The sequence below is a fragment of the Bubalus kerabau genome, chromosome 17 (genome assembly GCF_029407905.1).
Source record: "Bubalus kerabau isolate K-KA32 ecotype Philippines breed swamp buffalo chromosome 17, PCC_UOA_SB_1v2, whole genome shotgun sequence".
Taxonomy (NCBI): Eukaryota; Metazoa; Chordata; class Mammalia; order Artiodactyla; family Bovidae; genus Bubalus; species Bubalus kerabau.
Window position 1 is genome coordinate 13,306,454 of NC_073640.1, and position 71,587 is coordinate 13,378,040.

Sequence of the window (71,587 nt, forward strand, 5' to 3'; positions counted from 1 at the left end):
CCTTTCTCAGAGGAACCTGAATAAGGGTAAGAAGAGTTTCACTTTACTGCATCACCCATCCTCCATGGCAGCCCAGCTCACAGCCAAGACTCCTTGGTCCACAGTTTCTCCTTTGGGAAAGCAAACTGAGTCTCTGCTCCCCCAACCTTTGCAGGACGTTGCCCAAAAGGCCACTCTGTCTGTCCCGCAAAGAACGCAGAGGCAATCTGCACAACTGAATATAGTCTGCGCCGGCTAGAAGCTGAGAGGACGTGCCCGGGGCTCACAGCACTGAGGAATCTCAGCAGCTGGCCACAGATCCTACTGACTGGCCACACTGGCCACAGTCTCCACCATGAGTCCTGCTCACAAACAGCATGGAGGCACCTCAAAAAAATTAAAAAGAGAACTACCACACGATCAGCGGTCCCACTACTAAATATTTATACAAAGGAAATAAAATCAGGATCTGCAAGAGATGTCTGCACTCGCAGGTTCGCTGCAGCGTTATCTGCAACAGCCAAGAGGTGGAACCAAAAGACCCGATGCTGGGAAAGACTGAGGGCAGGAGGAGAAGGGGGTGGCAGAAGATGAGATGGTTGGATGGCATCACTTGATAGACATGAGTTTCAGCAAACTCCAGGAGTTGGTGATGGACCTGGAAGCTTGGCTTGCTGCAGCCCATGGGGTCACAAAGAGTCAGACATGATTTAGAGACTGAACAGCAACAAAGGGGTGAAGACAACCTACCTGTCCGCTGACGGATGAGTGAATAAAGAAAACGTGGTGCGTACGCACAATGGAGTATCATGCAGCCTCTAAAAAGAAGGAAGCCCTGCCATTTGGGACACCATAGATGGGCCTGGAGAACATTTTACTAAGCGAAATAAGCCAGACGCGGAAAGACAAATAATATTTGACCTCACTTGTATGTGGGATGTATAATAGTTCAATTCATAGAAGCAGAGAGCACAGTGGTGGTTGCCAGGGGCTGGAGGAGGCAGAAAGGGAGAGATGTTGGTCAAGAGATACAAAGTTTCATTTAAACAGGATAAACAAGCTCTGGAGATCCACTAGAGAATAGTGCTCATAGCCACAATATACTTAAAATTTATCACAGGGTATTCATTACATTTAGTGTTCTTTTAACACACATTTAATAAAAAAAATATTACTACTTTATAACACAATGTCAAGGCTATGGTTTTTCCAGTGGTCATGTATGGATGTGAGAGTTGGACTGTGAAGAAGGCTGAGTGCCAAAGAATTGATGCTTTTGAACTGTGGTGTTGGAGAAGACTCTTAAGAGTCCCTTGGACGGCAAGGAGATCCAACCAGTCCATTCTGAAGGAGATCAGCCCTGGGATTTCTTTGGAAGGAATGATGCTAAAGCTGAAACTCCAGTACTTTGGCCACCCCATGTGAAAAGTTGACTCATTGGAAAAGACTGTGATGCTGGGAGGGATTGGGGGCAGGAGGAGAAGGGGACGACAGAGGATGAGACGGCTGGATGGCATCACTGACTCGATGGACGTGAGTCTGAGTGAACTCTGGGAGTTGGTGAGGGACAGGGAGGCCTGGCGTGCTGCGATTCATGGAGTTGCAAAGAGTCGGACACGACTGAGCGACTGATCTGATCTGATCTGATCTGATGAAGTATTTTATTATATAAAATGTATTACCTATATTACATGTATTTAATATTAATAGTATATGTTAGTGTATCAGGGAAACTTTGGGGGTGTGGCAGATATTTCTGGTTCTGATGGGGACAATGATTTCATCAGTTCAGTTCAATCGCTCAGTCATGTCCAACTCTTTATGACCCCATGGACTGCAGCATGCCAGGCTTCCCTGACTTCATAGGCACATACTTACCCCCAAACTCATCAAGGTCACTTCGTCCTCTGAGGGGAAAGGGCTGAAGTGATACAGGTGCTGATGGAGGGACATGTGTAGGTCAGGAGGGAGGTTCTGACAATAGTCTCTGTTTTCACTGCAAAGTAGAATAGTTAGTCATCCTCTGAGAACGAGGGATGACGCACGGGGTCTAGAGAGACTGGAAAGGTTTGGAACGTCCAGGAAAGGCTGGAGCCAGTGCAGCCCGGGCCACCAGAAGGCCGGGGTACTACAGCCTGAAGCTGCTGCGGGGCATCGTCAGACCTGAGGCACAGCTGCACTCGGTGACCTGGAGACCCCAGTGCACACAGCTCAGAGCAGGCTTAGGCCCTAACAGCTGATGTGGGTGCCAAGTCAGGAAGGAAAGAACCAATGACAAGTTCTTGAAGGCCCGCCCTGCTGTGGTCACTCCTCCCCTGCTCAACCAACACGACACCTCACTGCAGGTGTAGACACATAAGCATCAGTCCTGCTCAGTGCAAGTCAGAGAACTGAGGATCCAGAAACAAGGCCCGGCCTGAAGCAAAGCGCAAGCATGAAAATAAACCCAAACCATCTCGAAAGGGGAAAGGAGAACTACTTCAGTCACTCAGTTAATTAAGAAATAGTTTTTTTTTTTTTAATGCAAAGAGGACATAAGACACTTAAACAGAAATGAACATTGTTCAAAAGCAAAGTTTTAAAGGTTAACTGCTGGTGCCTCACACTTAATACAGTAATTTTGTTAAGAGAACAATATTCAGTTAAGTTTGGCGTGTCAACCCCACAAAGTATCAGCCATGATGATAAATTAGTGGAGCTTTTGCATAAAGCAACAAAGTATGCCGTTTTTCTGCCTAAGTGCAAAAGAAAAAAAGCCTCCACTGAAAAAGTGTCAAATTTTCTGGCTGTTTTGAAATTTTCAGTCGCGATAGAAAGGTCTCAAAGTCTCCTGCTAGAAACAGACACCAAACAAAACTCCACATCCAAGCCTCACAGCACTTTTGTTTCACCTTTTTCCTCCCGGGGCGGGGCCAGGAGCGGGGCGCTGTGGGGTGGGCGTGGCTTATGGAAAGGGGGCGGGGACGTGCTGGGCGGGGCCTCGCCTCGGAACGGAAGCGCACAGCGACAGGCCCTTCCGGCGCGTGACGCGAACTACGAGTCCCAGAATGCCCAGTGGTCCCGTGAAACTGGCCTCCGTCGTCGCGAGAAGTAGCCGCTGGGGCGTCTGCGCGAACAAACGGAAGTATAGGTGAAGGTCTGAGGCAGCGCCGCCAAGCTGGGCACCGGGGAGATGGCCGAGACTGACCCCAAGACCGTGCAGGATCTCACCTCAGTGGTAAGGGGCGGCTGTGCGAGACGCGTCCGAGGCCGCTGCAACCCTGGGCGACTCCGGCGAGGCCCACGGACCGAGGCGCGTCTCCGCGGCCGCGCAGGGCGGGTCTCAGGAGGCCCCGTTTCTGAAGGCTTTGCTGCCGCGTCCCCCCTACCTTGACTGCCCCCGGTCGCTGTCTGTGGGCCCCTCACCTGCTGACACGCCCGGGTCCCCCGCCCCATTCACTCTCGGTGACCCCCGGATCCCGCAGCTCCCATCCCCAACCCCTCCGTCCCCAAACACCCAAGGCATTATAAATCGCAGAGGGTCCAGAAGGGAGGGGGCGTCACCAGCCCCTCCCACTCCACCCCCGCCCCAAGTCTTATTCGCCAGTTGGGAAAACTGAAACCCAGACAGGGAAATCGAAGGCCACGGAGCTGCGGAGAATTGGGGCTGAACCCGGGGTCCTTGGTCTCCCCAAGGGACCAGAGCTTCTACCCTGATCCCGTGACGGCGTCTCCGGGGTAAGCGTGGGGTGTTGTGTTTGGTCGTTTCACAGGTGCAGACACTCCTGCAACAGATGCAAGATAAATTTCAGACCATGTCCGACCAGATCATTGGAAGAAATATCCTTTATTTGTAGTCAGTCTCTAATGGGTCACTGGGTCCCATTTTTCCAGATAATAGTGGCGATAAGTGGGTAGTTTGCAGGGCAACTTCCACTTGTCATTTATACGATTTTTTTTTTTTTTTTTTTTTTTTTTTTTTTTTTTAGTGAGCTTAGGTACACACTTCCTGAGAAGTACTGGGCAGAGATCTAGGGATACACCTGAGCTAGATCCCTGGCAACAAGGAACTTGCAGTCTGTCGATAATATTGTCTCAAGTGGCTGACTGTGAGCTAAGCATTTCATGTGTAGATCTCCCGTGATCCTCACCATCACCTGACGAACAGGTTGTGGCAGATAAAGAGTCAGGAATCGTAGAAAAGTGAAAGAACTTGCCCAAGTCCTTTCACAAGAATAACGGCAGGGCTGGGATGTGCTCTAAGCCAGATTCTGACAATGTCCAAAGGAAATTAGGAAACCACTTTCATTAAGCTGCTGTGTTGAAGGCCCTAGTCTGCAAGAACCTGGGGGAGAAGGGTAAGAAGTGGAAGCTCTGGTGCCTTGTCTTTAACTTCCCCACTTGATGACATGAGCAGTCGCATTGATGACCTGGAGAAGAACATAGCAGACCTCATGACGCAGGCCGGGGTGGAAGAGCTGGACAGTGAAAACAAGATCCCGGCCACACAGAAGAGCTGAAGGTGAGCGGAGGGAGGGGCAGGTCCCTGTGACTCTGATGTAGTTGGACTTCTTCTAGGTCCGTCCCCAGCCACGGACCAGCAAGCATCCCCTTGTTGTTGCCCCTGGGGACTCCAGGCTCTGAATTTTTCATACCAAACTAATTCCTTATGAGGAGTATATTTTTTCCTGTTTTTATCAGTGAACCCTAGATTACCACTGAGTAGTATTAGATAACACTGAGTTTATACCAGTACAACCAAAACAAAAAAGTATGTTTTGCTGGCCTGAAAATTTGAATCACTGGCAGATCTTCCAATGGCTTTTTAGGGTTTTTTGTTTGTTTGAGAGAACACCCACTTTGCCACCTTTGTAAATACCATAAGTTCTAGGGATTCTCTTGCAGGAACACCCCTTCATGAGGTAAATGCCAGGACAATAACTGATTATGTATGATTTAGATGACCTAAACTATGGCCATGTTAACCCTTTATGCTAGAGTTGATTTAAATTTCCAGGGGAGAGACTAATAATAAAAAAGAGCAGTTAAAGCAGGATAGCTAGATGCATAGATGACTGCTTTGGTCTCACCATGGTGGATTCCTTCATAGTGAGCCTTTTCTAGAGTGTGGCGTTTACCTCATTACAACCCAGAAGTCGTTTTTAAACTCTCTTTGCACTTTTAGCATTTTCTTGAGTTGAGTTGTGTCTGAATCTTTTGTAACCCCTCGGACTGTAGCCCACCAGGCTCCTCTGTCCATGGGATTTCCCAGCTAAGAATACTGGAGTGAGTTGCCATTTCCTTCTCCAGGGGAGCTTCCTGAGCCAGGGAGTCCTGCATTGCAGGCGGATTCTTTACTGCTGAGCCTTGGGGAAGCCCTTTAGCATTTTAATTTCCTGTAAAAATAAAGTTTACTGTGAATGTTTAGGTAACTATAGAGTACCAAGCAGAATATACAGGAAAAGACACCAAATTCTTTTTTTTTATTTTCTGAGCATGTCCTGGCTGGACCAAATTATAGGTAACTATGAAATACGGGTTGCCTGGAAGTCCAAGAAAATAAAGGTTTGAGAGGTAAAAAATCTTAAATCTACTCTTATCTTAATAGTAGATTGGGTTGTTGCGCTATGTGAGTAAATCACAAAGTTGTTTTTGTGGTTGTCACTTTGATTCCTTGTAGACTTGGGCAGTGTTCTTTTGTCTCCGGAGCTCCTCCAGGTCTCATGTCATCCAGCCGTCAAAAACCCCATCAAGTGAATAAGAACACCCTCTCAAGAACTGCAGGACTGAAGAATATCAAGTGACAGGCATAATGCTAGAAAAGGAGTGGGAGTAGGGAACAGTCACAGTAAACTTTTTAATAAAGGTTTTTATTGTAGTTTTGCTAGGATTTTATGCAGACAAAATATTTACTTCAAATGAGGATTCTGAAAGGATTTTTTATTACTAATTCTGTGTATTATTTTTATTTGTCCTTATAGAATGAATAGCACATTGATGGCTTTTCCTTTTTCAACAGGTTGCTTGTCTTCGCTGGAATCTGGAACACCTTTTTACAAGCCAAGAGGAGACAGATGGCTTTTTCAACTAACTACTATGTGTAGCCAGGTTTTATATTATAAAGTGTGCATTCTTCTTACCACATACTATAGAGTTAGTTTATGGAGTGACTTCCCTCCCCTGCCCCCCGTTTCCTGAACATGGTGACTTCACATCTTGGACCTTGGTCAGTTGTGCTATTAAACACTAAAACTTTGGCAGTTCCTGCATACAGTTGTCCAACTTTTTAGTGTATTTTTGTGAGGTTATTCTTCTTCCTGTCATTCCCTTTGTAGTAGTTGCTGTTTGATAGAAGTTGCTGTGTGATTTTTTTATTAGACATAGAGTAAACTCTTGGTTATAATTAGATTTTGTGAAGTAAGATGTTTATAGTTAAGGTTCTTTGATTCTCAGAGTAACCATTGAGTGAATACCAAATAGTGTGTTGGTGATACTTTTCAAGTGGTTAAAAACATTTAAAATTGTGTATTCGGAATATCTGTCACGACTCTGTCGCCAAAACTCAGAATTGAACCACGATCTTACATCTGAGTCCCTGAGGTCAGATGCCACAGTAACTTAGAGTGACCACTGCCACTTTAGTGTTAGAATTTTTAAATACAGAAAACGACAGAGTTGCCTGATGTGATGAGGCTTTCAGTAGTTAGAGTTTTGCATGAGATTTGAATTCTTCAGTCGGACCCTACATTGTCCACTCACAGTCGTTACCATAGGAAATCTGGCAGGATTGTACAACTCAGTTATTCCCATCTTTTGAGCTACTGGCTGGGAAAAGAAACAGAAAAGAAAAGCAGACCATGTTAAGCCCATGCCAGTTGTTTGGCTAGAAGATGATAAATACCTTGTAGTAGGCTTGAGTTTTTAAGAAACACTGCTTCTTTATACTGTTTCCTACCTGAATTCAAGCAGAGTAGTGGCTTTATTACTGATGCTGCTGCTCAGCTGAGCGTGTCGAGTTTTGATCCTGGAGGCAGTGTTGACAGGAAGGAGAACCGCGTGACTGTCGCAGCAGGGTGATTTTGTAGAGAAAATGGAAGAAGTTGAGGAATGAAATAGTGTTATGGAGAGGAAAGCCCAAGTCAACACAGTGTGATTTTTTTAAAGTTTCCTATGTCACCAGTCTTAATTGTTTGTATTGCAAATGTATAATAAGATTAAGGAACAATGTGTCCTGTTTATAAAGTATCCGGGGAGCACAAAGGATTTGATTTCTTCTGGACAAGATGGATTCCCCACTGTTAGCACCAAGCTGCAGAAAGTCCTTCCCTGGGCTGGTGGGTCCTGCTGTGGGTTTGGCCCTGAAGGCCCAGAGCACAGTGGGACGGGACAGGAGCACACGCAGGTGCTTCCAAGCCTGGGAGATGGCAAGTGGGCAGTCGGGCGCTAGGAGCTGGCTTCCTTAAGTAACAGGAAGTTTTCAGGGGAAGCTCCCCTGACCAAAAATACCTGCCGTGAATAAAGGTGCCTGAAATCCTGCTGTTGATGCTTCCTTTTGTGTCACAAATGATTGGGTTCTGAGTTTTCATACCATTTTCAGGTGATCGGCTAGAACCTCTGGAAAGGTTCGGTACCAACAGCCAAAATGGGGACAGACGGGAGGTTTTGGGGAGACTGTGCTGCCAGAAGGGAAGGCTAGGCTCGCAGCCACAACAAAGGAAAGTGAGCATCATTGCTATGGGGACAGAGAGTCCAACAGACAACTTACAGTGAACCTTTTAAAATCCTGTCTGTATACTGACGGTTTCCTATATGGATAACAGTGTTCTTTTCTTTTACTCTGTAGTTTCTGTTTTAATTAGATGAAAATCGAGGGATTTTCATGGTATGTTGTCAGATCTCACCTTGAACATTAACTGGCAACAGTTAACAAGTAGTCGCAGCCACCAGCAGCTATGAAAGTGGTTGTTGTAAACCATGGTGCTATGCGAGCATTTTGTTTACATATTACTTGACTTCATCCACATGACAGCCCTGAGTGAGTTTTTATCTGATCAGCCCATTTTAAACAGAAGGGACCCAGTGCTGGGCAACAATTGACCACACAGCTGGAAGCAGGGACCCTGGAATCACCACCGACAGCTGCCTGCCCAGGTAAGACTTCCAAGTTGTCTCGGCCGGGCTGTCTGGGAATGAAAGCCTGCCACCTCGGTGGATCTCGAAATTCAGTTTTGAAAGGCTAATTTCAGTTAAACATGACCTAAATTAAATAACAGACATGCTTGATGTGAATTTTTATTCAGAATTAAAACTCTTCAGGGCTGTTAGAAATGTGCTCCCGGACTAGCCTCTTCCCCCCCCACCCCGAGAAGTTATTTGAGAACAGCTATAGAAGCAAACCGGTTTCTCAGACGTTTGCCCTGACAAACCACAGGGAGTGCTGGCTACTGGTTCTCAGTTGTTTCCTTGCTAGCACCCCCAGCATTCCTCTTCCTCTCACATTACCCCTTGAGACCGCTAAAGCCCTTTTGGCTTACGGTCCTGTCAGGTCTCTAAAGAAAACAACAATGAGTTCAGCAGCATTCAAGTTCCCGTGCAGCATCACCTGCAACCTTGGGCTCCTAATGATGTTAAACAGCTGCATTTAGCTGTAGCTTCTTTAAAACTTGGAGTGAATGAGGAAGGGTGGGTATGGTATGTGAGTCTCTGCCTGAAAACAACAATGGTGACTGGTCACACTCACCGAACTCCCGGATGACTCGAAATAAAGCAGTTTGTCTCCACAAGTCATGTCGACTCTGCTAGAAAAGAATCAGCTCAACCCTCACACACTGAGGCTTCCACCAAGTGAGGTTAGGTCCTGGAAGCTTGGACACCTCTCCAGTACAGAACTAGTCCCGGGGGGCCCTGGCCACCGCTGGGAAATGGAACATTCCAAATCACTCCCTAATGCACCTGCGCTGATGCAGGCTATGTACACATCGTGGGCTGCTCATGATCATCAGCTTCGTGATGATCACCTTGGCTATGTATCTATACTTTCCTATGTTGTGGATGTATTCTGACAAATGATTCCTATGATCACTAGCAAACGTCTGCCTTCTAGATGGAACAGTATCATTTCCCAATAGCTAAGCTTAAATTTCAGGATTGAGCAGTTTGGAAGCATTTAGCTGCAAAAGGGGTTTTGTGGTCTCAGCAGCCCCACAGAGAGTGAATTCCATGCCCACAGGACCAGCAAGGACCCAGAAAGCCCCACCCAGGTGAAGCCCACAGACAACACCTTCTCTCGTCTCTAAGACTGAAGAAAATTCTTCCAAGTTCATGCCTCCCAGGCCTCAGCTCTCAGAGCACTCAAAGGTCACTGACATCAAGAAGTTTTCCAGCTGCAATCTTTTGTCTCCTCGACCCTCAGAAAATACACCCCCAGACCACTGCTGGTGACTTACTGCCTCTTACCTTTTATGCTTCACTGACTACGCTAAAACCTTTGACTGTGTGGATCACAGCAAACTGTGAAAAATTCTTGAAGAGATGGAAATACCAGACTATCTTATCTGTCTCCTGAGAAACCTGTATGCACATCAAGAAACAACAGTTAGAACCCGACATGGAACAATGGACTGGTTCAAAATTGGGAAAGGAGTATGTCAAGGCTGTATAAATGTCATTCTGCTTATTTAACTTTATGCAGAGTACATCCTGTGAAATGCCAAGCTGGATGAATCACAGACTGGAATCAAGATTGCTGAGAGAAATATCAACAACCTCAGATATGCAGATAATACCACCCTAATGGAGAAAGCAAAGAGGAACTAAAGAACCTCTTGATACAGGTTAAAGAGAATGAAAAAGCTGGCTTAAAACTCAGCATTCAAAAAACTAAGATCGTGGCATCTGGTCATCGTGCCATCACTTCATGGCAGATCAGATCAGATCAGTCGCTCAGTCATATCCGACTCTTTGTGACCCCATGAATTGCAGCACGCCAGACCACCTGATCTGCCTCTTGAGAAATTTGTATGCAGGTCAGGAAGCAACAGTTAGAACTGGACATGGAACAACAGACTGGTTCCAAATAGGAATAGGAGTTCGTCAAGGCTGTATATTGTCACCCTGTTTATTTAACTTATATGCAGAGTACATCATGAGAAACGCTGGACTGGAAGAAACACAGGCTGGAATCAGGATTGCTGGGGGAAATACCAATAACCTCAGGTATGCAGATGACACCACCCTTATGGCAGAAAGTGAAGAGGAACTCAAAAGCCTCTTGATGAAAGTGAAAGTAGAGAGTGAAAAAGTTGGCTTAAAGCTCAACATTCAGAAAACAAAGATCATGGCATGCGGTCCCATCACTTCATGGGTAATAGATGGGGAAACAGTGGAAACAGTGTCAGACTTTATTTTTCTGGGCTCCAAAATCACTGCAGATGGTGACTGCAGCCATGAAATTAAAAGACGCTTACTCCTTGGAAGGAAAGTTATGACCAACCTAGATGGCATATTCAAAAGCAGAGACATTACTTTGCCAACAAAGGTTCGTCTAGTCAAGGCTATGGTTTTTCCTGTGGTCATGTATGGATGTGAGAGTTGGACTATGAAGAAGGCTGAGCGCCAAAGAATTGATGCTTTTGAACTGTGGTGTTGGAGAAGACTCTTGAGAGTTCCTTGGACTGCAGGGAGATCCAAACAGTCCATTCTGAAGGAGATCAAAGCCCTGGGATTTCTTTGGAAGGAATGATGCTAAAGCTGAAACTCCAGTACTTTGGCCACCTCATGCAAAGAGTTGACTCATTGGAAAAGACTCTGATGCTGGGAGGGATTGGGGGCAAGAGGAGAAGGGGATGACAGAGGATGAGATGGCTGGATGCCATCCCTGACTCGATGGACGTGAATCTGAGTGAACTCCGGGAGTTGGTCATGGCAAATAGATGGGGAAAATAAAATGGAAACAGTGAGAGACTTTATTTTCTTGTGCTCCAAAATCACTGTGGACAGTGACTGCAACCGTGAAATTAAAAGACACTTCCTCCTTAGAATAAAAGCGTTGACAAACCTAGACAGTGTATTAAAAAGCAGAGATACCACTTTGCCGACAAAGGTTCATATAGTCAAAGCTATGGTATTTCCAGTTGTCATGTACAGATGTGAGAGTTGGACCATGAAGAAGGCTGAGCACTGAAGAATTGATGCTTTCAAACTGTGGTGCTGGAGAAGACTTTAAGAGTCCCTTGGACAGTAAGGAGATCAGTCAGTCCTAAAGAAAATCAACTGTGAATATTCATTGGAAGGACTGATGCTGAAGCTAAAGCTCCAGTACTTTAGCCACCTGATGCAAATAGCCAACTCATTGGAAAAGACCCTGATGCTGGGAAAGATTGAGAGCAGCAGGAGAAGGGGGTGACAGATGATGAGATGGTTTGGATGGCATTATCAACTCAATGGACATGAGTTTGAGCAAACTCTGGGAGATAATGAAGGACAGGGAAGCCTGGTGTGCTGCAATCCATGGAGTAGCAGAGTCAGACATGACTGAGTGACTGAACAACAACCTTTTATGGGTCTTGGGAAGTTGCCATCAAAATCCAGTGTTTCCAGGAAGACATTTTAAATATTAAATATAAAGCGACAGACCTATTATGGAGAAGAAAACCAGTTAATTTTAATGGGCTGTAAATAATCATCACAAAACTCATTTCTGGAAATTTAAAGAATATGGTTGTTTCTTTTAATGATAATTCTCCTGGTAATAGACCTCTTGACTGATTCTGCTCCACAATCCTGCTGAGACAAAGGACAGGCCCAAATTCTCTGCAGAATGGAAGCCTCAGCTGGCCTGCTACACAAATTGCAAGGCTGCAAAACAGTGTCCCAAAAGGAAATCAGACTTGCCCCTTGATAGGCAGACAGTTCCTGATCAGCTCCCCTCAGTCAGAACCTGTGTTCCTTGGACCCATAATTAAGAATCTTAGAGAAAAGGACTGCTCTGAAACTAGCTGAAAAATTGCTCTGTCTTGCCAGCAGAATTTCAAAAAGGTTGTTGATTATCAGGTCAGCCTTGGGGGCCATGAGCCCTCATCACGTTTGATTATATGAAACATCCATTTCACCAGCATCGCCCAAAGGAAATACAGTTAGGATTCAGTGGGTCAATCTCATTTTCTCAAGCGCAGACAAGGCTTTGAGATGACCTGTGACCCAGCCTCATCCTCCCCAGAAGGAAAAGCAGTGCCTCGGGCACAACTGAGCCGGTGTTTCTGGAATCACTGAGAGCGTATCCCCCTCCAGGAACTGCCAGACATTTCTTGGATATATTATCCTAATCTGTATTCCAGAACAGTTCTGGACGAGATGTGTGGTAGTACTTTAACTGGGGCCTGTTTGGCAAGTTTAGAGCATAAAGAATCTCTTTCTGTACTCAGTGATCCGGTGTTAGTCGCTCAGTCATGTCCGACTCTGCGACCCAATGGACTATAGCCCGTCAGGGTTTTCTGTCCATGGAATTCTCCAGGCAAGAATACTGGAGTGGGTCGCCATTCCCTTCTCCAGGGGATCTTCCTGACCCAGGGATCAAACCCAGGATCTCCTGCATTGCAGGTAGATTCTTGACCATCTGCGCCAGCAGGAAAGCCCTATGATCCAGTAAATTGGGCAAGAATTCTTTTGACACAAAAGTGGATCCTGGGGTTGGGGCCTGGCATCCTGAGCTTTTGGTTTGAGTTGGTCTTTTGTTGTTTGTGTTTTTAACATCTTTGGTCAATTTAGTTTTTAATTTATTTTTAATTGGAGGATAATTGCTTTACAGTGTTGTTAGTTTCTGCTGTACAACAGCGTGAATCAGCTAAAAGTATACATGTCTCCTCCTCCTTAAGCCTTTCTCCCACCTCCACCCCCCCCATCTTACCCAGCTAGGTCATCACAGAGCACCAGGTTGAATCAGCCTGAGTTGTAACGTGACCACAGGAGAGTGAGAACCAGGGCCCTCAGGTGCCAGCTCCAGTTGTCTGATGGGGGATCAGACTAGTCTAAACACAAGAAGCCCCTGGAGGATTAACATGCAGGTTCCTGGGCTCCTCTTCTGTAGAATCTGATCCAGTACATGTGGGACAGGGGCTGGGAGTCCATGTATTCAATCAGTTCTCCAGTCATTTATTTTTTTATATTCTTTCTTAAACTCAGGAAAACACTACACAGAGAAATGAGGTGGCAGGGAAAACACTCGCACTCTGAGTCACTCAGGCCGGGGCGGTCCTCAGGTAATTTGAAAGGAATTGAGTCTTAATTACCCAGAACATCTGAGCATGGGGTAGAGCATGACCTTTCCGGCCCCGTGAAATGAGGAGCTCGCCCTCCAGCCCAAGGAGCTGAGCACAAAGAGCCCTCACTCCACAAGGACTTGAAGCACTTTACATCAATTTGCTTCTTATTAAGATGCACTTCAATAAGAAATCATTTCAACTCTTAAGCCACAAAAGGATAGCCAGTCATTTAAAGCTTCCTGAGTGCTTCGGTTGATTAAAAAGCTTTTAAAGAGTATGGTAAATATTTTACCAGAAGGATAAGTCATTCACTAAGAAGATTATTTATTAAAAACTAGTAATTTATTTAGTTCATATATCTCTATTTTCATGGAAATGCATTCTTTCCATCTGGGCCTACTTTTCTACTCCCACAACAGATTACCCTGTGAATTGATCATTCTGTAATACACAAATACATTGAAGTATAATTTAACTTGTGAAAGTAACGAGATTTTACTAATAACAAGGCATATCTATAAAATTACATTTAAAAAGAACTCTTGGAGGGTTTTAAGCATAGTTTCATGTACTTAAAAAGAAATCATGTTTGCTATTTTGGAAAAAGAACGAGTTTCTCATTTATCATCCATCCTAAAGGAAGTAGCATGACTGTTTTTCCTTCTTATTGATAAGAAGGAAAGCATTTAATGCTTAGGTCCAAAACCAAGGATTATATTCAAGTACCTACGGTCAAATATTTTATTTCAATAAAAAAAAATTAGAATAGTTTCCGTTGCAAGCAATGAGTAAAAATGGACTTAACAGTAAGGATATTTAATGACCTCATAAAAAAATCCGGAGGTAGGCAGTTCTGGGGATGTGTAATTTATCCGTTCCATGCCGGCCAACTCCAGGCTGGCTGCTGTGTTTTCTGACTTCTCCACCATCCTGATGCAATATCTCCATGCAGCACGTCTGGGGACCAACCAAACACCCCTCCCAAAACCCTTTTTCCCTGTCGCTTTCTGCTGTGGGTGAGTCATGTCCTCTCATGAGATATGTTGAAATCCTGCCCCAGGGCTTCAGAGTGTGATCTTACTGGCAAGCAGAGTCTTTGCAGGTGTCATCAAGTTAAGATGAGGTAATGCTGGGTTGCAATGGGCCCTAATCCAGTGACTGGGGTCCTTTGAAGAAGAGACACAGAGAGGGACAAAGACACAGCGTCTTGTGATAATACAGCCCAAGACTGGAGTGATGTGTCTACAAACCAAGGAGTACCAGCAACACCAGTAGCTGGGGGAGAGGCTATCCTTTTATGGCTTAAGAGTTGAAACGATTTCTTATTGAAGTGCATCTTAATAAGAAGTAAATTGATTTAAAGTGTTCAAGCAAATTGATTTAAAGTGAAGAGTGAATGAGGACTCTTCACTCTCAGCCCCTTGGGCTGAAGGGCAAGGTCCTCACAGCCTCCAGAAAGGAGCAACCCCAGGACACCTTGATTTTGGACTGGCAGTTCACCTTCATCTCTGCCTGATTCTGCCCTTTGTCCCGGAAGCTCTGAACCCTCCCTTCTTCTCCAGACCTCACTAACTCATCTGGGCTATCTCTGGGTGCCTGGCTTAGCATTTTATAGTCGGCTTTTTAAAAGAAATCAAAGCTAGCATATCGAGGGTTAACTTGCTTTCGTGAGATTAAGATTTTGTTTTCATACACAAGAAAAATGAGATTTCTCTGGTGCTGGCAACTTCAGTAATCAAAGAGAACCTTAAGAAAACTGAGCATTGCAAAGGGAAGAGGGAAATCATGAATTTGAACTGAGTCCACTCAACCAAACATTTTATTATGAAGATTTACAAACAGATGGCACAGCTAAAGGAATTTGCATGGTCAGCACCTGCGTCCACACCTCGGTTAACACGTGGCAGTACTCGCTTTGTGGTAGCTCTTTCCACCCCTCTCCCCATCTGAGAATTAGTTTTTTAATTAGATGATTGCCAAATTGCCCTGGGGACTCTCTGTAGGGAAAGTGTAGAGCAGAGTCTGAGTGCCTCCTTTCCAAGTTCATCAGCCCTTTGTAGATAGAAGCCCTTTGTACTTGGATTTATAAGAAGAAACACATACTTGGTCTTGGCCCCATTTCTGGCTGAGATCCTGAGACCCTTGGGATTTCCTAAGTGCTGCAAACTATAAAGGTGTTTTGATAGCCAGAACAGACCACACCTGAGGTTACCTTAATAAGGTGATTTTTGGAAATCAGTTAAAGATAGGGCTGGTTGCCAGGGGAAACAGCCCTGTGATTGGAGGGTTGGAAATCTCAGTCCCACCCCCTACACTTCCAGGGGGCGGGAGGGGCTAGAGGTTGCCTCTGGTGCCAGGGGCCAGTGGTTTAATCAACCATGCCTCAGTAATGAAGCCACCATAAAAACCCAAAACACAGGGGCTCAGAAGGCATCCCGGCTGGTGAAGACAGTCATGTCAGGGAGAGTGGTGTGCCTGCACCTCTTCCCCCACCCCGCCCCATGCAGCTCTTCCATCCAGATGCCATCTACTTGGTGAGTAAAATATTTTCCTGAGTTCTCTGAGCCACTCCAGCAAATCAATCAAACCCAAAGAGAGGGTCGTGGAAACATCTGAATTATAGCTGCTAGGGCAGGAGCACAGGTAACAACTGGACTGTGATTGGAGCTGACACAGAGCCCTGAGCCCGAGGCGTGAGATGCTGTCTCTGAGTAGATGTGTCAGAGGCGACTTGAACAGCAGGGCCCCCAGCTGCTGTCGGGGGATTGCTGGGTGTGGAAGAATGAACCCACATGTGGGAGTGGGCTCTGAATCTTACCCCACCGCCCCTCAACCAACACATGTCTCTGTTTGTGGCCCCTGAAATCTGTCCCCAACCCAACCTGCATCTCGGCCTGGTAACCTTCTATTCAACCTTTAAGACCCAAGTCAACTGTTCCCTTTCAAGGGAAAACAAAAAAAAAAACATGCTAGCCTCAGTTCTCTCGAGGAGAGGTACCCTTCCTCTTTTGTGATCCGCAACGTTTTAAACATGCCTTTAATACACATCACAGTGCCCTCAAACTCCTCGCCATGTGTCTGGCGCCTGGCACAAGGCCTGGCAGGTTGCAGGTATGCACTCCCTAAAATAAACTAAGTAGCCCCACTTGTAAGTGTGCAACCCTTCTTAGAAGTGTCATGCAGGTGTAAGTTCAAGCTGCCTTGTGACACCTGTCATCACTCCCGTTAGTGGACTAGCCTAAGAGCTCACATACACGTTGGCAAAGGTGCACACCGTGGCCCTCCTTCTATATAAGGGGTGATTCTGTTGCAGCTAAAAGCTTGAAACAATATACTCTCTAAGCAGGTGTTTTCTAAAGAGTGGATAAAAATAGCTGCTATTCAAAACAAACCAAAAACATGTTCTGTGATTAAGCTGGGAAAACACTGAACTAAGCAACGTGCACATATTTCTCCAGTATTTCTCGAAACTTTGCTGACATCCAACATGAATTTCTAAAATGTGACTGTGAAAAAGGCTTCCAGGAGAGAGCCCTGGAACAGCCAGCTCCACAGGGACAAGCCCTGGAAGACCCTCCTCTCTCAATTCTGTTAACCTGCTTTGCCTTGCACCCCCACATCCTGCCTTTCAGGCTTAACACTGAATTTCTCATTCTGTGCTAAATGTGGGCATGATGGAATTACCCTGGGCTTTGCTGTCTTCCAGTCTGGATGTAGCCAGTTGTGTAACTTAACTGCGGGATCTGGTGTAACACCATCCAGCTGGGGGAGAGGAAGGTTCCAGGCAGCCACAAAGTCACTAGGACGCGTCTTTGTCACAGAAGAACCCAGCCCTCAAGAAGGGTCTGTGTTATCAGCACACAAAGCCTTAAGGGAGCCAGCACGGCCATGGGAATCCCTGGGGAAATGCCCAGCACCTAAAATCGGCAAAAAGATTTGTTGCATGTTTCTTCTTCTAGTCAGTTTCATTTCATAACCAGTGTAGTAAAATTCGGCTACCTACTACCCATCTGTTTTTGAAAGTGTGCAGTAGGTTTTATATTTTCTTGCAACCATTTAAGTAAAAATAAAATTTTAATGAAAATATACAAAAAAAAAAAAAAAAGTTTCCATACCCCGCAGCCTGCAGTTCTAAAAATTGCTGACTGGCTGACCTGGAAATAGTCACCTTCAAGGCTCTGTGCCCAGAGAAGTGCCTGGCAGAAAGGAAATGGGCAGCCAACAGTGGACGGTGGGATGCTGTGTGCCCTGGAAAGCTGTGCTCAGAGAGAACACAGACCCCAAGAGTCGGTCTCAAAGATCTGCAGTGGCCTGATGAGAAGAAGGGTTCTCAGAACGTCATCTGGGCTAAAGGGAGATAGACTCTGTTGCCGGCTCCCTGAGACCTGGAGACCAATGCTCCCTGAGCATCTGTGTCTCCTCTCACTCCAGGCTGGATGTTTTGTATTTTTAATATTGTATTTTTGAAAGTCTAACCTTTACTCTAGATTTTTAATCTTTGCTTCTTGGTATTTGTTATCAATTGTGTACCTTTAAGAATCTAATCTTCAGTATCCATTTTCACTTAGGGGTGTGATTACTGGTTTGATTGCTCTCTCCTCTTTTGACTCTCCCTTTGCTCCCCCAAGTCACCTCTATCTCCTCCCTCCCCCTTCTCTTCTCTACTTAACTCGGTGAATCTCTCTGGGTGCTCCAGGCTGTGGAGAACACTTAGGGAACTGATTACTGGCTAGATTGTTCTCTTCCCTTTTGACTCGTCTCCTCCTGTCCACCTCTATCTCCCTCCTCTCTCTTCTCTTCTCCATGTAACTCTGTTACATGTGAACCTCTCTGGGTATCCCTCACTGTGGAGAATCTTTTCACCATTAACCTAGATGTTTTATCATCTGTGCTGTATGAATGGAGAAGTCTCACCACTGTAAGATTAAGACTGAAAGCCAGAGGCAGAAGGCTTAACTCCAAAACTTGAAAACACTAGAAAACTCCTGATTCCAGGGAACATTAATCAACAAGAGCTCATTCAAAAACCTCCATAACTACACTGAAACCAAGCGCCACCCAAGAGCCAACAAGTTCCAGAGCAAGACATACCACGCTAATTCTCCAGCAATGCAGGAACACAGCCCTGAGCATTAAAATATAGGCTGCCCAAAGTCACAACAAGCCCATAGACACCACAAAACTCACTACTGGACACTTCATTGCATTTCAGAGAGAAGAGATGCAGCTCCACCTACCAGAACAAACTCAAACTTCCCTAACCAGGAAACCTTGACAAGCCACTAGTCCAACCCCACCCACAGGGAGCAACCTCCACAACAAAGAGGAGCCACAAACTTCCAGCCTACAGAAAGGCCACCCCAAACACAGCAATCTAAACAAAATGAAAAAGCAGAGAAATAATCAGAAGGTAAAAGATCAAGATAAATACCCACCAAACCAAACCAAAGAGGAAATAGTGAGTCTACCTGAAAAAGAATTCAGAATAATAATAGTAAAGATGATCCAAAATCTTGAAAACAAAATGGAGTTACAGATAGACTAGAGACAAGGATTGAGAATATGCAGGAAATGTTTAACAAGGACCTAGAAGAAATTTTAAAAAGAGTAATGAATAATGCAATAACTGAGACCAAAAGCACTCTGGAGGGAACCAACAGTAGAATAACTGAGGCAGAATATAGAATAAGTGAGGTGGAAGACAGAATTGTGGAAATAAATGAGGCAGAGAGGAAAAAAGAAAAAATTAAAAGAAATGAGGACAACCTCAGAGACCTCTGGGACAATGTTAAATGCCCCAACATTCGAATTAAATGCCCAAACATTCGAATTATAGGAGTCCCAGAAGAAGAAGACAAAAAGAAAGGGCATGAGAAAACACTTGAGATAATAGTTGACTTCCCTAAAATGGGGAAGGAAATAACTACCCAAGTCCAAGAAACCCAGAGAGTCGCAAACAGGATAAACCCAAGGCAAAACACCCCAAGACACATATTAATCAAATTATCAAAGATCAAACACAAAGAACAAATATTAAAAGCATCAAGGGAAAAGCAACAAATAACACACAAGGGGATCCCCATAGAGATAACAGCTGATCTTTCAATAGAAACTCTTCAGGCCAGAAGGGAATGGCAAGACATACTTAAAGTGATGAAAGAGAAAAACCTATAACCCATATTACTACACCCAGCAAGGATCTCATTCAAATATGAAGGAGAAATCAAAAGCTCTACAGACAAGCAAAAGTTGAGAGAATTCAGCAGCACCAAACCAGCTCTTCAACAAATGCTAAAGAATCTTCTCTAGACAGGAAACACAGAAAAGGTTTATAAACTTGAACCCAAAACAACAAAGTAAATGGCTACAGGAGCATACTTATCAATAATTACCTTAAATGTAAATGGGCTGAATGCCCCAACCAAAAGACAAAGGCTGAATGGATAAAAAACAAGACCCCTGTATATGCTGTCTACAAGAGACCCACTTCAAGCCAAGGGACACATACAGACTGAAAGTGAAGGGCTGGAAAAAGATATTCCATGCAAATAGAGACCAAAAGAAAACAGGAGTAGCAATACTCATATCAGATAAAATAGACTTTGAAATAAAGGCCATGAAAAGAGACAAAGAAGGACACTACATAATGATCAAAGGATCAATCCAAGAAGAAGCTATAACATTTATAAATATATATGCACCCAACATAGGAGCACCACAATATGTAACGCAAATGCTAACAAGTATGAAAGGGGAAATTAACAGTAACACAATAATAGTGGGAGACGTTAATACCCCATTCACACCTATGGATAGATCAACCAAAAAGAAAATTAACAAAGAAACACAAACTTTAAATGATACAATAGACCAGTTAGACCTAATTGATATCTATAGGACATTTCACCCCAAAACAATGAATTTCACCTTTTTCTCAAGTGCACTCAGAACATTCTCCAGGCTAGATCACATTCTGGGCCATAAATATAGCCTTGGTAAATTCAAAAACTTGAAATCATTTCAAGCATCTTTTCTGATCACAATGCAGTAAGATTAGATGTCAACTACAGAAAAAAAAACTATTAAAAATACAACATATGGAGGCTAAACAACATGCTTCTGAATAACCAACAAATCACAGAAGAAATCAAAAAAGAAATCAAAATATTCATAGAAATGAATGAAAATGAAAACACAACAACTCAAAACCTACGGGATTCAGTAAAAGCAGTGCTAAGAGGAAGGTTCATAGCAATACAAGCTTACCTCAAGAAACAAGAAAAAAATCAAATAAATAACCTAATTTTACAGCTAAAGCAACTAGAAAAAAAGAAGAAGTGAAGAAACCTAGGGTTAGTATAAGGAAAGAAATAAAAATTAGAGCAGAAAAAATGAAAAAGAAACAAAGGAGATTATAGCAAAAATCAACAAAACTAAAAGCTGGTTCTTTGAGAAGATAAATAAAATAGACAAGCCATTAGCCAGACTCATCAAGAAGAAAAGGGAGACTAATCAAATCAACAAAATTAGAAATGAAAATGGAGAAATCACAACAGACTACAGAGGAATACAAAGGATCATTCAGTTCAGTTCAGTTGCTCAGTCGTGTCTGACTCTTTGCGACCCCATGAATCGCAGCACGCCAGGCCTCCCTGTCCATCACCAACTCCCGGAGTCCACTCAGACTCACATCCAGCAAGTCAGTGATGCCATCCAGCCATCTCATCCTCTGTCGTCCCCTTCTCCTCCTGCCCCCAATCCCTCCCAGCATCAGAGTCTTTTCCAATGAGTCAACTCTTTGCATGAGGTGGCCAAAGTACTGGAGTTTCAAAGGATCATAAGATCCTACTATTAGTAACTGTATGACAATAAAATGGACAACTTGGAAGAAATGGACGAATTCTTAGAGAAGTATAAGCTTCCAAAACTGAACCAGCAAGAAATAGAAAATCTTAACAGACCCATCACAAGTATGGAAATTGATACTGTAATAAAAAATCTTCCAACAAACAAAAGCCCATGACCAGATGGCTTCACAGGTGAATTCTACCAAAAATTTAGAGAAGAGTTAACACCTATCCTACTCAAACTCTTCCAGAAAATTGCAGAGGAAGGTAAACTGCCAAACTCATTCTATGAGGCCACCATCACCCTAATATCAAAACCAGACAAAGATGCCACAAAAAAAGAAAACTAGGCCAACATTACTGATGAACATAGATGTAAAAATCCTCAACAAAATTCTAGCAAACAGGATCCAACAAAATATTACAAAGATCACACATCATGACCAAGTGGGCTTTATCCTAGGGATCCAAGGATTCTTTAATATTCGCAAATCAATCAATGTGATTCACCACATTAACAAATTGAAAGATAAAAACCATATGATTATCTCAATAGATGCAGAGAAAGCCTTTGACAAAATTCAACATCCATTTATGAAAAAAAAAAAGACTCTCCAGAAAACAGGCATAGAAGGAACATACCTCAACATAATAAAAGCCATATATGATAAACCCACAGCAAACATTATCCTCAATGGTGAAAAATTGAAAGCATTTCCCCTAAAGTCAGGAACAAGACAAGGGTGCCCACTCTCACCGCTACTATTCAACATACTTTTGGAAGTTTTAGCCACAGCAATCCGAGAAGAAAAAAAAATGAATCCAGATTGGAAAAGAAGAAGTAAAACTCACAGTGTTTGCAGATGACATGATCCTTTACATAGAAAACCCTAAAGACACCACCAGAAAATTACTAGAGCTAATCAATGAATATAGTAAGGTTGCAGGATATAAAATTAACACACAGAAATTCCTTGCATTCCTATACACTAACAGTGAGAAAACAGAGAAATTAAGTAAACAATTCCATTCACCATTGCGATGAAAAGAATAAAATACTTAGGAATAAGTCTACCTAAAGAAGCAAAAGACCTATATATAGAAAACTATAAAACACTGATGAAAGAAATCAAAGATGACACAAATAGATGGAGAAATATACCATGTTCATGGATCAGAAGAATCAATATAGTGAAAATGAGTATACTACCCAAAGCAACCTATACATTCAGTGCAATCCCTATCAAGTTACCAATGGTATTTTTCAGAGAACTAGAACAAATAATTTCACAATTTGTATGGAAATACAAAAAACCTCGAATAGTCAAAGCATCTTGAGAAAGAAGAATGGAACTGGAGGAATCAACCTGCCTGACTTCAGATTATACTACAAAGCTATAGTCATCAAGACAGTATGGTACTGGCACAAAGACAGAAATATAGATCAATGGAACAAAACAGAAAGCCCAGAGGTAAATCCATGCACCTATGGACACCTTATCTTTGACAAAGGAGGCAAGAATATACAATGGAGAAAAGATAATCTCTTTAACAAGTGATGCTGGGAAAACTGGTCAACCACCAGTTTGAATGGTGGTTGCAAGGATTTCAAAGCAAAAATAAACAAATGGGACCTAATTAAACTTAAAAGCTTCTGCACGACGAAGGAAACTATAAGCAGGGTGAAAAGACAGCCTTCAGAATGGGAGAAAATAATAGCAAATGAAGCAAATGACAAAGAAGCTCAAAAATATACAAGCAGCTCATGCCGCTCAATACCAGAAAAATAAACAACCCAATCAAAAAATGGGCCAAAAAACTAAAAAGACATTTCTCCAAAGAAGACATACAGATGGCTAACAAACATGTGAAAAGATGCTCAATATCACTCATTATCAGAGAAATGCAAATCAAAACCACAATGAGGTACCATCTCACACAAGTCAGAATGGCTGCTATCAAAAAGTCTACAAACAATAAATGCTAGAGAGGGTGTGGAGAAGAGGGAACCCTCTTACACTGTTGGTGGGAATGCAAACTAGTACAGCCACTATGGAGAACAGTGTGGAGATTCCTTAAAAAACTGGAAATAGAACTGCCATACGACCCAGCAATCCCACTGCTGGGCATACACACTGAGGAAACCAGAGTTGAAAGAGACACGTGTACCCCAGTGTTCGTCACAGCACTGTTTATAATAACTAGGACATGGAAGCAACCTAGGTGTCCATCAGCAGACGAATGGATAAGAAAGCTGTGGTACATATACACAATGGAATATTACTCAGCTATTAAAAAATAATGTATTTGAATCAGTTCTAATGAGGTGGATGAAACTGTAGCCTACTATACAGAATGGAGTAAGCCAGAAAGAAAAGCACCAATACAGTATATTAATGCATATACATGGAATTTAGAAAGATGGTAACAATGACCTTATATGCGAGACAGCAAAAGAGACACAGATATGAAGAACAGTCTTTTGGACTCTGTGGGAGAGGGCAAGGGTGGGATGATTTGAGAGAATAGCATTGAAACATGTTTATTACCATATTCTGATGCAAGCATGGAGCCCGAAGTGTTTCTCTTCTTGTTCACAATTCAGTTCATGGCTCTAAAAAAAATTGGAGGACGTTTAGTTAATACCCACTGAACACCAGAAACTATGTCAGGGCCTCCACCATGGCGTTCCAGCCTGCCTGATTGTTAGGATCATCTGGAACACTTTTGCACCAGGCAATGCTGGGGTCTGGCCTGCAGAATTCTGACTTTATTGCTCTGGGCAGATTGCCCAGGGCATCAGTGACCCTCCATCACTTTCCCTTCTCCGGGTGTGCACGGCAGCATTAAGAATCTCTGCACTGAGAGATGACATGCTTCATCCTACAGGTATGAGGTGTTGTCTTGGGGGGCTAAACAGGGAGGTGACAGATGTGTGATTTAGAAAGAAGGCTGGGGAAGGTGATAGGGCCCTGGGTTTGGAATGAAGCCCAACTCCCACTGAAGGACTGGCCTCATAACAGCGCTAAATGAAATGTGGGTCCTTTATTCAAAATCTATTAATAATTTCTAAGGGGAGGGGGGGACTCCTAAGCACAAAGCCCTGTTCAAGGTTACAGGCCACGAACTGGCCCAGGCTCATCACTGAAGACCATGGGGAAGTCACTTGACCACCTCCAAGCTCCTGACTCTGTGCTGTGCACATCCCAGTAAGATCATGGACAGGCAGTGCTGGGGGGCAGGGTGTCATGTACCCATTTGGTGGGTGAAGGGAAGCACAGAGAAGAGAGGAAGGGACGCAGGCTGACCAGCCAGTGTGAATGGAGACCCAGCTCCACTCACACAAATTGAAAGATGAGCCTGGTGTCCAGCCCCCACCTTAGAGCAGCCGCAGACCGCTAGCTGTGGCCAGCAGAGGGCAGCGTTGCACAGCTAAGACCCCAGGAGCTGGGGCACGTTCCAAAGTTGGATAGAACTATCTGCAGGAATGTAGGGCCAGGAGTCTGTGTGACTTAAAGCAGACAATGCCCTAAGAAATAAGGCCTGGCCGTGACCTTCACCATGAGACCAGAGCAATAAACAGATTAAAGGCAAAGACACGTGACCCACATGCAATAAAGAGGCAGCATGAAGAAATCGCTTTCCTGGGATCTATAACCCAATTCCCCTTGGCCTCCATCCCTAGGATGAGAACTTCAGGGTCCTCCCTGCCTGGTTTTCTCAAGACTGGAAAGAGGACGCACTTGATGGGCACTTCCTCACAGGGCATTTCATTTGATCTTCACAGTGCCCTAGAGGCATGTTTATATCTTCACTTGTTTCTAAGCAGAAGAGTAAATGACGCCCCGAGCTAGTTCTAGGCTGTGCTGGCTTCCTTTCCACCCCAGGGCCTTTGCACGTGCTGGTTCTTTCCCTGAAATGCTGTCCCTCCACTCCACTCCTTTCCTGTCATCTACATCTACTATGTCTCGGCTCAGCATCACTCCTCAGGGAGACCTTCTCAAATCTTGCAGATCTTGCCTTATCACTTTCATCATAGTGACCCATCCTTCCTTTCAGAGCTCCTCTCATGGTGTGCAGGTATATCTGTGGTTATCTGATTAGCATCTTTCTCTCTCTAGCCTGTAAGCACCAGGATGGCAGGAACTCACCATTTTGCTCACAACTGACTTTCCAGTGTCTTGGCCATTGCCTGGCCCAAGCCTATGAATATATGTATTCACTGAATAAGTGAATAAACTTGCCCAACATCACATGGCTATTACGAGCCAGATTTCCTGACCCTGCAGTCAGCCCACATTCTCACTTTATCTTGTTGCTAAATATGAGAAAATATCTGTTACAAATAGGATAAAGAAAATCTTTTTTTTTTCTTTTTCTATGATAAAACTTTCCACTGCATTGTGTTTTCTTGAACCCATACAAAAAACATGACTTTGCCCCTCAGAGACAAACTCTAGTTTCTATGCCTTTTCTGCCCCCAAAACATTAATAAATAAATATGTTATAATAAATAGATGAACCGGGCAAAACTGTTGAAAGTCGGAGGTGAGGAGGAGCAGGGGTGGTATTCCAGAGGCACAGAGGGTGCTACAGGTCGTCTGGACCCCATGACCACTCTAAAGAGGGGGAATGGAGGCACAGTGAGGTTAAGCGACCCGCCCCAAACCACAGAGCTAGGTCTTCCATCGTGAATCTCCTGCTCCCAGACGTATGCCTTCCCAGCTTCTGTGTTTCTGCAGCCAGATTGCAACAGATGCCTTTTTGGTCGTTTAAGAAGATGCTTGCTTTGTTAAGCCCTGCACGGCTGTGCCACCTCATACTTTCCTGCCGCAGCTGGAAGACTTAATGAGTGTCTAGAATCTTATTTGGTATACCTTCACCATCCCATAATCGGCAGGGGCAGAGCACCTTCTTTCCCACGCTAGGACATGCAGGCAAGCACGCATTTTTGCAGGAGTTTGCCACTAGTCTCCTGAGGGTTACTGCTAGTCACGAGAAGCAGTTGTCACATTTATGATTTTAGTGGTTTTTCCAGATATGAGGAGATACAAGAATTTGGCTCATATAACCTTTTCCCAAAAATTTTTAGCCATCTGAAGGCCTGTTCTACCAATTTTTCCCAGAGCACAGAGTGCCCCATACCCAGTCTCCACCCTGAACTCCTTTCAGGGATCGTTGAGGGTCAGTGAGCACCACAGCTTGTGACTTCATCGTTGTGAGGCAGATGGCAAGTGCCCATCTATAGCTGAGAGTGTCTACCAAAGACCAAGGCTTCCCTCATAGCTCAGTTGGTAAATCATCTGCCTGCATTGCAGGAGACCAAGGTTTGATTCCTGGGTTGGGAAGATTTCCTGAAAAAGGAAATGGCAACCCACTTCAGTATTCTTGTCTGGGAAATCCCATGGACAGATGAGCCTGGCAGGCTACGGTCCGTGGGATCGCAAGAGTCGAACATGACTTAGCAACTAAACCACCACCACCAAATACCTCGTTGCAGCAGCTTTGTGAAGGGTTGCAGTAAGCTGAGAATGTCACTGCACTTGAGAGTAAGTTGCAGCTTTTGTTTTTTTCACTTCACCAAGTTTCCAGGTGTGCAGGAGGCCTGCTGAGAACTCATGGCCAGCTGTTGACTGAGGCACTGATGGTGAAGTCCTTTTCTTAGGAAGGCCTCAGCGGTTGACTGTCAGGCCCCTGATGCTCGGTCAGACAGATGGAGTCAGGGGTTTTCTCACACAGCAAGAAGGGAGGGGGTCAGTTTTCTCTCCTGTATGTTTGGCTGGAGACAGTCACGTCTATTCCTGAGCCAAATACTGGTGAAGCAAATGAGATGGGCTTTATTTATTTAGTGAAACACTCGGTGCCAGGCATCATCATAAGTGCTAACTCAGTCCTCTTACGGCCCTATAAGGAGGGTCTAATCTTACAGAGAAGGCAATGGCACCCCACTCCAGTACTCTTGCCTGGAAAATCCCATGGACGGAGGAGCCTTGTGGGCTGCAGTCCAGGGGGTCGCTAGGAGTCAGACACGACTGAGCAACTTCACTTTGACTTTTCACTTTCATGCATTGGAGGAGGAAATGGCAACCCACTCCAGTGTTCTTGCCTGGAGAATCCCATGAACAGAGGAGCCTGGTGGGCTGCCGTCTATGGGGTCGCACAGAGTCGGACACAACTGAAGCAACTTAGCAGCAGCAGCAGCAATCATTACAGAAGAGGAAACTCAGGTCCAGAGAAGTTAGCTTACTTGGTGAATCCTGCATAGCTTTTAAGTGGAAAAGTTGAGGTTTTAGCCCAAGCCAGCTGACTCCAGAATTTCCATCCACACTCCCCTACCCCTCAGTGCCCTTGGGTGGTACAGACCCATCCTGGAGCCCTCAGTGGGAGCAGTTCTCCTGAGGGGTGTCTGCTTTGAGATCAGGGTAGACATGGAATGGACTCAGAATGCCTTTATGAAGAAGGGCTGGGACGAATGCCCAGGGGATCCCAGCAGTGGCCTCTGCCCTCCCCGTCCGCCCCTTCATCTCTCTTTCCTGCCTCCCTCCCCGGGTCAATGCTTGCATAAAGGGGGTTGCTAAAACCCAGTAATTACTCCTCTCTCATGTCTGTGACCCTCGTCATCCTTCTGCCCTTTCCCCTCACTTTCTGCTTCTCGCTCTTTGAGTTGTGTTATGAAATGACTTTCACAATGTCAGCCATAAATAGATTATGAGAAGAAAATCTTTTGTTTAAACATAAATTCTAATTTTCCAAAAGGTGGTGAATAAACACTCTGGGATGCATTAGAGATCAGCAAATCTTGTTTGCGCAAAATCATGCTTCAATTTCCTTTTATAAGCAGAAAATTGCAGCTCTCACGACCTTGCCAGAGGCCTCTCTGAGTCAAAGGATTGGCCTCCCCATTTCAATTTGCGCTGCTCAGAAGAGGCTGAGCCTTCCCGTGAGCCAGGTGGGTTGTAGGCTTGCCCCAGGGGCACTGAGTGGCTCTCTCCTCCCTTCCTGCTGTGCGCACCCCAGCCCTTCAAATGAACGCGCTGTCAAGGGTGACTCATAAAGCACTTTCATCAAGCAGAGACATCCACAGCCTGGGTGCAGGAGCACGGAGCCCCAGGCTTGGGAGAGCTCTGGGTGGCTGTGTAGTTGTGGGTTTTGCTGCTGTCAGAAGCAGAATGTTCTTTACAACACCTCTCACCAGTGGCACCAGCGACTGCTTATACCACAGGCCAGGGAGGGTCTTGAGCGACTCCTCGGGGTGGGCGCCCCTGAAGCCATCACAGCCACATCGGTAAAGCAGGGAGGCTCATTATAAGGACAGGCTGCCCTCATGGAAGTGAGGGTGGGCAGCGTTCCAGTTACCGGTACTGCATGACGCGTCATCCCAAAACCGAGTGGCGAGAAACAACCCCTTTTTTAATGCCTGAAAACTCTGTGGGTCAGGAAATTGGACAGGGCGCAGCAGGAAGAGCCTGTCGCTGCTCCAGGATGCCCAGGCCTTCACGGAGAGGCCGGTGGCCTCATCTCGCACATGGCTGGTGGTTGGCGCTAGTGGCTGGGAGCTCGGCTGGGACGGTCAGTGAAGCGCTTACATGTGGCTTCTCCCTGTGGCCCGGGCGTCCATGAGGAGGTATCCCGAAGATCTCTGACTGCAGGGAGGGAGCTGCCCTACAGTCCCAGCTGCCACGTTCTGAAAGCCATTGCCACATCTGTACTGAGGCCACGCCGGTCGCGGGCTGAGCCCAGACGGTGACAGAGTGTGGCAGAGACGCTGAGCCTGGTCCACTCCTGGGGAACACAGGACTCCATGGGTGACCCTGGCGGGGGGTCTCCCTGACAGCCCTGCCAAGCCTTCCCTGAAACAACCCTCTGGAGGAACAAGCCCTCACTCCTTAAGTGCGGTCCGCACAGAGGGACCTTCCAAAGAGCACTGTACGGTGGGGAAAACCAAACAGATCCAGGTCAGCCTCTGCAGGGATAAATCGTGTCGATGGCATGGACCCTTCCTTGACAGGATGTGATGAGAAAGACACTTTACCTCTGGGAGTCTTGGTCTTCAAAACCCATCACCAAACCCAGCATGAAAATAGCATCAAACAGATTCCCAAAGGGGAACAGCTACAAAATACCCAACTGGGGTTCCTCAAAACTGTCAAGTTCATCAAAGCAAGGCAAGTCTGAGAAACTAAAGCTATTAAGAAAGTACACGTGTGGTGGGGGGAAGAAGATTTTACAGGAGCTGAAGGAGTTGGACAGGGCAAAGGAGTGAGGAAAGATGGTCGCAGAAAGTGAGCCCCAGCCCCCCCACCCCGCCACGTGCTGGCCTCATCCTGGGGCTGGGGGCTCGATGGGGGCCTTCCTTCCAGGCATGACATCCGAGTACATCAATATCCAAAGGAAAGGATATCAACACCTCCAGTTAGTTTTGTTTTTTTTAGCCACAAGAAAACTGTCCTCATGGCCCATTGAGCTATTCACTGCAGTGACATCAGGGCTACCCTGCTTGGCTGGGATGAACCAGAATCTCCCCATAGATTGGAGTTGGGGGTCACCTTCTCCCTAGTTTGTTGGGTCTTCTTAGCAAGGAGGGCAATGATTGCTGGATTGGTACCAAACTCCATCCACCACCCAGGGCTGGAGAGGATTGCCGGGGTCCAGCCCCGGTGGATCCAGGGAATTCAAAGCGGGGACGGCGTCGGCGAGGATCAGGAAACAACTGCTTAATTAAGCGTTAATTAAGGATATAAAGAGTAATAGAATGAGGATAGCTCAGTGAGGAAATTCAGTGAAGAAAAGAGGCTGAATAACTCAGCCAGAAGGCAAGAGAAAGAAGGACATGGGGAGACCAAGTTTCGGTGAACAAGGCCCGCACTTTATTTTCCAAAGTACTTTTTATACCTTAAGTTATGCATAGAGGATAATGGGGGAAGGGGTAGAGTCATGCAGCAAGCCAGGCTTTCTTCCTGCAAACTTATCATATGCAAAAGCTTAGGTGATTTGCATCATCTTCTGGCCCGGAGGCCTGTTAACATTTTAAGACCCTTTCTTCAGAAAACTTATTTTTCTCTAAAGGTGATTGGTCAGGAGCCACCCTCCAAAAGCATTAGACAAAGTTGCATTCCTACAGAGCAAAGGTGTGGTGGGCTATAACAAGAAAAAGAATTAACTCAAGGGTCCAAGGTTACAAACATTAAAGCTACTACTTACACCAATTATATTAATCAATACTCTGCCAGGGACACAGCAGGTAAGGGATATGGAAACTTAGCAGCAAACATTGGACCAACAAGTGAAAATCCCTTCACCAATACAATTTCTAATCAATCTTTTAACTGCTCAAAGGAATCTGTATTTAGACAGTTTAGAACATCTCATGCCTCTCACAGTTGGGAGGCTCTGAGCAATCACATGTGGCCGGAAAAACCTATTCAGGCAGGCTAGAGGACTTCCAAAGGAGTTTGTAGGTTGAAACACTGTCACACCAAGGAATTATTAACTGGAGCTGTAAGCTAACTCTTTTTTCAGAGAGAGGTAGTGGGGGACAGCCCCCCATAAAGTCAGAGGTGTAGGTGAAAGCACAAAGCAGAAAGTAGGCAGACTCTGGTTTGGGGGGTAGATGCTCGAGAATTTCCAGGGGAACTCCTGAGGCTCGATCCCGCCTCAGGGGGGATGCCAAGCCTCCATCCTCATGACCTTTGCCACGGGCGGAGCTCGCTCCCAGCAGAGGATGCTGGAAGAGCCTTGGGAGGCTCCACGGGCACAGGCAGTGGTCCTGAACTGGGCAGAGCATACTTAGAGAACTGGATGAATCAGGTTATCAGAGATGCAATCGATAGGAGTTTCCTGTGGACTGGATAGCTTGGTGCAAGAGAGAAGTTCTTTATATGGATTCAGTACTATATGATGGTTTTCCTAAACTCAGTTTCATAGTAATCACACCTCAAAACCACAGAACACACTGTTTTCTTATGAATGTGAGCCTTCTAAGAGGGGCGGTCGCATTCTCTGTTAGTGACATAGCATGAAATTCCGTAAGAATAAGGACCTCATTCACTGGGGGTGTTTTCTATCCCCACCAATGACTTCACCAAACGTTCCATTCATGAGCACTTAGAATCAATTGAGTCCAATTTGGAATAATTTTTAAAGGAAAAAAAAACATTGAATTCAGTCGGCTCCATGTTTAATAAAATTATGCCGCATAAGACTTCAGTTTGATTAAATTTAAAATATAAATGTCTAGGTATAAAGAAAAACATAATGGCTTTTATTAAACCAGCCCCAGTCAGAAGCCCAGTCAGATTTCACATGGTTTCACATCTGCATTTCCTGCTGAGTCCTTCTTTTCATAAACAACTTTTGAAATCATAAAGCCTACATTTATCAATGTGGATATGACCATCCTTTCTTGATGAATGAATACAAGTATAAAGTATTATCACATTTATTCTGCTCAGAAGGGAAGATGGCCTGCCAGTGTGTGTTATTATCCCAAAAGAAGTTCTATAATGAGTGAGCCTTAGAGAAACCATGGGTTCCCTGTTCATATATGCTCTGATTCTGATATGAGCCGTGTAAGCACTTTGAAATGGCTCTGAGCTGTTACTTTGATAGCCTTCAGAGCCATACGTGTTGCTATAAACCTTAAATTTCATTTGGAAGCAGTTTAACCCTCAATTTATCCACAAACTTTTAAAGAAAACTGCACAATTTCCCAAAGCAAATTCCTCCTGAAATGTGAGCTAGCGTCTCATCAACTCGGCCACTATACACTTGATAAGGACTACATGAAAATTAGGGCAATTCAAAGTCACACTGACTCAACCAACATAAATCGGGGTTTTAGTTGTGTTTTGTTTTGTTTCTGCTGTGGTATTGTTCAGGGGTTATTTTGATTTTTTAATTTGTTAAATGTTTTCATGATTAATGATTTATGCCAATATGCCTTTATGCAAAAGAGTGGATACGCTCATAATACGTTGATAAGGATACAGACTGGTACAGCTTTATTGGAAGATACTGTCACAGGAGGTTTTAAAGTGTTTGCAATGTAACAACTTCATTTCTAGACATTAGACTAAAGAAAAACTTGCCCCACATCAACCCCAGCATGGGTCAGGTCACTCTGTGGCCTGTGCTCTGACGGTACCGTGTACCATCTCTCTTCAAACTCAGCATGATTATCCAACCATTCCATAGGCAGTTAGGTTCAACTAAGAAATACCTAACCTGAAGAAAATAGTGAAAGCAGACTTGCGTACAGACCACATAGACTTCACACATGGTTCATTTATTCAATGTCTATCTCCCCTAGAGCCTGAGAGTCACACAATGTAACTTTGTGCCTCTGTGTATTGACGTTAAAAATGGGGCTCATACTCTGTGTCATAAGGTGGTTGTGAGAATTAAATATCTTTCCTCTATTTTTTTATTGACGTATAGACAGAGAAGGCAATGGCAACCCACTCCAGTACTCTTGCCTGGAGAATCCCATGGACGGAGGAGCCTGGTGGGCTGCAGTCCATGGGGTGGCTAGGAGTTGGACACAACTGAGCAACTTCACTTCCACTTTTCACTTTCATGATTTGGAGGAGGAAATGGCAACCCACTCCAGTGTTCTTGCCTGGAGAATCCCAGGGACGGGGGAGCCTGGTGTGCTGCCGTCTATGGGGTCGCACAGAGTCGGACACGACTGAAGCGACTTAGCAGCAGCAGCAGCAGCAGCAGTTGATTTACAGTGTCGTGTTAGTGTCAGGCACATGGCACAGAGATTCAGTTGTGTGCGTATATAACTTTATATATATCTACAAAAGAACATATATACTCTTTTTCAAATTTTTTTTCCCTTATAGGTTATTACAAAATATTGAGTAGAGTTTCCTGTGCTATACATAGGTCCTTTTTGATGATCTATTTTATCTATAGTGTGTGTATATACTAATCCCAAACTCCTGGTTTATCCCTCCCCACCAACCTTCCCCTTTGGTAACCATTTAAGTTTTTTTTCCTATGTCTATGGGTCTATTCACGTTTTGTAAATAAGTTCATCTGTAGCTTCTTTCTCAGATTCTACATATAAGCTATATTAAATGATATTTGTCTTTGTCTGACGTCCTTCACTTAGTATGATCATCTCTAGGCCCATCCATGTTGCTGCAAGTGGCATTATTTCATTCTTTTTCACAGCTGAGTAGTATTATATTGTGTGTGTGTGTGTGTGTGTGTGTGTGAGACATCTTCATTCATCTGTGATAGACGCTGAGGTTGTTTCCTTGTCGTGGCTATTATAAATAGTGCTGCTGTGAACATCAGGGTGCGTGTATCTTTTCAAAGTATAGTTTACTCTGCATGCATGCCCAGAAGTGGGATTTCAGGATCATATGTTAACTCTATTTTTAGTTTTTTAAGGAACCTCTATACCATTCTAGATAGCATATTCAAAAGCAGAGACATTACTTTGCCAACAAAGGTTCATCTAGTCAAGGCTATGGTTTTTCCTGTGGTCATGTATGGATGTGAGAGTTGGACTGTGAAGAAGGCTGAGCGCCAAAGAATTGATGCTTTTGAACTGTGGTGTTGGAGAAGACTCTTGAGAGTCCCATGGACTGCAAGGAGATCCAACCAGTCCATTCTGAAGGAGATCAGCCCTGGGATTTCTTTGGAAGGAATGATGCTAAAGCTGAAACTCTAGTACTTTGGCCACCTCATGCGAAGAGTTGACTCATTGGAAAAGACTCTGATGCTGGAAGGGATTGGGGGCAGGAGGAGAAGGGGACGACAGAGGATGAGATGGCTGGATGGCATCACTGACTCGATGGACGTGAGTCTGAGTGAACTCCGGGAGTTGGTGATGGACAGGGAGGCCTGGCGTGCTGCGATTCATGGGGTCGCAAAGAGTCGGACATGACTGAGCTACTGATCTGATCTGACACCATTCTCTATAGTGGCTGCATCAATTTACATTCCCGCCAGCAGTGTAGAAAGCATTCCTTTTTAAAATATCTTAAGCTGAGTTTCTGGAGAAGGGAATGACAAGCCACTCCAGTATTCTTGCCTACAGAATTCTACAGACAAAGGAGCCTGGCGGGCTATAGTCTGTGAGGTTGCAAAGAGTCAGACACAACTGAGTGACTAACATACACACAGACTGAGTTTCAGTACTAAATAATAGTGTGGCTTGTTACCTAGCACACACTGACGGCTACATTTGTCATTGTTCCTTTCACGCCTAGCAGGGGCTGGCACTAGTAAATTCCCAATTAGTATTTATCGAATGAATGTATGAATGAGTTCATGGGCAAAGGAAAGAATTGATGAATGAATGAACAAATGAGAGGCAGAAGGGAAGCAACTCTTTAATTCTATTGGACAGATTAATTCTAGGGAGTGGGAGGATCAAGTTACAACAACAATGATCTCTTCTTAATTGCCTTAATTTCATAGACTGTGTGCTTAGAAAGAGAAATGTGATCAGATGTAATCTTCTAATCGCTTTAGAACAACTTGTCATGTCTTTTCAATGGATTGTAAAAGAACATCCAAATTTCAGATTCAGGTCCCCTGACTGCTTTAGAAAACCAAACTATCCATTAATACATTTCAGGAAATTACACTCAAACTGGTTATCTTACTTATTAGCAAGGTTGATATTTCTCCTTCCCTCAACCACAGATATAAAATGCCATCTGGGAGCACAGACAATAATTTGAACTCTATGGGATTCTTTAGTTTATCTCTATCGTGTACAACTGAAATCTTAATTTTTCCAGTCGTATTAAGTTCTTCTTTCTCCTGAGGCAAAACCAGAAGGCAAAAAATCTTCAAAGCCATTGAATTGTGTTCTTGTCTTCTTGGATTTCAGCTCTAAAACAGAGTTGAGAAGACAAAACAGATTAATTAATTGAAGTGTCATAATTATAATTATCTAATTCATTTTATTCCCCAGATTTTCAACCTTTTAAATTCAGGTAGTAGTTAAGTTTTGAGGATTTATATGACATAAATATTTGTTAATCAACTACCATAAAACTCAGTTTCCTTTTTAAAAATGATTTCCTGGGGCTATTCGGGAAGGGAGTAGGAAGGAAAAATAAATGGACCAGTTTTGGTTTTTTTCATGCCAGAGTCAGTAAATACCATCTAGAGTTAAAATATGGAGACTTAGAAAAAGTTGATGACTTCAGCTTCTCTGGTTTTTATCATCATTTTTTCTTAGGTTTAAAGGGAAAGTGAACTTGTTTCTCTTAACTGTGTGTGTGTGTCTCCAAATGGTGGCAGTTTCTTTAGTTCAACTTCAGATTTCGTTAGTATCAAATCTAAGTAAAGTCAAATGCCTTCTCGTTACAAATACTATATGTAGTAAAATTCCCTCCTTTTCAACAAAGCATATTATTTGTTTTTTTCATCCGTAGAGCAGAAACCAAATACTGAGGATGGAGGTTGTTCTAGGGTGGTGGGGAGCAGAGTATTGAGGTTGTTTTTCCTTGGGCATCATCCTTTGCACTTTTATACCTCATTCAACTTTTAGAAAATATAACCACATTATCATTTTATACAATGATAAAGGTATTAACGTTTTAAAAAACCAAATAACTAAGACGTTTCTCCTAGCTTGCTCCAAGTTAGTCCTCTACCTTAAAACATCTGGCTTTAAAAGCCTACAGCACAGATAATGCATTTGGGAGTGATCAGCACAGAGAGGGTTCTGTGGCCACAGGAGAGGAAATGACCCAGCCAGAGAGGAAGAAAAGAGAAGCAAGGTCTCCTTCCCCAGAAGACGAGCTGGCACTGAAGCTGGAGTGAGCTCAGAGGTGTTGAGACAAGACAGAACCTCCTGCAGTCACAGATGCAAAGCTTCCAAGAAAAAGCAACAGGAGTCCCCCACCCTCAAGAGTTCTCTCTGGTTCACTCATATTTCTTCGAAAGACATAGAAATTCCGCAACACTGCTTGCTAGAGACCCATCACAGGGCTTCACATCCCCAGTATTCTTCTGCAGCAGACACCATGTCCCCAGGAGGTGCCCCAGATGGCCTCCAGCCCTGCAGCGGGGGTAGAATCTTCACTGCTGACCCTACCGGAGCTCCACGGCCACTGCTGAGGCCCCCCCACCCCACGCAGCCTATCCCCCAGCTCTGTACAAACTGAGGAAGACACCCAAGCACAAACATGATACTTCAGGCCTTGGTGTTTTCCCTGGGACAGACTCCACGGGCTCATGGCAAATCTAAATGTAACTCCCTGGCCTGTTGCCTGGAAGAAGCCCTCCCTGGTCAGATTCCTCTGTAACTTCCCAATCACGTCTCCTCCAAGGGACCCTGAGCCTGAGTTTCCCTCTGCTCCCTGTGTTTCCTCCGGAGTCATCAGCAGAGGGCTCGCCCCACGCAGCAGCCTATAGAGTGTCTTTGAGCTGTTTAGAAAGCAGCGTCCCTTCCTCACATTACTTTTACTTCCATCTGGCAGAAAATCACTGTCATGTACTGATGTATCTAGAAAACTTTCAGGATAGATACCCAAATCCACAGCATCTCTGCCATAAACAACAGGCGCCCCTTACAGGACATCCTCGTGTGTGGCACAGCCTGCCTTCCCAGGCCCTGCCTTCCTGGGCTTTTTTCTCTCTGCATCATGTATGTGTTTTTCCCAGCACTACTTCCATGACTGAGCGTTAGGTATCTCAACGTCTTGGGAGGAACTCTAAGGTCAAGCGGTCAAAATTAGCATCTTGCTAGAAAGATCACATACCCACCTGGCGTGGCCTGTCCTCTCTGGAGGTGATAACTTCCTGTTCAGTTTTAGAAGCTGGACTGTTTCAAGGAGAACCTGTTAAAGGGTATCAAGCCTCCACATTTGCTGGAGACTGGACTCATCTCAATCCTCACTGGCATGTGAATTCACTCTATCCTGCATTTTACAGGTAATAGAAATCAAGGCTTCCCAAGACTAAGCAGCTCCCCCAGGGTTCACTGGAGATGCTATACTGCATGGTCTTCCCACCCTCAAAGCCCCTAACTCAGCAGGTTGAAACAAGAGACCAGAGAAGACAAGAGACGTGTCCACGAGGATGGGCTGGCTGAGTACCTTGCTGTGTGAGCCTAGATGTCCCTTTTCACTTAGGGAAAATTTTTACACTGCAGTCAAAAGCCATTTAAGAAATAAACTCCAGGAAGACAGTAATGGAAGTGCTGGTAACCTTTAATGACAGTGGCGCTCGCAAAACGTACAGTTCACGAAGGGCTAACGCTTGATCCCAAAAGCTCTTGTTAAAATCCAATCATCATGAGCGATGAGCGTTAGCAGGAGATGCTGGCGCTGAACAAAAACTGGAAAGGTTAATGGCCTTCTTTGCTAAAAACAATCTGAGGCTTTATCTCACGTTCCAGCTCAGCCTCAGATCCATGCATATGCTGAAGATTGTTTTGGTTTTTTGGGGTGGTTTTTTTTTTTTGCATTTTAGTAATCAGGAGAAAAATTGATTACCAAAATTATAATTAAGAGCTGGGAAAATATGCAACAATTTGGCTGCTTCATTTAGCACATATTTCAGGTTAATTGCATGATTTTACTAATGAAGATATTTGCATGAATATTTTCAGGGGCTACATTCACTTTATTGTGCAATGAACACTCTGCTGAGCAGAAGACTTCGCTTTTTGTGGGATTCAGGATGAGACAAAGGCTGAAACTCTCGATAAGTTTTTAGCCTCACGTGTCAGGAGCTTAATTCAGTTCAGTTCAGTTCACTCAGTCATGTCCAACTCTTTGCGACCCCGTGGACTGAAGCACGCCAGGCCTCCCTGTCCATCACCAGCTCCTGGAGCTTACTCAAACTCATGTCCATTGAGTCAGTGATGCCATCCAACCATCTCATCCTCTGCCGTCCTCTTCTCCTCCTGCCTTCAATCTTTTCCAGCATCAGGGTCTTTTCAAATGAGTCACTCCTTCGCATCAGGTGGCCAAAGTATTGGAATTTCAGCTTCTACATCAGTTCTTCCAATGATTTCCTTTAGGATGGACTGGTTGGATCTCCATCCAAGGGACTCTCAAGAGTCTTCTCCAACACCACAGTTCAGAAGTGTCAATTCTTCAGCACTCAGCTTTCAGTGCTCAGTGCTCAGTTATAGTCCAACTCGCACATCCATACATGACCACTGGAAAAACCATAGCCTTGACTAGATGGACTTTGTTGGCAGAGTAATGTCTCTGCTTTATAATAAGCCATCTAGGTTGGTCCTAACTTTTCTTTCAAGGAGCAAGTGTCTTTTAATTTCATGGCTACTGTCACCATCTGAAGTGATTTTGGAGCCCCCAAAATAAAGTCTCTCACTGTTTCCACTGTTTCCCCATCTATTTGCCATGAAGTGATAGGACCAGATGCCATGATCTTAGTTTCCTGAATGTTGAGTTTTAAGCTACTTTTTCACTCTACTGTTTCACTTTCATCAAGAGGCTCTCTTTAGTTCTTCACTTTCTTCCATAAGTGTGGTGTCATCTGCATATCTGAGGTTATTGATATTTCTCCTGAAATCTTGATTCCAGCTTGTGCTTCTTCCAGCCCAGCATTTCTCATGATGTACTCTGCATATAGGTTAAATAAGCAGTGTGACACTATACAGCCTTGATGTACTCCTTTCCCAGTTTGGAACCAGTCTGTTATTCCATGTCCAGTTCTAACTGTTACTTCCTGACCTGCATACAGATTTCTTAGGAGGCAGGTCCGGTGGTCTAGTATTCCCATCTCTTTCAGAATTTTCCACAATTGTGAAAAATTTCCACTATGTTGTGATCCACATAGTCAAAGGCTTTGGCATAGTCAATAAAGCAGAGGTAGATGTTTTTCTGGAACTCTCTTGCATTTTTGGTGATCCAACAGATGTTGGCAATTGATCTCTGGTTCCTCTGCCTTTTCTAAATACAGCTTGAACATCTGGAAGCTCACAGTTCATGTACTGTTGAAGCCTGGCTTGGAGAATTTTGAGCATTACTTTACTAGCGTGTGAGATGAGTGCAATTGTGCGGCAGTTTGAGCATTCTTTGGCATTGCCTTTCTTTGGGATTGGAATGAAAACTGACCTTTTCCAGTCCTGTGGCCACTGCTGAGTTTTCCAAATTTGCTGGCATATTGAGTGCAGCACTTTCATAACATCATCTTTTAGGATTTGAAATAGCTCAACTGGAATTCCATCACCTCCACTAGCTTTGTTCATAGTGATGCTTCCTAAGGCCAACTTGACTTCACTTTTCAGGATGTATGGCTCTAGGTGAGTGATCACACCACGGTGATTATCTTGGTCATGAAGATCTTTTTTGTACAGTTCTTCTGTGTATTCTTGCCACCTCTTCTTAATATCTTCTGCTTCTGTTAGGTCCATACCATTTCTGTCCTTTATCGAGCCCATCTTTGCATGAAATTTTCCCTTGGTATCTCTGATTTTCTTGAAGAGATCTCTAGTCTTTCCCATTCTATTGTTTTCCTCTATTTCTTTGCATCAATCACTGAGGAAGCCTTTCTTATCTCTCCTTGCTATTCTTTGGAACTCTCCATTCAAATGGGTATAACTTTCCTTTTCTCCTTTGCTTTTTGCTTCTCTTCTTTTCATAGCTGTTTGTAAGGCCTCCTCAGACAACCACTTTGCCTTTTTGCATTTCTTTTTCTTCAGGATGGTCTTGATCACTGCCTCCCGTACAATGTCATGAACCTCTGTCCATAGTTCTTCAGGCTGTCTGTCTATCAGATCTAGTCCCTTGAATCTATTTCTCACTTCCACTGTATAATTGTAAGGGTCATACCTAAATGGTCTAGTGGTTTCCCCTTCTTTCTTCAATTTAAGTCTGAATTTGGCAATAAGGAGTTCATGATCTGAGCCACAGTCAGCTCCCAGTCCTGTTTTTGCTGACTGTATAGAGCTTCTCCATCTTTGGCTGCAAAGAATATAATCAATCTGATTTTGGTATTGATCATCTGGTGATGTCCATGTGTGGAGTCTTTTCTTATGTTGTTGGAAGAGGGTGTTTGCTATGACCAGTACATTCTCTTGGCAAAACTGTATTAGCCTTTGCCCTGCTTTGTTCTGTACTCCAGCCAAATTTGCCCATTACTCCAGGTATTTCTTGACTTCCTACTTTTGCATTCCAGTCCCCTATAATGAAATGGACATCTTTTTTGGGTGTTAGGTCTAGAAGGCCTTGTAGGTCTTCATAGAACCACTCAACTTCAGCTTCTTCTGCATTATTGATCTGAGCAAAGACTTGGATTACTGTAACATTAAATGGTTTTCCTTGGAAACGAACAGAGATCATTCTGTCGTTTTTGAGATTGCATCCAAGTACTGTATTTTGGACTCTTTTGTTGACTATGATGGCTACTCCATTTCTTCTAAGGGATTCTTGCCCACAGTAGTAGATATAATGATCATCTGTTAAATTCACCCATTCCAGTCCATTTTAGTTCTCTGATTCCTAAAATGTTGATGTTCACTCTTGCCATCTCCTGTTTGATCACTTCCAGTTTACCTTGATATGAACCTAATTCCAGGTTCCTATGCATTATTGCTCTTTACAGCATCGGACTTTACTTCCATCACCAGTCACATCCACAACAGGGTGTTGTTTTTGCTTTGGCTCCATCTCTTCATTCTTTCTGGAGTTATTTCTCCATTGATCTCCAGTAGCAACTGGGCACTTACCGACCTGGGGAGTTCATCTTTCAGTGTCCTATCATTTTGCCTTTTCATACTGTTCATGGGGTTCTCAAGGCAAGAATACTGAAGTGGTTTGCCATTCCCTTCTCCAGTGGACCATGTTTTGTCAGAACTCTCCACCATGACGCATCCATCTTGGGTGGCCCTACATGGCATGGCTCATAGTTTCATTGTGTTAGACAAGCCTTGGTCCATTTGATCAGATTGGCTAGTTTTCTGTGATTGTGGTTTTCAATCTGTCTGCCCTCTGATAGAGAAGGATAAAAGGCTTATGGAAGCTTCCTGATGGGAGAGAATGACTGAGGCGGAAACTGGGTCTTGTTCTGATGGGCGGGGCCATGCTCAGTAAATATTTAACACAATTTTCTGCTGAAGGGCGGGGCTGTGTTCCCTCCCTGCTATTTGACCTGAGGCCAAACTATGGTGGAGGACCTCCTTCAAAAGGTCCCATGGATGCACTGCTACACAGCCCCCCAACCCTGCAGCAGGCCACCTCTGACCCACGCCTCTGCCAGAGACTCCTGGACACCCACAGGCAGGTCCGGGACAGTCTCTTGTGGGGTCACTGCTCCTTTCTCCCGGGTCCTGGTGCACAGGGTTCTGTTTCTGCCCTCCAAGAGTCTATTTCCCAGTCCTGTGTAAGTTCTCATGGCTCTGTGGTGGGTTAATGGCAACCTCCTTCAAGAGGGCTTATGCCATACCCAGGTCTGCTGCACCCTGAGCCCCTGCCCCGCAGCAGTCCACTGCTGACCCGCAGCTCCTCAGGAGACACCCAGACACAGTTCTGTCTCAGTCTGTGTGGGATCTCTGGGTCCTGGTGCACACAAAGTATATTTGAGCCCTTTGAGCCCTCTGACAGGCATGGGGTTTGACTCTAAATGTGATTTTGCCCCTCCTCCCATCTTGCTGGGGCTTCTCTGCCCTTGGACGTGGAGATCTCCTCACAGTTGTCCCAGCACCATGCAGCCACCGCTGCAAGTTAAGTTTTACTTGGGGCAAAATAAGGACTGCAGCATGGAGACAGCACCTCAGATAGCTTAATTAGTAATCAGTTAAATTCCCCTGGTGGAATTTACATTGCCTGCTGGTACAACTTGGATCCTTCTGTAATTTTTAAGAAGACTAGAAGACTCCCAAAAAAAAAAAAAAAAAAAAACTTGAAATAGCCCTTTATTACCACTTTTTGAAAAAGTATATCAAAAAGAAGTATTTGGGGACCTCCTTGGCCGTCCAGTGGCCATTCAGTGGTCAAGACTCTGCCTTCCAATGCAGGGGGTGCAGGTTCAACCCCTGGTTTGGGAACTAAGATCCCACATGGCTCAGGGCCAAAAAAAAAGACATAAAACAGAAGCAATGGTGTAACAAATTCAATAAAGACTTTAAAAATGGTCCATGTCAAAAAAATCTTTTAGAAAAAAGAGAAGTATTTCAGCCATGCCTACCCAGTGCTAATTTCTACTAGTCATCATAACTTACTTTCATTTAAGAAAAAATAAATGTGATGCCTATAAAATTACAAAGAAGTTAGAAAATATTTTTTTTAAGTCAAAAGAAAATAAGAATTATCCCTATTTCTACTCCTCGAAGAGAACCAGTGTTAAAAATGGGGTGGGGGGTGGGGGGAGTGTAAGATTCTAAATATTTTTCCTTTCTGAAAATGCACTTTTAATTTTTTACCAAAATGTATTTACTGTAGGTAGTTTTTTATTTAAGCTGTTTTTTCACCTAACAATGAATTGAGAGCATGTTCTATATCAGTAAACATTTTTCTACTGCTGTGTAAATATATGAAGTTTTTCACAGTGTGAACATGTCATAATTTATGTAAATGACCCCCTTTTTTTGCATTGGGTTGAATCCAGTTCACTTTATAAGCAGCAAGCACTGAACATTCTCAAAGCTTCTTGAGCACATTTATCATTATTTCCTTAAGACAAATTCATAGATACTCAATGCTTAGAAAGCCTTGATGAAAGTGAAAGTCGCTCAGTTGTGTCCGAGTCTTTGCAATCCCACGGACTACATAGTCCATGGAATTTTCCAGGCCAGAATACTGGAGTGGGTAGCCTTCCCCTTCTCCAGGGGATCGTCCCAACCCAGGGATCGAACCCAGGTCTCCCGCAGGCAGATTCTTTACCAGCTGAGTCACAAGGGCTGCTGCTACATTGCTTTAGTCGTGTCCGACTCTGTGCGACCCCATAGACGGCAGCCCACCAGGCTCCCCCTCCCTGGGATTCTCTAGGCAAGAACACTGGAGTGGGTTGCCATTTCCCTCTCCAATGCATGAAAGTGAAAAGTGAAAGTGAAGTCGCTCAGTCATGTCCAATTCTTAGCGACCCCATGGACTGCAGCCCACCAGGCTCCTCCATCCATGGGATTTTCTAGGCAAGAGTACTGGAGTGGGGTGCCATTGCCTTCTCCGCACAAGTGAATAGATGCTGCCAATTTGACCCTAAATCAACAGAAATTTTACATCATACCAGCAGTGTGGTATAAAGCCACATTTTCCTACAATCTTACCAACACTGGGGCCTGATGCTATCATCTGAAAATGGAGGCTAGAAAATGTCTCTCTGTTGATTTAATTTGCATTTCTTCAGTTGCTGGTGGAACCCGTGGTTATTGATGGGCCATTTATGGTTCTTTGTGAGTTGCCAGCACAAGCGCTTTGTCCATTTGTGAAAACTGGGCTGTTAATTTCATTTTCTGTTTCATAGGATCTTTCTATGTTGTTAGAATATGATCATTAATCTGTATATATGGTCCAAATAGGTTTCCATTGCTTTTAATATTTTTTTTTACTGATGCAAAAAATAAAATGATTACATTTTGTTTACCACATTCATTCCATATGAGAGTTCTAGGCCTGTGGGGCGGAGCCACCCCTGGTGGGCTGGTGGGTGCACCAATGCCAGTCGCTAGCAGGGTGCACTCTTGCCAGCCCGGGCACTGCCCCCACCCCCGCTCACTGAGTTCTCATATTATTACCTGCATCTGACGATGAGGGAATGGAGGTTCCAAGGGCTTCAGGACTTGACCCAGTTCACTCAAGAACAGCGTCAAGACCTGAACCCAAGCAGTCTGTCTCATGGGCCAGAATCTGCCTGCAAAGTGTTGCTAGTAGTGACAGAAGCATCCGGTGCTGTGAACGCCAGGCTCCAGCCAGCTCTTCCTGTAGGAACTGGTATCTGTTAGGAATGCTTGGCAGGTGGAACAGAAGCTCCAGCTCCAGCAAATTGAACAAATAGGGCTTTTCATCCAGAGATGTTTAATTACTGCTGCGTGTGATGTGCCAGTGGTGAATTGTGTGTGACAGCGTCTGTTGGGCCTCGAAGCATCTCTAACAGTATCTATGACTACATGTGTTTTAATAGGTATTTGCACTGCTGCTTGAGAGAGAAGGCAGCAGCTGAGTGCATTGTCAGAGGCCTGGTTGACAGTGGAAGATGGTTCAGGGCACAGTTGATGCTGTGCACTTGTTCCCAAGGCTCCTGCTCTCGGTACTTGTTCCAATGGGCCTGCAGAACATGGCGCTGGAAATGATGGAAGCAGCTACACAGGGTTTAAGAGCATCACTACTCAGCTCTTCCCACCCTAAGGTGCGTATTCCTCCAGCTCAGCAACCTGCTCAGGAGCAAATGCCTGAAAACCCTGGTGGGACCAGAGCCCTCATTATAAGGGAGCTTGGCCTCTCGGTGGCTTCACTCTCCCACCAAGTGAAAGAGCCAGGCGACACCTTCCCTGGTTCACCATTAGCATCCCTGGGGGGGTGAGGGGGCAGGCCTAAGTGGGTTAGACTGAGAGAAGGCCCAGGCTCCGACCCTCCCACACTGGGGCCAGCTGAGGTTGGGAGGGGCAGCTTCTCTTTCCAAGCTGAGGCTCCCCAAGAGTTAAATCTAGAAAATGTCAGGAAATGTCAAAAAAGCACAAATAATGTTCTTTTGAAAAGCTATTTAACATGATTCTACAATGCAAGGAATGAACCTAGGTGGATCCTGGATGGGGCAGGAGGGTGTTGCCACCCAGCATAGGACCTGATAATGAAATAATGACTATCATTGAATAATAGTATCGAATCATATTCAGCTCTTTCAGAACTTGATCTTTGGACCTGATTATGGAAGGGGGCCCCTTGTTCCTGGGGGACATATGTGACCTCTCGAAGAATAAAGTGCCATGACCCCGCCGCATATCCCCAGGGGTCGAGGGAGGGTTCCTAGGACGACGCTAACAGAGTACGATGTTAACAAGTGAGGATCTGGGTGAGGGGCTTTGGTTGGGAGGGAGGGGATGAGGGAGGTGGGCATCATTGTTCTGTTCTTTCAACTTCTCTACAGGTTTGAATTTTTTGCAAATTAAACATTTTTTTAAAGCGTTATTTAAAATTCTGGATGTGATTGCCATGAGTGCTAAGGAATTATTGAGAACTCAGCCCAGATTCCTCAGTCCTTCATGAATTTCCCACAGTGACCTGTGGTGACAGGTGACCTGTCAGGCCACCCAGACCCCCTCGATGGGGACGTGTCCCAGCTCCAGGCTCAGCAGTCACCCCTCAGGGTTAGCCACACCCATAGTCAGGCCCTTCCCCAGCAACCCAGGCTCTGTGACCCACCAACACTGCCACGTAAAGGCCTGGCCATCTCAAGCCAGCTGGGGACAGGTCTGGGGGGCCACCTCAGCTCCATAGCTCCTGGGGGGCACCTGAGCTGCCCCTCCTCCCACAGTGCTGATGCAAGCCCTCCTTCAACAGACACCCGTGCGTCAGTTCCTTCCAGGGCCGGCTTCCTGGGGGTCCAGCCTGCCACAGGCCCCCCAGCCACATCCCCCTCCACCTCCGCTCACACACCTGCATCCATCCTCCATCATCATATCTGTCCTGCCCCATGCTCATCACACACCACAAACATTTCTTCCTTTAAAGCAGTTTGATCTGAAATATTTCCAACACACACACGCGGAACGGGGTGATAAATACCTGACGCCCTATACGGCTTTATCAGATCTCAGCCGAAGGTCACATTTGCTCAGCTCTCTGCGTTTTAAGGAACGAAGCCTCACCGATTCAGCTGAGGCCTCCCACTTAGCCGCACCAGGCCCTTCCCTCACACCTCTCCTGAGGGTCTCCCGTCATCAGTTTGGTGTCTCTCCTTTGTGTGTATGTTCTCACACTTTTAATACAGCTTTCTTCACCCATAAACAATATCCGGTGTTGTGTTTTAGGTTTTTAATCTTTATGTAAATTATGTCATTCCGATCGCATCATTCCATGACTTGCTTTTTCAGCCCCAGGTTGCTTGTGAAATGCCTCCAAGTGGATGTCTGCGGTCTGGCTCATTCGATCTGCTTCTGTACACCCCATGGATTTCAGCCCGGCTCCCGTGGGTGGACGTCTGTGTCGTCCTCTGGACAAGCAGAGCTGCAAGCACCGTCCCCACCCACGGCTGCATGAGCACCCGAGACAATGGCCCACAGGTATAGTTACCCATCAGGGAGATTATTCTGGGGGGACAAGGAGCGTTTAACAGGAGCCACCATCTGAATCCTAGACAAAGCTCCTGGCTCAAGTTCGGGCCCCATGAGACGGACCCCCCTACCCCCACCCTGCACTCCATCCCTGCCGCCTGCTCCTGATACGGCCAGGTTTCGCTACAGTAATGCTGTGTAATCAACAGTCCCAAGCTCCAGGCATAACAGGCATTTGTTTCTTACTCACGCATCAGCAGGGGAGCCAGGTTCAGTGCTGTTCTGGCCGTGGCTGGGTTTCCATTCACTTTGTGGGTCTTTTATTCCTGAAGGGCCAATGGCTTTCTGGGACATGCCTTCCTCAAGGCCAGAATTGGAGCACAAGAGGACAAGTCAAACCACAAAACTGGACGAAAAGACTCTGGTCACATGCGGCATGTGTTTCGTCCACTTATGGTCCACTGGTCAAAGCAGGTCACAAGGCTAAGCCCTGAGTCATCGCCAGGAGCTGACTCCACCCACAGCAATGTGTCCACAAGAGCAGGAGGGCTAAAAGAACTGTGTGCAGGTCAAGCCATCCACTGTGGGTATGACCTTCCCTTGCCACCTAAAACATCATAGGTCAACTGTAGTTCAGTCTAAAAAAGAAAGTGATTTTTAGGATTTTTCTAGAGAAACATGACCAAAGCAGACAAAGCCCCTGGATCAGAGTTTGGGTCCCATGAAACAGTAATGTATATAAGTGTACATACAAAATGTAAATATGTGTTTATAAAATGTGCATAGTGAAGAACTGGCCCATGCAGTGAGCAGTGATGGAAGCTCAGTGGTCCTTTGAGCTCCCGGCTAGAAGCTGGAACCTGTGGAAAGCAGGTGGTATAATTCAGTCCAAGTCCAAAGGTCTAAGAACCCAGGGAGCTGATGGTGAACATCTGGGCGTGAAGGCAGGCGATGAGATGAGAGTCCCAGCTCAAGCAGGAGGCAAGGAAAAGGGGGGCAGCTTCCTCCTTCCTCTGCCTTTTGTTCTACTCAAGCCATCAGGTTAGATAAGACACACAGCGCCCACCCACCTGCCCTGGGGAGGGCATCTGCTTTACTGAGTCTACAAGTTCAAGTGCTGACCAGCCAGAAGCACCATCACCATCACAGACATGCCCACTACCAGTGCCTCTGGGCACCCACGGCCAGTCAACTTGGCACAGGAACTAGCCATCACACATTCCTCTGCCTGAGTCTGCAGAACAGGGGTATTTGCTAAAGATTTGCGTGGACTTGATCTTACATGTAAAGTGGGACACGGGCTATCAATTCCACTTTAAAATATCAAGAGACCACAGGCCCCAATGCACACAGCCCATGACGGGTGTGTGATGGTTCGTGTGACAAGCCATTCAGCTTGTTAACAAGAGTGTGGATCAGCAGCACATAGGGACTGTGGTTTGTTTAATTAAACAATAAGAAGATGGTATAGAAATCAATACTCAATTCCATTCTCAATGCCAGAGACACCCAGCTTCTGTGCAGCATCAGAGCTGTGTATTAACATGCTCCCACATAACCAGGCCAGTAACCATCACTCAGCGCGTCGTGGCCCGTTCATTTTACCCTGGCTGGGAAAGCTGGCCCATTAGCTGCATTATTCAGGGTTAGGAAATCAATAACACACCAATTATTGATAGACACGCACTGCTAGCAGACGGAAAAAAATTACACGAGGGCTTTACAAGAGTGATTGCTCTGTTCTTTAGAGCGATGGCCATACAGTTTCAGCTTTCAATTCCCTGTAACATACTCACCCAGATTTATGGGGCTTTTGTAATGTCTAATTGGGATTGGTGATATGACCCTTGCTTTCACTTTGTGGAATGTTTTAAGCATCCATCAAATCTCGATGAAAAGGGAAGAAGCAAAAGAATCACATCCAATCTTAGAAATTACAGGGAAGGGACCTCGGGATAATTGAAGGCCTACCTTAGAGACTCTGTAGATACTGTTTCCTTTAGTCTTCACACACTGTTCTCTCCACCTCACAGGTGGTGGAATTGGGACTGAGAAAGGGGAACTAACTTGACCACTGTCGCTCAGCTCAGCAGTGGGGACCTGAGATTCTAAAGGACAGCTGGTCAGGAAGCCTACTCCCCTTCCACTGGGCCCTATCTGGGGTTCTCTCAAAGCCCCAATATTTCAGTGATGTCCCAAAGATGCTTATAGCATAAGAAGGACAATGATAATAGGGACAGGGATGGTAATTTTAGTAGTACCAGTGTGATTACAAGTCAAGAACCACTTCCTTTCTGCTGGGACTATCCACTCCCTGCGTTTGGACCTAATACTTTTTTAATATAGCCATTGGGTTGCATTTACGTTGTGGTCACCACTTCCTGTTGCTGGTCTGGAGGAACTTAAGCCTCCTGGGAATTCTTCATCTGAACCTCTCTTGGGTCTGCTCTGTCCTATACTTGTGGGGTTGGAGGTATTTAAGTTGAATTCTTGGCATTCACCCTCGCTTGATTTATCTAACCGTTCTAGCACCCAACCTTTTAAGATTTTTCAAATCTTTTTTTTTTTAATATTTATTTATTTCACTGCACTAGGTCTTAATTGTGGTATGCTCGATCTTTAGCTGCAGCGTGTGGGACCTAGTTCCCTGACCGGGTTTGATTAGCCACTGGACCACCAGGGAAGTCCCCACTGATTTTTAAGTCAGAAGAAACTATGAAGACCAGTCTGTCCGTTGGGGCAGGGGTGGCAGTCAAGGTTCCCGGGTCCCCGTCCATAACCTATTGCTTCTTTAGTTTCATGGATCATTTCCTTTCTTTGGGCCTGTTTCCCCTTCCGTAAAACACACGTTAGGTAACTGATCGGAAAGGCCCTTCCTGCATGGCAAATAGGGCCTCATTGCCCAGAATTACCCGATACATGCCAACCTGGGCCCTGATTAAGAGTGAACACAATTTTAATGACACTGGTTTTAACAGAAATTAGATGACATAAGACACAGCACTCCGTTTTGAAATGGAACCCACCATTTGAGAGGTAGAGTCAGGGAGACAGGTCATAACCATCTGCCAAGGCCACTCTGCTCGTGGTCAGCTTTGCGGCTTCAGCCTCTATTTCTTACTCCCTTTGAGGAAACTGAGGGAATTTTTCAGACTCAGAAAGAATCACCACGGGACCAGGAAAATGTTCCAAGGAGGGGTTCTTCCTGCCACTCCACCCACCAAGCTTTCAAACGCTGGCATTATAGACCCAATCATTAGACAGTGCCTTTCTGGAAATCTCTGCATTAATTACCATCATTGGAGAGACGTTATCTATATTTACATAATAGCTTCGCAGGTTTTGCTGGTTCTGAGTCAAGCTAACAAATTTGTAGCTATTAAGGAACACAAATTGCTCTGCTATGTTTTAAATTCCGCAAATGGAAAACTGTGCCTGTGTAGAGAGGTGGCTGGAACCCAGGGCAATTAGTGTCTAATAATTCGTTAATGCTGGACATGCGTGAAGATACGGTTCAAAATGTCTGCCGTAATGTCTTAAGTAAAAAGAGAAAGGCATTTGGAGAAACCATAAGAGGGTTAGGCGTATTAATATAGGAGCATATTTTTACAGAATGTAAAAGGCCCTTGTCCTGTCTTTAAAAGGGATAGCTAAAGCCGCATCTTCATTTTTACCACTTAATTGCCCTGTCCTGGATACTAATGACGGACTGATTATGGTTTAAGGTTTAATCACCGAGAGACAAGAGACAGAGGTGGGAAGGCCGGCCAGATCCGGAGGGAGGGGGCGAGGCTGGAAAGACACCTGGCTGGGAACGCGGGTGGGGAAGGAAGGCGGGTCATCACCGGCCCCAGTGATGTCATCGTGCCCCAGGGTCTCTGCTCCTGCAGGCTCCCGGGCGCGTTTACCAAAACGGCGAGAACTCACGCAGAGCCGGTTCAGAGAGGCTGGTGGGCGACGGATGACAGTTCACGGTTTTCTGCCCGGAACCCTAGAGGAAGACCTCCAGAAATAGCAGCTCTCGTTCCTCTTGGGCGTGGTTCTCACACCTGAGCGTTCACCAGCTCGTGCAGACTCCTTAAATCAGATTCTAATGCAGAGAACCTGGAGGCCGCCGGGAGTTCCTGGTAGGTCCTGGTCGATACCGCTGCCCCGGGTCACACATGGAGGTCCAGGGATTTGGGGGGATTCCTTCCCTGTGACCCAAGATGGGCTTTCCCTTGGACTGTTCTCCGGCCTCAATAGAAGAAGACACCGCCCCCCGACCCACTTCGTGGAAATATGTGAGTCTGGGAACTGGGCCCAGCTGATGGGCAGAGCAGAGAAGCCAGGCAGGGCAGAGGGGCGGATGGGGAGGTGATGGCTTCCTGGTTCCAGTCCCCGAGGCCCGTCGTTTTCCAAGGTTTGACATCAGCCAGTGAGCTGCCCTTTCCCTTAACCAGTTTCTGTTGGATTTCCCTCACTGTCACCCAGAAAGTTCTGATCACTACAGGAGTACAAACTAAAATGTACAAGCATCTCACTGACATGATAGTCTGTGCAGCGTGGTCTCTTCCTGTAAGAGGGGACCAGACAGAGGTCAGAAGAGCAGGAGTTTGGGATAGGGTTGCCAGATAAAATTCAAGATGGACAGCTAAACTTGACTCTCAGATGACCAATGACTTTTTAAGATATGTATGCCACAAATAGGGTTTCCTTGCTGACTCAGTAGTAAAGAATCCTCCTGCCAATGCAGGACATGCAGGAAGATCCCCTGGAGAAACAGCAACCCGCTCCAGTGTTCTTGCCTGGGAAATCCCTTGGGCAGAGGAGACTGGCGGGCTACAGTCCATGGAATCACAAAGAGTCAGACACGACTTAGTAAAACAACAACAAATGCCACGAATGTTGTATGAGAAATACTTACCCTGTAAAGTCATTCTTTGTTTATCTGAAATTCAGAGGCATCTGTATTTTTACTTGCTAAACCTGACAACCTGCGCTCAGGAGCAAGGCAGTCCAGGGTTTGCCTGTCAGCTCTGTTCCTGGCTGTGATGTTGGCTGCACTTCTGAGGGCTGTGTTCCAGACTCCATGCAGGCTGGTCTGGTCTGGGCAGTGATCAGAGTGCAGGAGGAAGGGAGAAGGCGAAGTGTTTCTGGACCATCTTTGGCAGTGGCCGCCTTTCCTCCAGGGTCCCAGCCTCTGCTAGACGGCCTGCTGTGGATCTGGAGTTGCACAGGCGTGTGTCCTGTTCTTTTCACCCTAGATTGTCTGTCTCTCTGAGACTCTGTATAACCAAAGTCACACACTGAGCTCAGGAGGCCTGCCCTCTTCCATTCAGCGTAATGTTTTTGTGATTCATCCGTGTTGTTGTTTGTATGAGGAATTCATTCCTGTTATGTTTTTTCCAGCTTTATTGAGATATAATTGGCATTCAATATTGTGTGAGTTTAAGGTATACAATAGATCGATTTGGTGCATTTGCGAGTGATTACCACCATATAACAACTATCACATCACATAATTGCCCTTTTTTGTGGTTGAGAACACTGCAGGTCTGCTCTTTCTAGTATGACACAGAATTATCAACTGTGCTCACCACTCTGTACATTCGATCCCCAGAACTTACTCATCTAATATCTGGAAATTTGTACCCTTAGGCCAACATCACCCCTATTCCCTATCTCCCAGCCTCTGGCAACCAACAGTCTCTTTCTGTGAGCTCAGCTTTCTTTAGATTCTACATGTAAGTGAGGTTGTACAGTACTTGTTTTTCCCTATTCAGTTTATTTCATGTAGCATGATGCCGTCAAGGTCCATCCAGGTTGTTGCAGATGGCAAAACTTCTTTCTTTCGCATGGCTGAATAATATTCTGTGGTGTGTACATAGCCACCATATATCCTTCTTTATCTAGAGATGAACACTTGTTTTTCATGTCTTGGCTGTTGTGAATAATGCTGCACTGGACATGAGAATGCAGATCTTCAAGATCTGGTTTTCATTTCCTTTGGATATAGAGCCAGAAAAGTTGGATTGCAGGATTGTATGGTAGTTCTCTTTTCAGTTTTGTTTTTTTAAGGACACTCCATACCATTTTCCATAATGGCTGCACCAACTTACATTGCCACCAGCGACGTACAAGGATTCCCGTTTCTGCACATCCTCACCAACACTTCCCTCTCGTCTTTCTGAGGAGCGCCGTTCTATGTGCCACGTGATCGCTTCTTGCAGGTTTCATTTGCACTTCTTTTCCCTGATCATTAGTGATGCTGAGCACCTTTTCTGTACCTGTTGGCCATTCGTATGTCTTCTTTAGAAAAATGTCTTTTCCATTCCTCTGCCCATTTCTTCATTGGACTGTTTGTTGAGTTGTCTATTTCTTTTCATTGCTGAGTGGTAATCAATTGCCTGAATATATCACTTAAAAAAAAAAAAAAAAAAAAAACTCTTTCTCCTGCTGACATTTGCAAGCATTTGGATTGTTTCCAGTTTGGGACTATTATGAATAGAGCTATGGAGAGTGTTAGTATGGATGTCTTTGTGTAGCACATTTTTTTTTTTTATTTCTCTTGCCTAAAAATATAGGGATAGAATATTTGGTTGGAGAGTTAAGTGAATGTTTAATTTTAAAAGAAACTTCCAGATCTCTTTCTATAGAGTTTTGTCATGAAACTGTATACAAGCATTGAATTTCTGTTAGGATGATATGGTTTCTGATAATGAGGCTACAAATCAGAATCTCCGAGATCGTTTTAAGACCGGGGTTCTATGCTTCTCTTGTAATGCTTGTGTCATTGTCTTCCCAACGCAAAATTCTCTGGGTAATTAGGTACGCAGAAGGTTGCTGAGTTAGCAAGCCCTCCCTTTTCTCAGAACATCTGCAAAGATCAGAAATAAAGTGGCAAGTTACTCAGATTGCAGCAGTACATTTTTTTTCAGCTTTACTGAGATGTAACTGACAAGTAGAAATTGTAAGTATTTAAAGTGTATACCTTGATGTTTTGATAGAAGTATTCATTGTGAAATGATCGTCACAATCAAGGTAAGTAATGTGTGTGTGACCTCACATAGTTAGCATTTTCTGTGTGTGTGTGTGTGTGTGTGTGTGTGTGTGTGTGTGTGATGGGAACATGTAAGATCTGCCCTCTTATGAAATCTCAGGTGTACAATACCTGTGTTGTTGCTGACTGTGAACAGATTGAACAGAATGTGGGAGGTGGACGTGAAGCTGGTGACTGCCTAGTGCATGTCATCGGCTCGGGCTTGCAGAGTGACCTGTGAGCAGGGCCTCTCTGACAGGTCACTGGGAAGCCTTCTGGTCATAGGTAACCCACGAGCCAGCCTCAGCTGGCACAGTCACTATGCCCTGTGCCTTGACCAGAGGCCTCTGTAAACAGAAAACAGCCTTGAAGACAAAGAACAGGGTGCAGTCATTCCTCCAGTGCTCTATAATTTGAAAATGACCATAAATGACCCGCATAGCCATATACAAAAAATGAGGCCATTTTTGGTCCACATCCCAGGGGGCAGGCAAGGCTGAAGAAGGAACTCAGACCACACCATCAGGCCCCCTGTGTTTAGGCAGACTCTTCCCAGGTAGTTAGGTCCAGGCTTCCATCCTCAGGTACCGCAGCCGCAGCGGACAGGCAGCTTCCCTCTCCAGATACTCCAACCAAACCCTAAAATTGAGCCTCCCTGGCCTGGCCTGGCCTGGGTCATGTGCCCAACCCAGGAGCCCATCAGGACCAAATGGATGGAACAAGCTTATTGGCTAGGCCTGACTCACGTGCCCACCTCAGAGGGCTGGCGTCAGTTGCACAAAAACTCCCTTCAGAGTAAAAGGGGGTGATGACTTGAATGGAATCAAGGTGGGCATGCTGAGAAGGAGGAATGGACAAAGCAGCCTTTCTCAGCCTACCTGATGTTATGTTGGTAGATATTAGCTCATGAGAGTCGAGGCATCATGACCTTGAAAAATGGAACTTTGGAAACATGAAGACAAACTCACACAATGTTTTCCAGCAGTATGTAAAACCAGACAATGCTCAATGCTTTGTAAAACTGTGCTGAGTATATCATTATGAATATACAAAAGTCTCTCTTGAGAATTTCATAGCAATAGGCGAGAGAGACACATACCATTGGGGAAATGCCTGTTCTTTCTGCTGCGGTAAAAATGGGTAAAACAGTAAAAAAAAAAAAAAAAAAAAAAAAAGGCAAAAAGTAAAATCCATCTCTTTGTCAGCATTACCTTTGAAAATGGCATAGAAAACACTGAGGATCTGAACAACCTAGAATTAGAAGAAAGTAAGCTGTGTGGGAGGTTTTCTGTACAACTGGTTGAGAGTATAGATTTAAAAAAAAAAAAAAAAACCATGTCATAGTTAATGGTATTTGTTAGATTTTGTTTCAGTATAAAAATACAGAAAGACCACTATTTGTGAGCCATTAAATGAAAGATGTACCTGGGAATATATATATATATATGTATATTCTCAGTAGTATATTACTTCTTTAATAACAGTAACATTTTATGGAAAAGCTGTGTAAGTAAAACCAAGATGAAATAGGATAGCTCAGACCTGTGTGAGTGTGTAAGAATTTAATATGCAATAAAAGTAGCACCACAAATTAGTGAATAAAATGTAGATTGGCAGGGACTTCCCTGGTGGTCCAGTAGTTTAGACTCTGTGCTCCCAATGCAGGGGGCATGGGTTTGATCCCTGCTTGGGGAACTTAATATCCCACATGCCACATAGCACAACCAAAAATAATAATAATAATAAGATAGATTGCTTCATAGATGGTATGAGGAGAACTAACTGGCTAAGACAAGATCCCTATGTAATACCTTATATAAAAGTAGACTCTGATGAATTAAAGAGGTAAAGGTGAAAGCTAAAACTATAAAGCTAATAGAAAAATTTAGGAAAATATTTGTGGGCCAAGATAGAGGAACAAATTTTCAAAACGTGGTTCAAAGTATAAGCCAGAAAGCAACAAAATCAGTGAATTTGACTACATCAATATTAAGGCCTTTCCATAAAAAAAAAGACACCATGAATAAAATTTCCCCCTTTTTATAAAAATCCGGGGCTTCCCTGGTGGCTCAGTAGTAAAGAATCTGCCTGCCAATGCAGGAGACACTGGTTCGATCCCTGGTCCGGGAAGATCACACATGCTGCAGAGCAACTAATCTCCATGCACCACAACTCCTGAGCCTGTGATCTAGAACCCGGGAGCCATAACTACTGAGCCCACATGCCCTAGAGCCTGTGCTCTGCAACAAGAAAAGCCTCTGCAATGAGAAACCTGCACTCTCCAACTAGAGAAAGCCTGTGCAGTAACAAAGACCCAGCACAGCCAAAAATAAATGATAGAATTTTTTTAATAAAATAAAAATTCAAAACAGACAGCCTGGGATATGACATTTACAAAGTCAAAGTGGGCAAGGACTTAATATCTAACCTAGCACCTTTCACTAGAAATATAATTTGAGCCACTTAGGTAATTTAAACTATTCTTGTAGCCACATTTAAAAGCATAAAAATAAATGAAATTAATTTTGATAATATATTTAACCTGAGATGTCCAGAATATAACCATTTCAACATAAAATCAATGTAAAAAAATATTAATGAGACTCTTGCTTCCTCTTCTTCATCCTGAGTCTTTCAGTCCATAAGTGTATTTCATACTATCCCAGCATGTCTTACTTTGAAGCAGCCACATTTCAAGGGCTCAAAAGCCACATGCATTTAGTAGCCCCCATATTGGAGACACAATTACAGACTATTCACAGAACTCCTGAAAATCAGAAAGAACAGAGAGTAATCCCAGTAGGAAAAAGAACAAAAGACATCACCAGGCAACTTGTAAAAGAGGAAATCCCAAAAGCTCACAACATCTGAAAAGATGCTGCAGTTCACTAGTCATCATGGAAGTTAAAACAGTGAAATGGCACTTTATCCCTGTTAGACCGATGATTAGAAAGCTGAATCATGCCAGTTGTTGGCAAAGGACGTGAGTACCTTGGACCCTTGTGTGTGATGGTCAGGAAAACAGGGTGACATAGTGTTCTGGCGAGGAAAAAATCAGCTCTCGGTGCAGTAGAAACAGCACGCGTGCCCTGTAGCCCAGCAGGGCTGCTCTCGGGTCTGTAATTCAAAGAAGGGCTCACACAGTTTTACAAAGGGTCGGGGCACAAGGATGTCTAGGGTGTTCATTTTTTGTGTGTCGGCAGGGAGTCAGAGGCATGCTGACTACCCATTCCAGAGAGAAAGAGGGAAAATACAGGGCTTCGTACGGTGGCAGACACAGAGGGAACGGTTCAGAGGCACACGCAGCGGAATGATGGATTCTAAAGCAGGTGCTCGGTGGGGAAAGTAAGGAGATAGAATAACCATTTACATACAGTGGAAAATGCATCACGCAGAACAGCAATACATATTTTGCAAGAATGTATACCCGGGGCCCCCTCCCCTCAAAAAGAAAAACCTCATGAGTCCATGAGAAGCCTTGCTCGGTGGACTTGAGAATCCGGAGTGACCTGTGAGGATATCGGAGAGAAAGGTTTCACTCTCACGAGGGACCTTGGCCTGACTGGTGATGACAGTGTTATGTAAGCCCTCCGTCTCTACCCGAGTGCCAAAGAGGAGGAAGGGAGGAGGGTGAAGATGAGGGGGCGGGGCAAGGGGGAAGCCGCTGCTGAGGTCAGAAGAACAGCGCGTCAATGCACTGGGTGTCACCGGGGCAGTTAACTCTGGGCCTCCCACAGCTCACAGCGAGATGGGCAGAAGCCTCCAGACACCTGAGTACCTTGCGGCAGAAGCCTAGAAGAGTGTCGGGACTTAAAGAAGATACACTTTTTAAAAACAATATGACAAGTGTTTCAAATTTGCTGACGTGTTCTGCCATGATAAGTAGCTCCAAGGAATTAATAACCCAGCAAATAATTTCAAAAGTATAATCAATCTGTCACATAAAGATTCCACTCTTAATACAAATGGGAAAGAAACCGCCTTTCTAGAGAAACTCCTGCTATGGAGAGAGTGTTGGAGGGAAGCTGTTCATTATTGTGTCCCTTTCCCTCCCCCAGAAACTCACTTTTAAAAGTATCAGCTAGAAGAGTGCCCGTAAGTGTGTGCCTAAAATCTTGGAAGCAAACCATTCTAACTACTTACAGAATTTTCTCAAAAAGTTTTAGTAGGAGTTTAGCAGGCAAAGTTTTAGTGGGTTTTGAACCTACTTGTTAAAAATACAAAAAGAAGTACCTTCCAATTAGTTTGCAAGAGCAACATCAAGGTCAGGAAACAGGGAAATTTACTAGCCAAGTGTCAACAGAAACTGAATCATTGGCAGTTGGGATTGGAAAATGATCATTACTAGAAATGGCGACCCACTCCAGTGTTCTTGCCTGGAGAATCCCAGGGATGGTGGAGCCTGGTGGGCTGCTGTCTATGGGATCGCATAGAGTCGGACACGACTAAAGCAACTTAGCAGCAGCATCTTAAACAGAGAGCCACACATCTTTGTAGGATGTATTTTTCGGTTATGAGAAGTCTTCCAAACCATGTATTGAAAGAAAACCATGTATTCCAAACCATGTTCATTAAAATCTATTGAACCTCCGAATCAGGTCCTTAAATTTTGGTATCAAAAAAAAAAAAAAGTATTAATAAGGTTTAAAATGTAATGAAGCATATTCAATCCTTCACTGTATTATCTATTTTAATACAGATAATCGCGATGATAACCAAAAGGGGTTTTGTACTGTTAATACATCTAAACTTAAAAATGCATTTTGATATGTCTCTTATGTCCTCTTTATCTTATCCTTTTTCGTTTCTGTTTGCTTTATAATGTACATGATATACCTGTGCAGTGTCAGTTGTTTTTTTGTTTTTACTGATAGGTATGGATGATCAGAAATGTTTGGAAACTGTTTCTGTTTCCTGTGACTTCTGTAACAAGCTACCATAACTAGGTTCAGATGACACAAAGTTCCTGACTTGTAGTTCTGGAGGAGAGGGCTGACCTCACTGGGCTGCGTTTCTCCTGGAGGCTTCTGGGGAGAACCGCTTCCTTGCCTTTTCCAGTTTCTAGGGGTGCCTGGAATCCTTTGGCTCCTGACCCTGCTTCTGTCTGCTTCTCAGACTGACCCTCCTGCCCCTCTTTCACAAGGACCTTGTGATGACGCTGTGTCCGCCTGAATGACCCTGGCTTATCTCCCCGGCTCAAGGTTATTGATGCATCCACCTCTGCGAAGGCCCCTTGTCCACTTAAGGAAACATATCCAGAGGTTCTGGGAATTGGGCTGTGCACATGTTTAGGGGGACCATCAGACAGCCTGCCACAAAGACCTTGGAAGACAGAAACTGATGGCCAAGTGGGTATGAAAGCCCCACTCCGGGGCAATTCCCACAAGGTCACTTTCCAGCCTGCACTTTGAGGGGCAGCCGGACCTCATCTTGAGCTCAGGCACGTAGTGTCTTTTTTGTCACATTTCTGTCCTTTTGACTACAAGTAATAAACCTCCTCTTGTTTAGGTAACAGGAGGTTGGGATGATGCTTTTGTTTTCTGCTGAGTCAGCTAGACCAAGTTTCAAATCTTGATTCAGGCTCTCACCCCTATATGATCTGGATCAATTCCCCAATGCCTCTGATCCTGAGTTACCCTCTCTCTGAAACAGAGAAACTGAGATTTCCCTGGTGGTCCCAGGGTTGAGAATCCATTTTGCAGTGCAGGAGACACAAGTTCTATCCCTGTTCCAGGAACTGAGATCCCACGTGCCTCAGGGCAGCTAAGCCCACACACCACAACTAGAGAGTCCGTGTACCCCAACGAAAGATCCTGTGTCACACAACTAAGACCCGACACAGCCAAACAAATTAAAAAAGAGAGAAACTAACCCAGACTTTGAGCAATGGCCCAGAGTCTAGAGACTACAACATATAAACTGCTCTGGCACAAGGGTCTGCTGAAGAAATATCAGCTTCTCCCTCTCTTCCAGTAAGAATTTCCATTTCTGCAAAGCTTCATCCATAAAGATCCAGAAACGAGAGCAAATGGAGTCCAAGAGTGAACGCCACTTTGCAGCGATTTCCTGTTTCATCCAGGGATTAAGAAATATACAGCTTCATTCACAGCTTCTTCAAAGGAGTGACAAGCGCTTCAGTGAAAGTTGGAAAACTGAGAATGAAACTCACACTTGACAGGGTGATGGGTGTCAGAATCCTTTCCCTAAAAACTCCTTAAAACAAAGGTCTTCCTTCCTAACTGAACAGTATTATGCTTTAACAATTTCTCAAATCCTCAGCACATAAACCAAGTCAGGCAGTATTCATTCAAAAGAGTGCTGTGGCTCCCTTCTGAGACCTCTAACGGGGAGGGGAGGGCACCTTTCCACAGGTGGGCCTCCTTTCCAAGGAAATATCTTCATTTTCCTGCTCTGTGAAGAGGGGCTTGTCCAAACCTGTGTTCCTGCCAAAGGCTTTTTCTTTCATGCAGTAACATCCCCCTCTGCTGGAACTTGGAGGTTTTGCTACAGTATTTATTGCATGTGGGCTAAGTTGCTCAGTCGCATCTGACTCTTTGCCACGCCATGAGCTGTAGCCCACCAGGCTCCTCTGTCCATGGGATTTCCCAGGCAAGAATACTGGAGTAGGTTGCCATTCCCTTCTCCAGGGGATCTTCCTGACCCAAGGATCGAACCCGCATCTCTTTACATCCCCTGCATTGGCAGGCAGGTTCTTTACCACTCGCACCATCTGGGAAGCCCCTACAGTATTTATTAAGAACAGATAAAAATTGAACATGGGATGCCTTTTGCAGCCAAAGGAGTAGTTCCTAAACTTCTTGTGTGTGTCAGAAGCTTCCCAGGTGCTGGGAATTTTTTATGGAGATTTATTTGTACCCTCATGCCCATCTCCTAAGATTGTTGTTGTTGTTGTTGGCTGCATCAGTCTTAGCTGTGGCATGCAGGATCTTTCATTGTGTTGCTGGGGCTTCTCTCTGGTTGTGGCCCTCAGGTCCCATGGCAAGTGGGATCTGCATATGGGACCTTCATTCCCTGACCAAGAATCAAACCTGTGTACCCTGCATTGGAGGCGGATTGTCAACCACTGGACCACCAGAAAGGTCCCTCGCTTAAGACTGAGAATGAATAAGGATGGAGCGGGGCCCAGATCCACATTTAAACCTGCCCGCCTCCAGTCCCACTGAGTTCAACACACGTGGACTTCTCAGGAGAAGTTCTGATGAATTTCTGATGAAAAAGGATAGTGTGGTGCAAAAATGTGGATGGATATCAGGGTTTTCAGAAAATTGGGAGTTTCTCAAGCTCCTGTATCTTCTGTATGTTCTCATTTCAGATTTATTGGGCTATATTGATATATTGAAAACTGCACATATTTAATGCACACATTTTGATGAATTTTGACACATACATGCACCTATGAATGATCAGTGCAATCAGAGTAATAATCATATCTATCACTTCCAAATGTTTCCTTGTAACCTTTTTCTTTTTTTTTTTTTTTTTTTCATGGTGATATTGGTGAAATTTGGCCTCTGTTCACTGGTGCTGAACAGAAATGCAGACAGTTTTGGGTGAAGTGGAAAAGAATGGCTTTGTGGCTTTGCCAGGCAGAGGGGCAGGCTAATGCCCTCAAGACTGTGTGTCTCCCCTGGAGGAGGCAGTGAGGAGTCTATGAAGTTCAAAGAGCAGGGCGTGGTCAACTTTTGGAAACTCTTCTGATTGGTTGGTGGTGAGGTAATCAGGAGTCAGCATCATCAACCTTCGGCTGGGGTCTACATGCTTGTGGGCAGCATGCAGGCAACTTCTCCCACCTGGTGGGGGTTTCAGTATCTGCAAAACAGTTCAAAGGACATGGCTCGGAATATTTATCTCTAGTCCTTGAGGAAGAGCTAAAGGTCCTTGACTTTGTTTAATGGCTGAAGTATTGTTCTTTTGTCTTGCTTGATTGTTTTCCTTTCTTTCTGCATTTTCTCACTTCTCCAGTTATATGTATTCTCTGCCTAAAGCTTTTCTGCAGACTAAAGGCAGGTGGAGGACGTGGTGGGCGTCTGTTCTGGGGAGGCCTCGTAGGGCCCTGCTGGGTTACAGTAAGAACACTTGGCATGAGACCTACCCTGTTTAAATGCACGGTATAGTCTTGCTAACTGTAGGCACTGTGTCCTGCCGTAGGTCTCTAGAACTTTCTCGTCTTGCGTAACTGAGACTTTAAATCAACTGAAACTTCCATTTTCCAGCAGCTTCCCGTTTCCTTCACCCCTCAGTCCCTGGAAACCATCAGTCTATTTCCTGCTTCTGTGAGTTTGATTGTTTTAGATGCCTTATATAAACGGAATCATGAAGAATTTATCCTTCTGTGTCTGGCTTATTTAACGTAGCATGATGTCCTCCCTCGTGGCTCCGTTGGTAACGAATGCGCCTGCAATGCAGGAGACCTGGGTTCGATCCTTGGGTTGGGAAGATCCCCTGAAGAAGGAAATGGCTACTCACTCCAGTATTCTTGCCTGGAGAATTCCATGGACAGAGAAGCCTGGCGGGCTACCATCCACGGGGTCGCAGAGAGTCAGACAGGACTGAGCGACTAACATACATAACCTCCTCCAGGTCCATCCACATTGTTCCAAGTGGCAGGATTTCCTTGCTTTTTTAAGGTTGAATATATTGCATTGTACATGTACACCCCAGCTTCTTTATCCATTTGTCTGTCAGCAGACATTGGGGTTGTTTCCATAGCGTGGCTTTTATGAATAACGCCTCAGTGAACATGGGAGCACAGGTGTCTCTTCCAGACCCTGATTTCAGTTATTTTTTTTTTAATTTTATTGGAGTATAGTTGATTTACAATGTTGTATTAGTTTCATGTATATAGCAAAGTGAATCAGTTACATGTATACATATAGCCACTCTTTTTTGTTGAAGATTCTCCTCCCAGATAGCTCATTCGAGTATTGAGTAGAGTTCCCTATGCTATACAGCAGCTCCTTATTAGTTACCTGTTTTATATATAGTGGTGGGTATACGTCACTCCCAATCTCCCAATTTATCCCTGATAACCATAAGTTGGTCTTCTATATCTGTGACTCTACTTCTGTTTTGTAAATAAGTTCATATGTACCCTTTTTTTTTTTAGATTCCACAAATAAGCAATATCATATGACATTTGTCTTTCTGTGTCTGACTTACTTCACTGTGACAATCTCTAGGTCCATCCGTGTTGTTGTAAATGGCGTTATCTTATTCCTTTTTATGGCTGAGTAATAGTCCATTGTATATATGTACCATATCTTCTTTATCCATTCCTCTGTTGATTATGTCAGTTATTTTGGAAAAATACCCAGAAGTAAGCTTGCTGGATTGCATGGTAATCCTATTTTTAACTTTTTAAGGGATTTCTGTGCTATTTTCCACAGCAGCTGCATTCCCACTGACAGTCAAACGGGCTCTAGTTTCTCCTCATCCTCACCAGTGCTTGGCGTCTCCTGTCTTTTTGATGACAGCCCTCCTGGGTGGTGTGAGGTGGTGTCTCGCTGTGGTTTTGATTTGCATTTCCCTGATGACTAGTGATGCTGAGTACCTTTCCATGGGTCTGTTGGCCTTGTGTATGTCTTCTTTGGAGTAATGTCTCTTCAGGTCCTTTGACCATTTTTTTTAAGTCTGTGTTGATTTTTTTACAATATTGCTTCTGTTTTATGTTTTGCTCCTTTGGCCACAAGGCAAGTGGGATCCTGGCTCTCTCTGATCAGAGCTCTCTGACCAGCTCTCGAACTTACACTCCCTGCATTAGAAGGTGAAGTCTTAACCCCTGGACCACCAGGGAAGTCCCCTTTGACCATTTTTTAATCATGTTGTTTTTTTGTACTGAGTTGTAGACATTTCTTCGGAGAAGGCAATGGCACCCCACTCCAGTATTCTTGTTTGGAAAATCCCATGGGCGGAGGAGCCTGGTGGGCTGCAGTCCATGGGGTCGCTAAGAGTCAGACACAACTGAGCGGCTTCACTTTCACTTTTCACTTTCATGCATTGGAGAAGGAAATGGCAACCCACTCCAGTGTTCTTGCCTGGAGAATCCCAGGGACGGGGGAGCCTGGTGGGCTGCCGTCTATGGGGTCTCACAGAGTCGGACACGACTGAAGTGACTTAGCAGTAGCAGCAGCAGTAGGCATTTCTTATGCTTTTTTTTGTATTAACCCCTTTTGGGGTATTTGGTTTTGCTGGTATCTTCTCCCGCCCCATAGCTGCTGTCCTTTCACTCTGCTGATGCTTTTGCTGGGCAGAAGCCTTTCAGTTTGATGTAGTCCCACTTGTCTATATTTGCTTTGGTTCCTGTTCTTTTAGTGTCATATCTAAGGAATCAAGAAGATTTCCATGCATAAAAATCAACACGAAATGGATCAAAGACTTGAATGTAACACCTGAAACTGTAATAATCCTATATGAAAACATGAGGGGAAAGCTTCTTGACATTAGTCTTCTTGAAGGAAGAACAAAAAAAATGGAAAAGAGGACATATGAAAAATAATAATAATAACTGTAGCAGTTTCCTAAGGCTTCTGTAACAAATTACCACAGACTTGTGTGTGTTAGTCATTCAGTCGTGTCCGACTCTTTGTGACCCCTTGGACTTTAGCCCGCCAGGCTCCCCTGTCCATGGAATTCTCCAGGCAAGAATAATGGAGTGGGTTGACAGTCCCTTCTCCAGGGGATCTTCCCAACCCAGGGATCAAACCCAGGTCTCCTGCATTGCAGGTGGATTCTTTACCATCTAAGCCAGCAGGGAAGCTGTGGTTTTAAACAACAGAAATGTATTCCCCTCTGGTTCTGGAAATCACAAACCTCAGGAAGTGTTTGGGGAGCTGGAGGTGATGGTGTTGCGGGGCTGGGAAGTGGCCGGGTCACAGAGGGCTTTCTCCAGGTCAGGGGTTCCAGATGTTCAGCAGTCGGGTGGGCAGCATCCCCACGGGCAGTGCAGCCTGGGCAGGCGCCCCGCATCCCAGACTCACTCTGACCACATCACCCCTTCTTCTCCTCATCCCCTCCAAAAGCATCTCAGAATGCAACCGAGAGTGATGTGATGCTTAACATGCGGGTCAGCGTGACCCTACTGTTTCTACAGGGCTGCAGTGCTTGAAGCTTAAACCTACAATCTATAGTTTGCACACACATCTGTGTAATCCATTCCAATAAAAATGCAGAGCTTTTCTGACATCTGAGAAGACTCCCGTCCCAGGGAATACAGACACACACCCCCCCCACCATCACTACTGTGACCTCTGTTCTGACTTCTGTTGGCATCGATTAGATCTTCCTGATCTTTCATTTATTTCATTGATATAAATGGAATATTCATCACACAGTCATTGTGTCTGGGTTTTTTTTACCCATTGACTTGTAACTTTGTAAAATTTTATTTGTTTTTTAAATTATTCTTGGCTGTTCTGGGTCTTCAATGCCACACGGGCTATTCTCTAGCTGCTGCGTGTGGGCTTCTCATTGTGGTGGCCTCTCTCGCTGTGGAGCACAGGCTCGAGGGATCTCAGGCTGCGGGAGTTGCGGCTCCCAGGCTCCAGAGTGCAGGCTCAATAGTTATGGCCCACGGACTTAGTTGCCCCGAGGCATGTGGCATCTTCCTGGAGCAGGAATCGAACCCGTGTCTCCTACATTGGCAGGTGGATTCTTTCCCACTGGGCCACCAGGGAGGCCCCTGTAACATGTTCTTTTTTTTTTTTTTTTAGTGCTGAGTAGTATTCCATTGTAGGAATAGATTGCAGCTTATCACTCCCAAGCTGATGAATATTTGGGCTATTTACAGTTTGTGCTATTATAAACACTCTTTTATATATATATATATAATTTTATTCATATTTCTCCAGCCATGGCGAGCAGGGTCTGCTCTTTAGCTGTGGTGTCCGGGCTTCTCGCTGCGGTGGCTCCTCTTGTGGAGCATGGGCTCTAGAGCGTGCGGGCTTCAGCAGTTGTGACTTGTGGGCTTCGGTAGTTGTGGCTTCCGGGCTTTAGAACACTGGCTCAGTAGTTGTGGGACACGGGCTGAGTTGCTCTGTCGTAAGTGGAATCTTCCTGGATCAGAAATCCAACCCTTGTCTCCTACATTGACAGGCAGATTCTTTACCACTGAGCCACCAGGGAAGCCCTGTAAACATTCTTATATAGACCTTTCAGAAATTTCTAATTAAAAAAAAAAACTGTTTTTAAGTCATATGAAAACAGCCATGTTTTAACTTTTCCTGGTAACACGTGATTTGGAATACAACTTGCAACTGCTCCAAACCGCAAATGCCGTTAACTCTGAACCGGTGCTGAAAAATCTGTTTTGTGCGACTGAGAGTGTTGACAGGCTCTGAGTAGGAGAGTGATGGAGTCATTTAGAACTTCAGAACGATCCCTCTGGTGGCTGCACACCAGCATTTCTGTGACTGAATCAATGCCCTGGGTTAGGGCAGCCCTGTGCTTGGCAGCTGAAAACACAGAGTGTGATACTGAGAAAAGAGAATGCCCACTATCGTTCGTTCGCTTGCTTTGCTTTTTCACTCCTGCCATTTCTCATCCCGTTTTGGCAAAGCCTACAGCTGGAATGAAACTTTCAGCTCAAGGAGCAGGTTTGTTTCTCTTTGCCCTGCATCTGTCAGGAAGGATATCGACTCAGAAAACTGATGTCCCGTCCCATGGTAACAGCCCTCCCCTTTCATGCACACAGCCAGGTGCTGGGGAGAGCGTGGAGCAAAGAGTCCTTGCTGCAGGCAGCCTGTGCAGACGAGCTGGGTACCGGCCATCTGTCACTGCCTCCTGGCAGGAGAAGACACGCAGAGCAATGCCGGTTTGGCCCAAGACACCCAATCTGAAAAGGGAGGCAAGGGGCTGGCTCAGGCTCAGAGCATGAAGAACGTGTAATGGGAGGTTTGGGGGAGATGTCCTTGGAGCCATTTCTACATCTCCTTCCACTGCTTTTGGAAAGCAGTGCTTTGCGGCCCAGCTCGCCTGGCCGTGGCTGATCGGATGAGGGCTGCTCCCAGGCTTCAGCATCTGGAAATGGCTCAGAGATGCCGCTCAGCCTCTGCTGGTGTGTCCCTCATGGGACACGTGAACTGGAAGAGGACTGCACATTGCCAACATATGCCACAGGCCAGGCAGAAAGCCAAGAAACGGGTGGTCCCTGCTTTGTGAAGCCGACGTCCGAGTTGGGGAGAGAGAGACGAAAGTCAAATTGAAAATAAATCAATAGCATAACCGTGCATTTGTGATAGGTGTGCTATGGTGGAAACGAAAGGCTTCAAGGAGATGGTTTTGATAAGGATGAGCCTCTGGGAGATGAAAGGCTGTGATGGAGCCAGCCATCTGACAAGTGGGGAGGCATGGTCCAGGCAGGGAGGAGACACATGGGCACGAGTGTGCCTCATGCCCATGACCTCACCCCTGTAGCCAGCATCCAGGCCGAGAAACAACATGACCCCCCACCCCAACCAAAGCCCCGGGCACATCTCATCCCAGTCGTCCGTCTTCCCTCATCCCCGGGTGACCGCCGTCCTGGCTTCTGACAGTAGCGGTTGGTTTTGACAGTTATTGAACTTTATGCAACGCAGTCTAAACCACACAACTCAGATAGGACCTGAACCCACAGTCTTTTAACTGAGATCACACCTGATCTCAAGACCTACTGAAGCTCAGATTCCTGATCTCGTTGTAGAGGGAATTCAGTGAGAGACAAAGTGAGAGATAAGAAATAGATTTGTTTAGAGACAGACACTCCACAGACAGAGTATGGGGCCGTCTTAGAGAGTGAGAGGCCCTGAAATATGGGGCGGCTAGTTTTTATGGGTTGAATAATTTCATAAGCTAATGAGTGGGAGGATTATTCCAACTATTTGCAGGGAAGGGGTGGCGATTTCCAGGAATATGGGCTACCACCTACTTTTGGGCCCTTTATAGTCGGGCCTTGGAACTGTCCCGACACCTGTGAGTATATCATTTAGCTGATGTATTACAGTGAGCATACAGTGAGGCTCAAAGTCCCCTGGAAAGCGAATCTTCCACCATCCTGTGCCTAGTCGGTTCTAATCAGTTTTGTCATATGCTCAGTGGCTCTATGCCCCTTCCTTCCTGTTTCATCATCACTCATTGGTGTCTGGCTTCTTTCACTCCATACTGTATTTGGATATTTCTCCATATTGTTGCATGAGGCAGAATCTGCTCATTCTCATCACTGTGGAATATCCCACTCTGTCACATTTCATGCTTCATGTATCCATTCTGCTGTTGATATGAGTGATGGACAGACTCTAACCCCCTCCCCCTTAATAGTTGGCAGGGTGTCTGACTTGATTGTTGTTGTTGTTCAGCCGCCCAGTCGTGTCCAACTCTTTATGACCCCATGGACTGCAGCATGCCAGGCCTCCCTGTCCCTCACCATCTCCTGAGTTTACCCAAGTTCTTGTCCATTGCATCAGTGATGCCACACAACCATCTCCTCTGGCACCCCCTTCTCCTGCCCTCAATCTTTCCCAGCATCAGAGACTTTTCCAATGAGTCGGCTGTTCACATCAGATGACCAAAATACTGGAGCTTCAGCTTCAGCATCAGTCCTTCCAACAAGTCTTCGGGGTTGGTTTCCCTTAAGACTGACCAGTTTGATCTCCTTGCTGTCCAAGGGACTTTCAGGAGTCTTCTCCAGCACCACAGTTGAAAGGCATCAATTCTCTGACTCAGTTGTAGCCAATAGAATACAACAAGACTTCCCTCGCATCTGTAGGTTATGTAGGATGGCGACTGCCATCTGGCAAGGAGACTGTCTCTTGCTGGCTCTGCAGAGGCCTGTGTGACAAGGAACTGAGGACACCCTCCAGCTGACAGCCTGTGAGAAATGGAAGCCTCAGGGTTATGGCCACAAAGATCTAAACTCTGCCAATGACCATGTTGGAAGCACTTGAGCTCAGAGGTAAACCCTTCCCCAGTCAAACCTTGGAATGAGACCACTGCCCAGCAGACACCTGACTGAGCTTGCTGAGATTCTGAAGCAAAGCCCAAATTCCTGACTCACAGAAGCTGTAGACCAATAATGTATGTTGTTTTGAGCCACTAATTGTGTGGCCATTCATTATGCAGCAGGAGAAGGCAAATGCAATGTACGTTTGGGTCACATCCAGGTCTGGGCTTTTAAACTGCCAGGCTGCAGTGCACATCCTGCTGCTGCTGCTGCTAAGTCACTTCAGTCATGTCCAACCCTGTGCGACCCCATAGACGGCAGCCCACCAGGCTCCCCCGTCCCTGGGATTCTCCAGGCAAGAACACTGGAGTGGGTTGCCATTTCGTCCTCCAATGCATGAAAGTGAAAAGTGAAAGTGACGTCGCTCAGTCGTGTCCGACTCTTAGCGACCCCATGGACTGCAGCCTACCAGGCCCCTCCGTCCAAGGGATTTTCCAGGCAAGAGTACTGGAGTGGGGTGCCATTGCCTTTTCCGGCAGTGCACATTCTAGAATGTGCCTTTTGGTGAACACGCTGAGCACTTCTGCTTGGTACATACCAGGGAGGGAATTTCCGGGTCATATCCGTACATTCAGCTCTAGTAGATTCTGCCAACAGGTTTACCAGCCAAGTTACATTTACATCAATGAACATGGGATTCAAACCCAGGTGTGCCCAGCTCAGAAACCTTCTTGTTTTCCTACAGTCTCTGTTTCCTAAGCTCCCTGACAAGTGGTCCTTACAACAGGAAGACAAATGTCTCCTCTTAGTAGTTTTAAGTGAGCAAAGCTTCCATGTGTAAAGTACTTTACAGGCAACATATCTCTTCACATGCATATCTCATTGAATTCCCACAACTTCCATTAAAGGGGGTATTGACGTTTTTATTCCCCACTTACAGATGGGAAAACTGAACCCAGTAAAGGTTGAGAATCTCCCTGAAACCAGACAAACCATGAGTGTCTGAAATCATGTGTTGTGGGCCCAGAACTTTCCACTACATCATGCCTATTTCCTTCTTCTCTCTTCCCTTCTTTTTGTCCCTTCCTTTTTAAAGATATCACAGCCTATGTCAGGATTTGTTTTGGGCCATACCCAAGAACAACTTTTGTTTCAATTGCATTCATCTGCATAGAGACATTGGTCAGGTTCTGCTTGTTTGACATTAGAAATGTCATAATTCTGAGTCTCAGTCTCATCATTTAATCCCAATTCTCTGCAGCATCTTGTTTCTCTAACATATGTTTGGAGGGCATCTTAGAATGGATCCTCTTCACAATTTAATCAGGAAGTGTTTTAATTTCAAAGCTACACATGTATTTCTAGGCAGCTTGGATCTAGTCCGTATTTATCAGATCAGATCAGATCAGTCACTCAGTTGTGTCCGACTCTTTGCCACCCCATGAATCGCAGAACACCAGGCCTCCCTGTCCATCACCAACTCCCGGAGTTCACTCAGACTCATGTCCATCGAGTCAGTGATGCCATCCAGCCATCTCATCCTCTGTTGTCCCCTTCTCCTCCTGCCCCCAATCCCTCCCAGCATCAGAGTCTTTTCCAATGAGTCAACTCTTCGCATGAATGAGGTGGCCAAAGTACTGGAGTTTCAGCTTTAGCATCATTCCTTGCAAAGAAATCCCAGGGCTGATCTACTTCAGAATAGACTGGTTGGATCTCCTTGCAGTCCAAGGGACTCTCAAGAGTCTTCTCCAACACCACAGTTCAAAAGCATCAATTCTTCAGCGCTCAGCTTTCTTCACAGTCCAACTCTCACATCCATACATGACCACAGGAAAAACCATAGCCTTGACTAGATGAACCTTTGTTGGCAAAGTAATGTCTCTGCTTTTGAATATGCTATCTAGGTTGGTCATAACTTTCCTTCCAGGGAGTAAACGTCTTTTAATTTCATGGCTGCAGTCACCATCTGCAGTGATTTTGGAGCCCAGAAAAATAAAGTCTGACACTGTTTCAACTGTTTCCCCATCTATTACCCATGAAGTGATGGGACCGGATGCCATGATCTTCGTTTTCTGAATGTTGAGCTTTAAGCCAACTTTTTCACTCTCCTCTTTCACTTTCATCAAGAGGCTTTTTCGTTCCTCTTCACTTTCTGCCATAAGGGTGGTATCATCTGCATATCTGAGGTTATTGATATTTCTCCCAGCAATCTTGATTCCAGCTTGTGTTTCTTCTAGTCCAGCGTTTCTCATGATGTATTCTGCATATAAGTTAAATAAGCAGAGTGACAATATACAGCCTTGACGTACTCCTTTTCCTATTTGGAACCAGTCTGTTGTTCCATGTCCAGTTCTAACTGTTGCTTCCTGACCTGCATACAAATTTCTCAAGAGGCAGATCAGGTGGTCTGGTATTCCCATCTCTTTCAGAATTTTCCACAGTTTATTGTGATCCACACAGTCAAAGGCTTTGGCATAGTCAATAAAGCAGAAATAGATGTTTTTCTGGAACTCTCTTGCTTTTTCCATGATCCAGCGGATGTTGGGAATTTGATCTCTGGTTCCTCTGCCTTTTCTAAAACCAGCTTGAACATCTGGAAGTTCACAGTTCACGTATTGCTGAAGCCTGGCTTGGAGAATTTTGAGCATTACTTTACTAGCATGTGAGATGAGTGCAATTGTGCGGTAGTTTGAGCACTCTTTGGCATTGCCTTGCTTTGGGATTGGAATGAAAACTGACCTTTTCCAGTCCTGTGGCCACTGCTGAGTTTTCCGTATTTATAATCTTATTGAACATGCAAAGCAGTAACAGATGTGTGCTGGACACCTACAGTGTGCCAAGCTGTCAGCAGCAAAAGTGCTTAAGTATTCTGAAAAGTGACAGTCCTCAGCCTCACACACCTCTGTCCACAGAGTGCTCGTACCAGTTATCTACTGCTGAGTAACAAATGAGGCAAAACTCTGTGGCTTGAAACCACCAATGACAATTTGCCTCTCGTTGTCTGAGTGGGTCAGGAACTGGGGAAGGGCTTGTCTGAGCAGGTGACTCTTGTGTGGTTTTAATCTAGTGGTGGCTAGAACTAAAATGGAGAAGGCAATGGCAAGCCACTCCAGTACTCTTGCCTAGAAAATCCCATGGATGGAGGAGCCTGGTAGGCTGCAGTCCATGGGGTCGCTACTAGTCGGACACAACTGAGCGACTTCACTTTCACTTTTCACTTTCATGCATTGGAGAAGGAAATGGCAACCCACTCCAGTGTTCTTGCCTGGAGAATCCCAGGGACGGGGGAGCCTGGTGGGCTGCCGTCTATGGGGTCTCACAGAGTCGGACACGACTGAAGTGACTTAGCAGCAGCAGCAGCAGAACTAGAACAGCAGGTGTGCTAAGTCGCTTCAGGCACGTCCGACTCTTTGC

At 45.0% G+C, this 71,587-nt stretch overlaps 1 protein-coding gene and 3 long non-coding RNA genes across 4 annotated transcripts; 3 read left to right on the plus strand and 1 right to left on the minus strand.

Moving 5' to 3' along the window:
* The first annotated feature begins 2,951 nt into the window (after positions 1-2,951).
* Positions 2,952-7,493, plus strand: HSBP1 (heat shock factor binding protein 1). Its single transcript, XM_055552503.1, has 4 exons — positions 2,952-3,196; positions 3,732-3,798; positions 4,360-4,480; positions 5,978-7,493. Exons 1-3 carry the CDS (start codon positions 3,152-3,154, stop codon positions 4,476-4,478), a joined length of 231 nt encoding a protein of 76 aa, XP_055408478.1. The 5' UTR covers positions 2,952-3,151; the 3' UTR covers positions 4,479-4,480; positions 5,978-7,493.
* Positions 7,494-15,499: 8,006 nt separating this feature from the next.
* LOC129632165 (uncharacterized) lies at positions 15,500-18,666 on the plus strand. Its single transcript, XR_008704357.1, has 2 exons — positions 15,500-15,751; positions 18,430-18,666. It is a non-coding gene; the product is annotated as an uncharacterized LOC129632165 (long non-coding RNA).
* A 5,228-nt stretch (positions 18,667-23,894) lies between these two features.
* On the plus strand, positions 23,895-46,692 carry LOC129632167 (uncharacterized). The gene is made up of 5 exons (XR_008704359.1): positions 23,895-23,953; positions 44,132-44,356; positions 44,844-45,007; positions 46,041-46,229; positions 46,553-46,692. It is a non-coding gene; the product is annotated as an uncharacterized LOC129632167 (long non-coding RNA).
* Positions 45,975-50,476, minus strand: LOC129632166 (uncharacterized). The gene is made up of 3 exons (XR_008704358.1): positions 50,148-50,476; positions 46,471-46,858; positions 45,975-46,173 (listed from the first exon to the last, which is right to left on the minus strand). It is a non-coding gene; the product is annotated as an uncharacterized LOC129632166 (long non-coding RNA).
* Positions 50,477-71,587: the final 21,111 nt, after the last annotated feature.

What these genes read in the sequence shown, in the direction of transcription:
- HSBP1 (XM_055552503.1), top strand. Translation starts at nt 3,152, where the DNA reads ATGGCCGAGACTGACCCCAAGACCGTGCAGGATCTCACCTCAGTG. An exon ending in TGCAGGATCTCACCTCAGTG is followed by an intron (nt 3,197 to 3,731) that starts GTAAGGGGCGGC and finishes GTCGTTTCACAG; the next exon opens with GTGCAGACACTCCTGCAACA. An exon ending in CGACCAGATCATTGGAAGAA is followed by an intron (nt 3,799 to 4,359) that starts ATATCCTTTATT and finishes TAACTTCCCCAC; the next exon opens with TTGATGACATGAGCAGTCGC.